General features: G+C 45.5%; 1 protein-coding gene across 1 annotated transcript; it reads right to left on the reverse strand.

Annotated features, from left to right (window-relative positions):
* Window positions 1–36,336: 36,336 nt before the first annotated feature.
* On the reverse strand, window positions 36,337–51,111 carry CD83 (CD83 molecule). The gene is made up of 4 exons (XM_042860504.2): window positions 50,866–51,111; window positions 40,656–40,887; window positions 40,414–40,517; window positions 36,337–38,266 (listed from the first exon to the last, which is right to left on the reverse strand). The coding sequence occupies exons 1-4, from the start codon at window positions 51,109–51,111 to the stop codon at window positions 38,093–38,095; spliced, it is 756 nt and encodes a 251-aa protein (XP_042716438.1). The 3' UTR covers window positions 36,337–38,092.
* Between the last annotated feature and the right edge of the window lie 11,761 nt (window positions 51,112–62,872).

A 62,872-nucleotide genomic window follows, 5' to 3' on the forward strand; every position in this document is an offset into this window, starting at 1 on the left:
ATAATAGTAGTGTAGCCACAGCACAGTAGCACAGGTTTGTGCTAGCAGCCCCGCGTACATACCCACAGGTTTCAGGCAAGTTTGCACTCGGAGTGGCTAGCCACTGCAGCCACTCTACTGTTTTTAGCATGCTAGCTAGCACAACTAAGTCTACATGAGTTGGGAATCGCACCCCTGCCTTGTAGATTAGAAATAGCCTATGTGATTTGCCAAATGTCGGACAGGAAGTCTGTGATAGAGCAGGGAACTGAACCCTGTTCTCCTGAGCCCTAGGCAAGCACCATAACCGCTGAACCATTCTTTCTTGCACCTGTAGTATGACTGGCCAGAGCACATGCAGATTATTCCTGAAAGGAACCATTATCTGGTCACGTGGTGTCGCTGACCCTGAAACACACAGATCACAATCCCTGGTCCCTGCACTAGAATGCCTAGGAAAGAGTACTGCGGAAAGAGATCTGGGGGTCATTGTGGATCACAAGCTAAATATGAGTGACAGTGTAATACTGTTGCAAAAGAAGCAAACATCATTCTGGGATGTATTAACAGGTGTGTTGTGAGCAAGACATGAGAAGTAATTCTTCCGCTCTACTCCGTGCTGATTAGGCCTCAGCTGGAGTACTGTATCCAGTTCTGGGCGCCACATTTCAGGAAAGATGCGGACAAATTGGAGAACGTCCAGAGAAGACCAACAAAAATTATTAAAGGCCTAGAAAACTTGACCTATGAGGGAAGATTGAAAAAATTGGGTTTGTTTAGTCTGGAGAAGAGAAGGCTGAGAGGGGACTTGATAACAGTTTTCAAATACATAAAGGGTTGCTAGAAGGAGGAGGGAGAAAAATTGTTCTCCTTAACCTCTGAGGATAGGACAAGAAGCAATGAGCTTAAATTGCAGCAAGAATGGTTTAGGCTGGGCATTAGGAAAAACTTCCTAACTCTCAGGGTGGTTAAGCACTGGAATAAATTGCCTAGGAAGGTTGTGGATGATGGAGATTTTTTAAGAGCAAGTTAGACACACACCTGTCGGGGGTGGTCTAAATCAGGGGTCGGCAACCTTCGGCACACAGCCCATCAGGGTAATCCACTGGCGGGCCGTGAGACATTTTGTTTACATTGACCATCCGCAGGCATGGTCCCGCTGCAGCTCCCAGTGGCCACGGTTCACCATTCCCGGCCAATGGGGGCTGCGGGAAGCTGATGGGATGGGTCACATGCCGACGGTTGCTGACCCCTGGTCTAGATAATACTTAATCCTGCCATGAGTGCAGGGGACTGGACTAGATGTCCTCTCGAAGTCTCTGCCAGTCCTACAATGCTATGATTCTATGCCCTTCCAGTTCCTATCCTTCTGAGGGCTTGGTGGCAAACCAGAATCAGGGGGAAAATTCTGGCCCCTGCTTCTCTCTGGTTTGCAGCTTTCAGTGTGTGCATCCTGGTAGGTGCATCAGCCAGCCAGTGCTTGGCCCCAAATAGTTCTAAGATATACTCTGCGGCTTATCTTAGAATGTTATGTTAAACATCTTGGCTGTCAAATACATCTGTGGTGTGACGCCATTGAAATTGGTGAGTAATAATGACTTCTCTAATGTCAAATAAAGCTTTGTATTTATGCAATCACTCACACTATCTGTGGGTAAAGGCAGCAAAATTCATTTTAAACCAAATTACAATAAAATAGAATTTGATTTTATGCAGCACCTTCCATACTAAAAGTATCTCAAATTATATTTTCATGTACCTGAGGCCCAAACCATAGGTTTTGTAACAAATTTAGGTTTAATTTATGACACTAAATATGAATATAAATGTGTTATAAAATGTATACCAAAATTAACTGAAAGAGTTATGGTTTTAAGGAATTATGAAACATTCTTCTGCACAGCTGGAAAAGCAAACACTTTAACATTTTGCTAGTGCTTCAGAACCAGGAAATAAAATTGACGAGTGTAATTTCACTGTCCAAGCCTTGGGAAATTCACAAGTAATATAAGTTCTTAAAATGATGAAAAGTAAATTATATTACATAATTTTGGTGGTGTTATTAACATAGTTATATAGTTTTAATTTAAATCTGAGTTTTAAAATTTAAATCTATGCTATCCCTTTAAATTCTGGTGGTACAGTGACAGTGTAGGCCCCCTAATGGAAAACCTGTAGCACATAATGCTAACTGTATTGTGCAATGAGCAGGATACCTGTTCCTCTGTGAAGCCATTGAAATCAGTGGGACCCATGCAGGGGCCCATCTGCGTGGAGCTCATTGGTACATCAGGGCCTAAACCATCATGTGGCCCATGTTTGGTTTGGGATATCAATGGAAGAGGAGCCAGTAGTTAGCAGCTTATGCAGTATAGTACTTGATTCACTTTTTCCATTTTAAATCAAATGGACTAGCTGTGAGGAAGCTGTGTAAGGACAGCTCCTATATCATGGGTTGGCAATGTTTGGCACGCGGCTCGCCAGGGTAAGCACCCTAGCGGGCCGGGCCAGTTTATTTACCTGCTGACATGGCAGGTTTGGCCGATCGCGGCCCCCACTGGCCACGGTTTGCCGTCCCGGGCCAATGGGGGCGGCGGGAAGCGGCGCGAGCAAGGGATGTGCTAGCTGCGGCTTCCCGCCACCCCCATTGGCCCGGGACGGCGAACCGTGGCCAGTGGGGGCTGCGATCAGCCGAACCTGCCACGTCACCAGGTAAATAAAGTGGCCCGGCCCGCCAGGGTGCTTACACTGGCGAGCCGCATGCCAAATGTTGCCAACCCCGTCCTATATGATGAGATCACAGACCAAGGGAGAGGGGATAAAAAAGTTGTCCAAGTGAGCAGATGACCGACTGTGTCTTGGAATCACAGGAGAAGTATGTGTGAAGGGGCAAGAAGGGACTAAGAGCATGGGAATAGAAGAAGAACCTGAGATGAAGTAAGATGGAATGGGAGCAACCAATAGGGTTGCCAATTTTCTAGTTGCACAAAACTAAACATTCTAGCCCCGCCCCTTCCCAGAGGCACCGCCTCCTCTCACTACATTCCCCCTCCCTTGGTGGCTCGCTTTCCCCCACGCTCACTCACTTTCACTGGGCTGGGGTAGGGGTTGGGGTGCAGGAGGGGGTGAGGGCTCTAACTGGGGGTGTGAGCTCTGGGGTGGGGCCAGAAATGAGGGATTCAGAATGCGGGAGGGGTCTCCGGGCTGGGACAGGGAGTTGGGATGCAGGAGGGGGTGAGAGCTCCAGCCGGGGGTGTGGGCTCTGGGGTGGGGCTGGGGATGAGTGGTTTGGGGTGCAGGAGGGGGCACCAGGCTGGGGGTGGAGCCGAGGGAGCTGGAGTGCAGGAGGGGGCTGCGGGTTGAGGAGGGGGGTGGAGTGCAGGAGGGGGTGAGAGCTTTGGGGTGGGGCTGGAGATGAGGGGTTCAGGGTGGGGGAGGTGGCTCTGGGCTGGGCCTGGGGGTTGGGGTGCGGGGGGGGTGCGGGCCCTGGGCTGGGGGTACAGGCTCTGGGGTGGAGCCGGGAATGAGGGGTTTGGGGTGCAGGAGGGGGCTCTGGGTTTGGGGGGGCTCAGGGCTGGGGTAGGGGGTCAGGGCTCAGGGTTCGGGGACAGGCTTACCTTGGGCAGCTCCCTGTCAGTGGAGCAGCGGGAGGGGGCTAAGGCAGGCTGCCTGCCTGTCCTAGCACTGCATTGTGTGCACCCCAGAAACAGCCAGCAGGTCTGGCTCCTAGGCAGGGGGCCAGGAGGCTTCACGCACTGCTCTCACCCACAGGCATCGCCCTCCCCCGCTCCCATTGGCCAGTTTCCAGCCAATGGGAGTGTGGAGCCAGTCCTCGGGGCGGGGACAGCGTGTGGAGCCCTGTGGCCTCCCCGCCTAGAGCTGGACCTGCTGGCCACTTCCGGGGCTCAGCACAGTGCCAGCCAGAACAGGTAGGGAGTAGCCTGCCTACTTAGCACCGCAACCGTGTTCCAGTCGAAAACCGGACACGTGGTCACCCTGGCAACCAGTAAGAGGCACTTGTGTAGAATTTAACAGGCGATGATGTCCTTTCTGCAGACTTTTCCAATCATCCTATAGAATTTAACAGAAAACTATATTCTTGCTATAGAATTTTATAGACTAGTACAAAATTTATAGAAAGGGTTTCATTCTGTATTAGTTTCTCTAGGGTCATTAAATGATGTTCTGTAGAACCCTGTTAAATGTTTATAGCACTCAATTGGTATCATCCCTATTCAGTCTATCAGACTTCTCCATAAGGGGAGGGAAATAGAGTAAGGAAAGGAGGAAACAAGTCACATAGGGCTAGATTCAAAAAAGCACTTAGGGACCTACCTGCCACTTTAGGCTCCTAAATCCCAGAATCAGGTCCCACAGGGATTCACAAAACCCCAGCTCAGCTGCCTCTAAACCTGTAAGCACTTACACTTGCTCAGCACCTACAATTCTTCAGTAAAAGTTCCCTCAGTGCCTTTGTTTCTACCTCTGTGCATATGTGCTGCACCCCACATTAGGTGTCTGGATGCCTAAGCCCCAGAACAATGCATGAACCAGCGGGAAACAGGCGTTCCTCTGACTAATTCACCAGTGGGGCCCCATCCAGTAAATGGGCTCAGAGCTTGCTTACTAGATCAGGCCCTGTCTGCAAACCCACACTAACCAGCCTGGGGGTGGGGAATATAAACACTGTACTATAGGATATTCTGAAGTGGGGCTCTCCCTCAGTCTTTTCTGTTGAAGCAGTTCCATTGTGGAAAAATAATTTTAAAATTCATTGTAGCTGTGAGACTGGATCCTGGGTCTCCCACCTGAGTTCTCTAACCACCAGGTAATAGTCATTCTCAGGCTTCCACTCCCTCTCTCCGGCTCAGTGACTCTTTCATTATTTAAGTATCAGGGGGTAGCCATGTTAGTCTGTATCTACAAAAACAACAAGGAGTCTGGTGGCACCTTAAAGACTAACAGATTTATTTGGGCATAAGCTTTCGTGAGTTAAAACCTCACTTCTTCGGATGCATAGAGTGAAAGTTACAGATGCAGGCATTATATACTGACACATGGAGAGCAGGGAGTTACTTCACAAGTGGAGAACCAGTGTTGACAGGGCCAATTCAATCAGGGTGGATGTAGTCCACTCCCAATAATAGATGAGGAGGTGTCAATTCCAGGAGAGGAAAAGCTGCTTCTGTAGTGAGCCAGCCACTCCCAGTCCCTATTCAAGCCCAGATTAATGGTGTTGAATTTGCAAATGAATTTTAGTTCTGCTGTTTCTCTTTGAAGTCTGTTCAGAATATCCCATAGCTCAGTAGTTAGATTCCTCTTCAAATCCCTTTTCCCCCTCAGGCAGTGGGGGTACTTGGTCCAGAGTTCACCCACATCCCAGGTGAGTACTCTAGCCTCTGGGCTAACAGTAATGAGGGAGTGCCTGCTCCTCCTCTCCGCACACCTTGCTACAATGGGTGCCTCACAGCAGTAGAGGGTTTGCAGCTGAGAATCCCAAACAGAGTGAGGGGCCTCCCTGCAGCCCACATCTCGCTGCTGAACTCCCTGACAGAGGTGGGGCTTAGGACATTCCCTTTGCCTTGGCATCTCCCTTATGTTTTTAAGTAATTTTAAGGAAATACAAACATGACTTTAATTTAAGGTATTAAACAGCTTCTCTTGTTAAACACCAAATTATTTTGACCTGTAGGTTTAAGAGGTTACCCTTGTAAACCAAAAAATGAGATTTAATCTAAAAAATAATAATTTTCATCCTTTGCCCTGTTTCAAGGCGTTTTCTTGAAGTGAGTTGTTTGGTTTATAAGAACCTTCGCTATTCTAAATGAGTGACTCTTGAATGGCTTCTTTTAAGTAAGTTAAACCCTGTCTTCAGTTTCATAGAACTTAGTTAACTCACTTACCTCTGCCCATTTATGACCTGTGTTTATCCTGGATAACCTCACAGGAGTCACCAACCCTCAAACCAAATCCCTTTGCCCCTCTATGAACTGCTTTAGTTCTGAGAGACACTAAAACTGAATTCATCACTGATTTGGGGAAATAAGACACAATATATTAACTTAGGGTTGTCAGAGAAAAACAGAGTTCTCACTATTTGTTTAGGTATAGCAAGTCAGATGCTTTATTAACTCTCACAATTGCGCAGAGGGAGAGAGCTAAGCAGGTCTCTCAACAGGTAAACAATTACAGCAAGCATTTATACCTTTTGTTACAGACAATAATGAGCAACAGTTGCATTTTGTTTATACATAGGCCATCTTGATATCTCATTTCCTCACTTGTTTTGACTCTTGCCAACATACAATATTTTCTATACCTTATCTACACAAGGTCTTCTACACCTTATCTATACCAGGTCATAATGACTTCTTACACAGTTCTTTCTCACCCGCCTCACACAATCCTCGCTTCTACAAATCTCGCGTTATCAGGGTTACAGTTAGCCTGACTCTTGCTAACGAACTGTCATGTATTGCATCCCCTTCCTGTCAGTTCTTTCTCTGCTTCCACAGGGTGCTGGGCTCCTGGGTTCTACCAGAGAGGAAAGTTCAGGTGATAGTCCAGGCTCTGGACTGGGCCTCAGTAGATCCGGGTTCATTTCCAGTCTCTGCCACTGACTCCTTGTGTGTGACTTGGGAGAGTCACTCGCTCTCCCTGGGGCTCAGGTCCCCATCTGTGACATGGGGATAATATTGCTTCCTTTGCACACAGGAGTTATGGGCTGGATGCAGGAATCCAGGAGGTCAGATGAGATGATCTGATGCTCCCTTCTGGCCTCAATCTGTGAATGTAACTAAAGGAAAGTGTCCCCACCAGGGCAGCTCCATTCTCAGAGGGGAAATCGTTCCTAGCTCTCCAGGCATGTGCACATGTGTGTGTAACTGATATAACCATTGTGTGCTGGTTGTGTGCATTGTTATGACCATTTTAGTAGTAATGTTTTTAATTGTGGTGTTCCCTAAGAATCCCTTGTGCCTATTGGTGGGGGGAGGGGATGTCACTGCCCTCGAATTAGCATAAATTAAAACAATGGGTGAGATTTGCCCTAAGATTCCTTCTCTGAACTAGACAATTTGTCATTTGGGGGATAAAATCCCCAGGCCACAAAGGGACTGAGACATTGCAATAGGTGCCTGGGAAATCACTGGGATCTACCAAGCCTGAGTCAGGTGCCCGGGTCCCTGTACAGTGACTGGGGGGAGAGGAGCACCTAAGAATGGGGTCCACAGAAGCCAGCATGCCTAGGCAAGGAGCCGCCTAAGGGAGCCAATGGGAGATGCCAATGAAGGGGGTGTGGGCCAAGCCCCTCCCATCCACCCCAGAATTCAGCGCCTAAGTCTGGGCAGCAGGGCGGTGCTAGAGCTTCTAGCGAGTCCCACCTGGGAACCCCTTTCCCGGAGTCAGGCTGCTTAGCTGCCCAAGTCGTTTCTTGTGAGAGTGGTTCAGGCACCTGCCTCGCTCCACACACAGCAGCTGGGGAGGGGGTGACACCTCACTTGTAGTGCCAGGGTGCGGGCACTCAGCCAGGCACTGTGAGACCTGATTCAAGTTCCCCCTCTGCATGAGGAGAAGGGATTTGACTAAGGGTTCCCCACCTCTCCGGTGAGTGCCCCAACCCCTGGGCTGTAGGGTGTGACTCACCTTTTCTCTGGCTCGATTGCTGTTAAATGAAAGTGGAAGAACTTCAGCGGGGACCGAGGGAGCCCCCACATCTGACCAGCCCCTAGCTCAATGGTTACAGCGCTCTCCTGAGAGATGTGGAACCCGTTCAGAGCCCTGCTTCTCCTCAGGCAGAGGGGGGGGCTTGAACCGGGGTCTCCCACATCCTGGGTGAGTGCCCTAACTCCTGGGATAACAGTCACATGGAAGGCAGCAGGGCACATGCTCAGAGGCAGGAACGTAGCAGCTGGAGGACATTGACAGGGACAATATAGGCACCGAGTGAGCGTAGGCGCCTACAGGGCGAGGTGACAGCCGAGCGGGAGTTTGTGGATCACAGTTGTGCCTAAATCTGGACTTTAGGCACCTAAGTCCATTTGCGGATCTGGACCTTGGTGCTCAACACCCCTTTATCCCTACTAGGTACATCTGGAAACACCCCGGACATCTCCTTCCAACAGACTATGTGAATGGTTTTGTTTAGTAACATTCTGTTACTTCCTTTGTAGGAAGGCTCCTGTGGCATATGGACGAACTTTCCCTGAGCACTGGCCCATCAGATAAGTATCATTCGTATTCAGTCGCCTCTAAGTCATGTGGAGGAAAAAGTTTGCTAGGGCCTAAACTTTAGTTGGCTCGGGCCTGAACTTTGGCTCAAACCTAAACATTAGTTAAGTCTATTGTAGGTAAAAGGTTTTTAAAGGCAAAATAGAGGAAAAGTACAAAAGCAAAACTATCTATAATTATAAGGCCTATGATTCATAGTGCTGCATTAACGGTTTTGGGAAAGTCTGAAAATCGCAGTAAAATAAACTGTAAAAAACAGGAAAGCTTGCTAAGCTATATTCCTTTTATGGAAAGTGTATTCCAAATATGGCAATAATGCTAATAAAAAAGTATGTATTATATAATTGTGGTTTTATGCTATATAAGCTGTGTAAAATTCTGTAATCGGGGATTGCTAGTTTACTGGTACCCCCCATGCATGCATGAAAATAAAAAGGCCTCAGGCAATTCTAATCCAAACACAATGCGTGGACATTTTTCCACAATAATCTTGGTGCCGTGACTCGGATCCACAGACTGTCCACCGGACCAGGAGACCGCGGACCATTCCCCTCCGAACCCAGCCGGCACTTGATAGGTGAGAGACCTTTTAAATCTCTATTTGGGTTATCGGTAGAGGACTGTCCGTAGGCCCTGGGTTGGGTGAGTAGCAAGCTGGATACGGACCTTTGCTGCCAGACTCGCCTGACAACTTTTTGGTTTCCCCGGGAAGAGCCACGGGTAAGTGGCGGGGAGTCGGGGTTCCCACAAGGATAGGCCTCGGTTGTAGGCCTTACCTCAGCGTTTGTGTGCAAGTGTGAATGAAAACGAGTGAGGGTCATAGGAAGACGCCCAGAGCTTTCTGCGAGGCCTTGAGGCTTACGACCAGGAATGTCTCTAAAGCAAGCCTTATGACCCGTGTGAGTGGCCTAATAGTGTTCAGGGGAGCTGAGGATCGTGGGAAAAAGGGATTATAGGTTCAGGAAGACGCTATCGGAAACCTAGGGATAGCTGACCAAAACCCTATAATCAGGTAGACTCCAGGAAAATGGGGGGCAGTGAGTCTAAAAAACCTGCCGTCCCGCCAAAAGGCACACCAGCGTTTTATATGTATAAAAATTATAGTCCTTTTACTTGTAAGTTTTTAAATAAATGAAATTGGTATACCAGGGATAATCCAAATTTACAGTTTCCCATAGAGGGAAGTTTTAATCTTAACAAAATTGTTCACCTTAAAGGTGCACTATTGGTTAATAAAGTGGGGCAGGGTCATTATAATGCGTATTTTAATTGGTATGGGGAAACAGAAAAACGGCGCCGTAAATCTCAATTAAGGAGTCTTAAGGACTCCCAGGAGAAACTTAAAATCCAATTAAAAAAGACCAAAAAAAAGTCAACTAACCTCCAAAACCCTGCTGTAAAGCAAGCACCCCTTTACCCTTCTAGGCCCCCTAAAAAAAAACAACCCTTCAGCCCCTCCCTATAATCTTATAAATTTATATGTAAAAAACAAATCTTTTGTACCCATTAGGCAAAAGGCATCTGCTGCCCCCGCTCAGGTTCAAGGGAAAAGTAAGCCCCCTTCAGTACTTAGGGTGGTGGCAAACTCCACCGTCCAGGTTCCTCTTCAAAAACCCCCAACCCCAATCACCAAATTGCCTTCAAAAACCAATCCCCAGTCACCTTCTAATTCTCCAGTTACAATGGTAAATAAAACAAATAAGCTCCTTAATAAGTCTCTTGCTAAAATAAATAAATTTTTGGAAAGTCTTCAACAGGAGAGACAAGAAAGAGGATTGACATTAGTGGGAGTTCAGGAGGAGGAGGAAGAAGGAGAAGGGGTACCTAGCACAAGTTCTAAAGAACCCATTACTAGAGGTAAGGGAAGAGGGGTTTTTCTTACCTCTACCCCAAAACTTAACTGTGCAACTGGTTTGCATCCCCTACGTAAACTCCCAGGCGTAAATGCCCTGGGGCAGGAAACCACGGTAACTGTGCATGCACCTTGGTCAGCTGCAAATTTATTTCATTTAAAAAAGACATTTCCCAACATCAGGAAGGATCCTGTAAAATTTCAAAAGGAATTAGGAATTGTTATAAGTTGTTATACTCCTACATGGGCCAATTTAAACCAGCTCCTAAGGGGAATGGTGCCCAGGGAAACCTTAAATCGCATTTTTAATACTGCCAAAAGGCCTAAGGTTAACCCTGGCACTGGACAGGAGTTGTCAGCCCTTAAAAATAGGATAATGGATGCTATTTTAAAGGTCTGCCCCAGAAAAGCAAACTAAACTAAAATTAATACATGTAAGCAAAATAAAGGAAAAAATCCTGCCAATTATATGCAATGTCTTAAACAAGTATTTAAAAAACACTCCGGCATTAATAATGCTGAGGAGGACGCTAAGCAAGCAGTGGTAGCAGCTTTTGTGCAAGGACTTAATCAAAAACTGGGTAACCAGCTAAAAATAGGTATTGTTAACTGGGAGGAAAAAAATCTAAAGGAAATATTAGCGGCAGCCCAGCATTATTATCGTCAACTTAAAAAGAAAAAGGAAGATACAAAAACTAAGTTGCTAGCCCTTCAGATCCAAAAAATGCAGGAAGCCCATGGAAAGATAGGAGGTAAAAAGGGACAACCCAAACAAAATTATAATTGTTCAGCCCCTATGAAACAAAGTAATACTAGTTGTTTTTATTGTAAACAAGAGGGTCATTGGAAAAGGAATTGTCCCTTTCGTCCTAACCGCCGCCCCAATCAACATGCCTATCCTTTTCCTCCACCTCCTTTTCCTCCCCCTGCTCCTTTTCTTCCCCAAAACCCGTAGGCCAGCCAGAAAACTGGTAATATCATCGCTTCATTTATCCCCTTGAATCAATCTAAACCATATGTAACCTGTGTTGTAAAAGGAATATCCACTTCCTTCTTGGTAAATACTGGCGCTTCGCGGTCTACCCTTCGCGCCAGTGATTTTCCCTCCCTCCCTCTAACTCCTGAAATTGTAAATGCGGTGGGGGTAGGTAATACTCCCATTCCCCATCCTGTCTCTTTACCCTTGTCAGTTTCTATCGGCCCTCTGTCAAACCGTCATGCCTTTCTCCTTAGCCTTTGTTCACCTGTTAACCTATTGGGAAAAAATTTGCTGTGTAAATTAAATTGTACCTTATATTGTTCCCCGGATGGGGTATATTTGAATGTTCCTAATCCAAGCTGCAATGAGATCTTGGCAGTCCTGCAAAAAAACATGCCAGAAGGGAAACGGGATCCCAGCCCTTCCTTGTTGCAACAGGAATTGCTGGCTAAAGTTCCCCCCTCCTTGTGGTCAAATCATGCTAACCAGGTTGGGTGCATTAAAACGGCTCAACCTGTTAAAATTCACCTAAACCCAGCAAAGTCTCTACCCAGGGTTCAACAGTATCCTCTTTCTAAACAAGCCGAGGAGGGAATTCGGCCAGTAATTAATTCCTTAATTCAACAGGGGATTATTGTACCAACCATTAGCAAATGTAATACCCCCATTCTACCGGTTAAAAAACCAGGCAGGGAGACATGGCGTTTTGCCCAAAATCTCCGTGCTGTAAATGCAACTATTCTCCCCGTTTTTCCTGTTGTTCCTAATCCTGCAACTATTATTTCCTCTATTCCCTCTTCGGCTACTTTTTTTACTGTCATTAATCTTTGTTCAGCTTTCTTTTCTATCCCAATTCATAAAAATAGTCAGTATTTGTTTGCCTTTACCTATCAAAAACTTCAATATACTTAAACCAAATTGCCCCAAGGTTATACTAAATCACCTACCCTGTTTTCTCAAGCCCTCAAAAGAAACTTAAATAATATTGTGTTTCCAATAAAGTCCACCTTGGTCCAGTATGTAAATGATTTGCTTTTAGCTTCTCTATCACTAAAAGCTTCCCAAACCAATTCCCTTGTACTTTTACAAGCACTAGCAAGAAAGGGTCACAAAGTCTCTAAAACAAAATTACAGCTATGCCTACCCAAAGTCCATTATTTGGGACATAACATCTCAGCTAAAAAAAAACACCTGTCTCCCTCGCGGGTGCAGGCCATTCTTCAGGTACCTAGGCCAACCACAAAAAAACAAATAAGAGGGTTTTTTAAAATGGCCGAATATTGCAGACAATGAATTCTTGGATATGCAGCTATTGTTAAACCTCTTCATAAAATAACTCAATAAAATTCCAAAACCCCTTCAGTAAACCCCTAAGGCAAAAAAAGCCTTCACCCAAATTAAAAAGGCTCTTACAAGGGCCCCTGCCCTAGGTCTTCCAAATTATCAAAAGCCCTTTACTCTTTATTGTCATAAAAGAGAGGAAATAGCTCAGGGGGTCCTTACTCAAACCCACGGTTCTGTTCAAAGGCCCATTGCTTATTATAGCTCCCCTCTAAATCCAGTAGCAACTGGACTCCCCCCTTGTCTCAGGGCGGTGGCTGCAGCTGCAGTCCTGGTTAAAACTTCTGCTACTCTTGTTCTCAAATCCCCTTTGTGCGTCGCTGTTCCACATGCAGTAACGGCCTTACTTTTAAAGGGAAATACCCAGCATCTTTCTAATTCTAAACTTACTAAATATAAAATAATGCTTATAAATGCTTCTAATGTAACTCTTTCTCGTTGTCCTGTCCTCAACCCTGCCTCTCTTCTCCCTATCGCATCTAATGGGGAACCACATAATTGTCTTACTGTAACCGCCAAGCTTTCTACCCCCCAAATTAATTTTAAAAATACCCCGCTTCATAACCCCAATCTATTATTTTATGTAAATGGGTCCTGTCTTAAAAATCCGGGGGGGTTGCTTGTTGCTGGTTATGCTGTTTGTTCTCAATATAAGCCTGTAAAGGCCTATTCCCTCCCAAAAGCCCGCTCTGCCCAGGTTGCTAAATTAATTGCTCTTACTCAAGCTTGTATATTAGCAGCAAAAAAATCTGTTACTATTTATACAAATTCCCGGTATGCATTCGGTGTGGTCCATAATTATGGACAACTCTAAAAACACCAAGGGTTTCTGACATCAAAAGGGGGAAAAATTTGTAATAAACTTTATGTTAAGGCTCTTCTCTCTGCTCTGCAACTCCCCTCTATCATAGCAGTTGTAAAATGTGTTGCTCACCAAAAACCCTATAATAATGTTACTAAAAAAAATGCCTTGGCAGACGCTACTGCCAAGCACACGGCCCTTTCTGGGTCTCCGGCTTTAATCAAGTCTGTTTTTGTTTCACAACTCCCCTCCATAGCTGCTACCCTTCAGAATTTAGCTATTATGCAAAATTCGGCTCCCAAGTCTAAAAAAATAAAATAAAGGCAAAATGGTTGTTTTTTATACCCAAATAACTTGTGGCGCTCACCTACTGGCCGCTTGGTAGCGCCCAAGGCTTTACTCCCCTATCTTGCACGTGTGGCCCATGGTATGGCTCACGTAAGCAAAGGGGGAATAATTGCATCAGTATTGCAGCATTGGTATGCCCCAAATTTTCCTATAATGGCGCAACAGTATTGTAACTCTTGTTCTACCTGTCTAGCCCACAACAGTGGCAAACCGGTAAAAACCAGGCTTGCTAAACATCCCGCCCCTGGGAAACCCTTTGTAAATATTCAAATTAATTTTATTAGCCTGCCCAAATGCTGTTCTTATAAATATGTTCTTGTTTGTGTTTGTATGTATTCCAAATAAATAAAGGCCTACCCTTGCGTAAAGGCCGATTCTCTAACCATAGCAAAAAAATTGTTAAAGAACTTTGTTCCCCGATTTGGTCTGCCTCTCTCAATTAACAGCAATAAAGGTACCCATTTTACAGGCCAAATCATGCAACAAATTTGCAAGGCTCTCAACATTCCCCAGCACTTGCATTGTGCTCACCATCCCCAAAGTGCGGGGGCAGTAAAACAAAAAAATGGGAAACTAAAAAACAAAATCTCTAAAATCTGTAAGGAAACTGGTTTAAAGTGGCCTAATGCCCTTCCCCTCGCTCTCATGTATATGAGAAGCACTCCCTCGCGTAAGCATGGTTTATCCCCACATGAGATCCTTATGGCTAAACCCATAAGGATGCCAGTATCCCCTCCCCCACTCCAACACTACTTAAACTTGCAACTAAATAATAATACCATTATAACATATTGTCAAACTCTAATAAAATGCATCAAATCTCTTCACAAACAGGTCCAAAGTGCTCTGCCTAAACCAGCTAATACTCCGTGCCACCCCTTGCAGCCTGGAGATTGGGTCTATATAAAGGTGCACCAAAGAAAAACTGCTTTAAAGCCTCGCTAAAAAGGCCCTTACCAAATCTTGTTAACCACCCACACTGCAATCAAGTGCAAGGGACTAGCCAACTGGGTCCATGCCTCACACTGCAAACAAATATCGCCACCTTTAAACCCAGACGCCAAAAAATTCCATCCTGCAAACCCTGTTTTAGAAAACAATTTAAACAGTAATTGTAACCCCTCCCCCGGCTCTAATAAGAAACCCAAATATAATCTCAAAAAACAACAATGGGTCAACTTATCTCCAGCCTAAAAAGGCCAAAATAACGCCTTTACAAGCCCAGTGGTAAGCCTAGCGCCCACTGGCACCTCAACTACCATAACCAACCCAACGGCTAAAAAAAAAAAATCAGCCATGGTACAAAAGTGGCTCATGCCTTCTATTTGGTTTATATATGTAACTATGCTTTTATTATTATTGTTAAATTTTCATAATACCTTTATGTTTTTCTGGGCACCTAAAATCTCCAGCACCTCCTTAATAACATCCACCCCCGTGTCTGTAAACCAGTTTACAAAACCACTAGGTCAAACCCAACAAGTAACCACCCCTCAAAATTGTATTAAACCACAACCACCACCCCGTGAAAAAAAAAAAATACTCGCTCTGCCAAACCCAGCCAGGCCCAAAATTTTGTAACTGTAAAAAACATTAAAAATTGGCCCTGGTATAAAAAACAAAGTATTATCCATTGGCAGGGAGGAACTTGTGAAGGTCACTCTTAAAAATGTGGCACAAATTAAATCTTGGGTTTTATTCCACAGGCTGCACCCTGTGTTTTTGGGCAAGTACCATCAGCATGTATTGTCCTCCCCAATTGGCTTCCCAACAACAAATATCAAAAACTACAACAACCCCTCGTTGCCACAAAAAAAAAAACGCATTGCCCCTATTCCTGTGGTATACCCAAACATCAGTAAGCCTATATACTCTTCTAAAACCCACTGGCCAAAACCCTCCCATCTTAGTAATTTGTTGAAATGTTGTAAAAATACTCTGTTTTTTAATATCCAAAATAGGTCTTATAAACAAACTATTAAGTAAAAAACAAATGAAATGGTAAAAATAAAAACTTTTAACATCACCACCAAAAAACCCAAAAAATCTAAACTTACCATCCTGAAATTTTATAGGGGGGTAAACATAATGGCCATCCCCGGGGTTTGTAACACCTCAACAGGAAAAGGTCCCTTTTTTTATTTAGTCACCCAGTTAAAAGGCGGTCAAATATATACCCAAAGGCTCTGTTCAACCTCAAAAAAATTTAATTGTATTCACACAATCCCTGTAACCATTAATGTAACCTGTACCCTATTGCAGTATGCCCCACCCTATGTTTTTAAAGTTAACAATTTCCAAAAATATGTAAAGGTGTTCAGTCAGCAAATGTAGTATAAAACTAAAAGGGATATATATAAAAATCAATAAACCATAATCAATGCCACCCTGGGAACCATAAAATGTATGTTACCCGTGTCTAGTTTCCAAATTACTTCTAAATATTATAACTGTTCAAGGGGGGCTGCTCTCCAAATAGCTCAACTACGGGCATGGGCTTTCCCCAAACGAAAAAAAAATTTAACTAAACATCTGTAAAATAAAGCTAATGGTGTAGCTACAATTTAAAATATCTATAAAAACCAACAGCATGCAAAAAAATTGGGCCAATTAAAAAAGGCCTCAGGACTTATTACAGGGGCACAACTAACCCAGGTGCAAGCCGGGGTAGGTAAATTACATGTCATTTCCGCCCTTGGTTCCTTAACCCAAAAACTTCTGGCAAAAATGGTATAAAACATCACGGGTGCTGGGAAGGCATTGCGGTAAAACACAGCATGTTCAAAAATCCAAAATTTTCTAAATAATCAATTAGCAACCATTCGAAGTGACCTCAAACACCAGGCCTGGCCCACTGCCCTCACAAACACCTCAAAAGTACCATCTAATCTGTGGCCATAAAAACATACCTAAAGGTTTTCAAAATGAAAATGTGTACAGTCCCAATGCTCCTTCCAAGCGTATGAACCAGTTAAAAAAATGTGGGCACCCACTTACCAAATCCTGCCTGGTCCATGGGAAGAATGCATCTGGGACTGGGTAATTCACCAAAATATATAAAAAATAAAACCACCTGGTTTACCTAGCCAATTTAGAGTCGGTGCCCCTAAAATGACACCCAATATTTAAATTAAATTAAAAAATCAATAAACACTCTGGCCATCAAAACCCCCACAGCTTCAATGCATGCATAAATTTAAACCAGGAAAAATAGTCACTGTTCATAACAATGTTTGCTGGGAGGGTAAGGGATTGGAAACCCTCTTAACAAAAAAAATAATAATTTTCCAGGCCAATAACAGCTGTGTAATTGTCAAAGCCCATATCATGCACAACACCCATTTTAACCTCTCCACGGTCGCCAGAAGCCAAATTATTTACTGGCCGGCAAATAAAATATTTCAATCTCCTCTCTGGTATAAAATGCCCTTTAACTAAACTTCTCTAATACCCAACCATTTCCAAAATTTGCTTTTATTGTTGCCCAAAATTAAAAAAAATTCTAACTTACAAAAAAAAATTCATATCCTCAAAAACGTGTATCAAACAAAAAAAGGTGCCTTTCAAACCGCCTATCAATTGTCTTCTTTGTGTACTAGTCAAAATATGCTGTGTGCAGTAACCAAAATTATATATAAACCACACCATGTTGCTGTTATAAGCAAATTAATTATTGTATTAAAATTGTTTGCTTTAGGATTATGTTTTTGTTATTGCTGTTGCAAAAAATATTGCTGTGCCTGTAATTTTTCTGCTAAGCCTACTGCAAGGGAGCAGGTAGCCTTAATAATTGTTAATAAGGTTTATAATAAAAGTTGGGATAAGCTAAAAAAAAAGAAAAAGACAAAAATTGGAGGGCTCATAAATGTAAAAGTTTAGGCCAAGGGTGGCGCTAAAAGCGCCAAAGGGGGAAATTGTGGAGGAAAAAGTTTGCTAGGGCCTAAACTTTAGTTGGCTCGGGCCTAAACTTTGGCAAACGAGGCTCGATACGGCGCTCGTTATGGGCAAACGGGACTCGTTACGAGCAAACGGGGCTCGTTACGGCGCTCGTTACGCAAACGGGGCTCGTTACGGCGCTCGTTACGGGCAAACAGGGCTCGTTACAGGGCTCGTTTACGGGGCTCGTTTAGGAGCTCGCTCCGGGCGAAAGGTGGCTCGTTCCGGGACTCGTTCCGGGCGAATGGGGCTCATTCCGGGCGAACGGGGCTCGTTCCGGGGCACGTTCCCGGCGAACGGGGCTCGTTCCGGGGCTCGTTCCGGGCCAACCGGGCTCGTTCCAGGCCAACGGGGTTCGTTCCGGGGCTCGTTCCGGGCGAATGGGGCTCGTTCCAGGGCTCGTTCCGGGCGAATGGGGCTCGTTACGGGGCTCGTTACGGGCAAACGGGGCTCGTTACGGGCAAACGGAGCTCGTTATGAGCGAAGGGGGCTCGTTACGGGGCTCGTTATGGGCCAACGGGGCTCATTCCGAGCGAACGGGGCTCGTTCAAGGGCTCATTCCGGGCGAACGGGGCTCATTCCAGGGCTCGTTCCGGGCCAACGGGGCTCGTTCCGGGACTCGTTCTGAGCCAAAGGGGGTCGTTACGGGGCTCGTTCCGGGCAAACGGGGCTCGTTACGAGCGAAGGGGGCTCGTTACGGGGCTCGTTACGAGCGAAGGGGGCTCGTTACGGGGCTCGTTACGAGCGAAGGGGGCTCGTTACGGGGCTCGTTATGGGCGAAGGGGGCTCGTTACGGGGCTTGTTCCGGGCGAACGGGGCTCATTCCGGGCGAACGGGGCTCGTTCCAGGGCTCGTTCCGGGCGAACGGGGCTCGTTCCAGGGCTCCTTCCAGGCGAACGGGGCTCATTCCAGGGCTCATTCCGGGCAAACGGGGCTCGTTCCGGGCGTATGGGGCTCGTTATGGGCAAACGGGGCGCGTTATGGGCGAAGGGGGCTCGTTACGGGGCTCGTTATGGGCGAAGGGGGCTCGTTACGGGTGAACGGGGCTTGTTGCGGCGCTCGTTTACCGGGTTCGTTACGGGCTAACGGGACTCGTTTACGGGGCTCGTTCCGGGCGAACGGGGCCCGTTAGGAGCAAATGGGACGCGTTATGAGCGAAGGGGGCTCGTTACGGGGCTCGTTACGGGCAAAAGGGGGTTGTTCCGGGCAAACGGGGCTCGTTATGGGGCTCGTTATGGGCAACCGGGGCGCTTTATGGGCGAAGGGGGCTCGTTACGGGGCTCGTTATGGGCGAAGGGGGCTCGTTACGGGTGAACGGGGCTTGTTGCGGCGCTCGTTTACGGGGCTCGTTACGGGCTAACGGGACTCGTTTACGGGGATCGTTACGGGCTAACGGGACTCGTTCCAGGGCTCGTTCCGGGCGAAGGGGTCTCGTTCCGGGGCTTGTTCCGGGTGAACGGGGCTCGTTCCGGGGCTCGTTCCGGGCGAACGGGGCCCGTTACGGGCAAATGGGACGCGTTATGGGCGAAGGGGGCTCGTTACGGGGCTCGTTATGGGCGAAGGGGGCTCGTTACGGGGCTCGTTACGGGCGAATGGGGCTCGTTATGGGCGAAAGGGGCTTGTTACGGGGCTCGTTGCGGGCAAACGGGGCTCGTTCCGGGCAAAGGGGCTCGTTATGGGGCTCGTTATGGGCAAACAGGGCTCGTTCCGGGGAAACGGGGCTCGTTGCGGCGCTCGTTCCGGGTGAACGGGGCTTGTTGCAGCGCTCGTTTACGGGGCTCGTTACGGGCTAACGGGACTCGTTTACGGGGCTCGTTATGGGCGAACGGGGCTCGTTTACAGGGCTCATTACGGGGCTCGTTTATGGGGCACGTTCCGGGCGAACGGGGCTCATTCCGGATGAACGGGGCTTGTTGCAGCGCTCGTTTACGGGGCTCGTTACGGGCTAACGGGACTCGTTTACGGGGCTCGTTATGGGCGAACGGGGCTCGTTTACGGGGCTCATTACAGGGCTCGTTTATGGGGCTCATTACGGGGCTCGTTAAAGTGCTCGTTCCGGGCGAACGGTGCTCGTTCCGGGCAAACGGGGCTCGTTCCGGGGCTCATTCCGGGCGAACGGGGCTCGTTACGGGGCTCGGTATGGGCGAATGGGGCTCATTCTGGGCAAACGGGGCTTGTTACAGGGCTCTTTCTGGGCAAACGGGGCTCGTTATGGGCGAAGGGGGCTCATTACGGGGCTCGTTCCGGGCGAACTGGGCTCGTTTACGGGCAAACGGGGCTCGTTGCAGAGCTCGTTCCGGGCGAACGGGGCTCGTTATGGGCGAATGGGGCTCATTACGGGGCTCGTTATGGGAGAAGGGGGCTCGTTACGGGGCTCGTTCCGGGAAACGCGGCTCGTTCCAGGCAAACGGGGCTTGTTACGGGCAAACGGGACTCGTTCCGGGGCTCGTTCCTGGCAAACTGGGCTCGTTACAGGTGAACGGGGCTCGTTACGGGCAAACGGGGCTCGTTTACGGGGCTCGTTACGGGCAAATGGGGCTCGTTATGGGCGAACGGGGCTCGTTACGGGGCTTCTGAGCAGGTGTTGGCAGGTTCCCGCAGTTCCCTGCTTGGCTCCGCCCAGGGGCGGGGCGGTTCTCAGCAATCGATAAATACAGGTTGCGCCGTTGCCTGTTCTTAATGAACGGGGCTGATTTGATTGAGAGCAACTCCTAGGGAAGTGGAGGCTCCGTTGTCGATCGTGCTGGGCTCGTTGACCCAAGTGAGCCAGGGAACGGGCGGCTGCGAGAACAGCCCAGCAGGCTTCATCCGAAGCCAGGCTCCTGGCAGGACTTGCTTTTAGCGCGCTTCGAGGGCCCCGATCCTGTGGGAGCCAGGCTCTGTTGTTCTAGGCTCGGGCTGCTTCAGGGACTCCTGCGGCAGATGGAGCCGTCAGCTTCTCCCCCTGCCCAGGGAACGCAGCCCACGGGGCAGCCTCATGGCAGCGGAGCCAGGCACAGTGTCAGTGCGGGGAGGTTTTCGCCTCCCTGCTCCTGCCTCTGCGAGCAGCACAATCCTCTGTGCGCTCTGCCCCCTCCCCTGGCTGGGCTCTGCGTTTGGATTGCCCCTGCGGTGCTAACGGGAGGTGCTGCTGGGGGTCAATGGGGGGCAGTAGGCGGTCAAGGGGCCTGTGCCCCGGCGAAGCCCCAGCTCCAGGAGCACCCCGACAGCAGCGATGTGGAGGAGATGGAGGTGGAGGAGATGGGGAAACAGGAGTTAGAGAAAATTCAGTCGTGGGGGATTCCTGACCCGATAGGTCCCACGGGGCCTCCTCAACTTGGTCCCAAGAGGGCTGGCAGAATCTGCCAGCTGTTCTACCATTCCAGAACAGATGATATCAGTCAATATGCAGTGAGCAAACCCCTGAGAAAGGAAGGCAAGAAACTCTGGACCAAGGCTCCTAAGCTCCAACCATTGCTAATTCCCCGAGTGCTGCCAGAGAGACTCAGATTTATTGCTCTCAAGAAGCAACGCACTCAGAAGGACGAGGCGGAAGCAGCAGAAGATGCAAACCTCTTGGCCAAGCGACTGAAGAAAGTCAACAAAAACCGCAAGTAGCAGAGAGCCAAGATACATCGACTGTCCTCATTGAGAGCCTCCGTATCTACACCGGAGTCAAGGAAAAAGTCAGAAATAATAAAAATATAAACACTTCACGCTGTGTAACGGGTTTTCTGGTCGGGACCCTCTTGGGACTGTCACTTGATGAGCCGACATGCCACTGAGCCTCATCTTTCTGGCAGCAAGGGCACCTCTTAACTCCGTCCTGCTGAGCCAGACCGTCCTGGTCTCCGCAGAACAGACCCGGAGATGGGACCACATCTCTCTGCACAAGAGACAGTGAGACCCGCTCAGCCCTGGGGAGACTCAAGTAAAAAGGGACTTGCCCCAGCACCCAGTGCGCAGCCTTCCTGGGAGCCTCAACCCCAGATACATTTGTCACAGCCCGTAGCACTGCACAGACTCTAGCTTAGGGAATAGCACCGCACACCGCTCCTCGCACAACCCGTGGCACAGCGAACGGAACGGCACTGCACACCGTTCATCGCACGGCCCGTAGGACGGCAAACGGCACTGCACGCCATTCATCGCATGGCAAACAGCGCAGCACAGCGAATGGCACGGCACAGCAAACGACACCGCGCATGGCCGAGCGGGACCCGAGCGGGACGGGGGGGCTGCTGCCCCCACTCCGGGGCCGCCGCGGGGTTGCACCAGCTGGGCAGCAGCTCAGACACAACCGGCCAGGGGCTGGGCACAGCGTGCGCGCTGCTGGGTCCCCGCAACAGGCCCGGGTTCGGGGGCACCAGAGCCGCAGCCGCCGAGCTTGGCCATCGGCCGCTTCCTCCCACTGCGGCAGTGGGAGCTGCAGCAGCGCCTGCTCCGGAGTCCCGCTGCCCTTGGGGGAGAACAGCCGCCGCCTGGCCCCACAGGCCGCCCCCTACTCTCCCTACTGCCCGTCTGAGTCCTGCCTGCACTGGGGCCAGGCCGGACTCTCACTCACTCCGGCCCCACGCTTCCCCTGCATCTCCCGGGCCTCCCTCCAGCATTTGTGGAGGAAGGGGGGGTGTTGTTGTTGTTGTTGTTGTTTTTGTGCCCTGCCCCCCCGACCACCTCTCCCCCCACACACACGTCCCGATATTTGACTTGGGTGATCTGGTCACCCTATCTCCCATTAGCTAGCTTAGATGGGGAACTGCCTAGCGTGCTGTCTTTTGTGAATCCCATTCTCAGGTTCCTATCTCTCCCCAGTCATTATATAGGGAGCTTAGGTACCTAACGCAGGCTTTGTGAATCGCAGTGATTTTCTAGGTGCCTAAAAGTTAGGCATGGTGATGCTCGGTCTTGTCATGCCTACATTCCTTTGTGAATCTAGCCCATAGAGCTGTGTGTTCAAGACAAATACTCAAAGGTGTGCCAAACCAGAGTAGCGTTGATGGTGATGTTGCATTAACAGGCCAAAGGGTTGTTGCAGACAAATGGAACAGACATTTTTGTATTCTGAAATTGCTCAGACCACCTTAGATATCTGTGCGAAAGGGGCTCGTTACGGGGGTCGTTCCGGGCAAACGGGGCTTGTTCCGGGCAAACAGGGCTCGTTATGGGGCTCGTTACGGGCAAACGGGGCTCGTTATGGGGATCATTACGGGCAAACGGGGCTCGTTACGGGGCTCGTTACGGGCAAATGGAGCTCGTTCCGGGCAAAGGGGGCTCGTTATGGGCGAAGGGGGCTCGTTCCGGGGCTTGTTCCGGGCAAACGGGGCTCGTTCCGGGGCTCGTTCCGGGCAAATGGGGCTTGTTACAGGGCTCGTTCCGGTGCTCGTTCCGGGCAAACAGGGCTCCTTCCAGGCAAACGGGGCTCGTTGCGGAGTTCGTTACGGGCGAATTTGGCTCATTCTGGGCAAACGGGGCTTGATACGGGGCTCGTTCTGGGCAAACGGGGCTCGTTATGGGCGAAGGGGGCTCTTTACCGGGTTCGTTCCAGGCAAACGGGGCTCGTTCCAGGGCTCGTTCCGGGCAAACGGGGCTCGTTCCGGGCAAACAGGGCTCGTTATGGGGCTCGTTACGGGCAAACGGGGCTCGTTACGGGGCTCGTTACGGGCAAACGGGGCTCGTTACGGGGCTCGTTACGGGCAAACGGGGCTCGTTACGGGGCTCGTTACGGGCAAACGGGGCTCGTTACGGGGCTCGTTGCGAGCAAACGGGGCTCGTTACGGTGCTCGTTCCGGGCAAACGGGGCTCGTTCCGGGAAACGGGGCTCGTTCCAGGCAAACGGGGCTCGTTACGGGGCTCGTTACGGGCAAACGGGGCTCGTTACGGGCAAATGGGGCTTGTTACAGGGCTCATTCCGGTGCTCGTTCTGGGCAAACGGGGCTCGTTCCGGGCAAACGGGGCTCGTTATGGGGCTCGTTCCGGGCAAACGGGGCTCGTTCCAGGCGAATGCGGCTCGTGATGGGGCTCGTTCCGGGCGAATGCGGCTCGTTATGGGGCTCGTTCCGGACGAACGGGGCTCATTCTGGGCGAACGGGGCTTGTTACGGGGCTCGTTCCGGGCAAAGGGGGCTCGTTATGGGCGAAGGGGGCTCATTCCGGGGCTTGGTCCAGGCAAACGGGGCTCGTTACAGGGCTCGTTCCGGGCAAAAGGGGCTCGTTCCGGGCAAATGGGGCTTGTTACAGGGCTCATTCCGGTGCTCGTTCCGGGCAAACGGGGCTCGTTCCGGGCAAACGGGGCTCGTTATGGGGCTCGTTCCGGGCAAACGGGGCTCGTTCCGGGCAAACGGGGCTCTTTACGGGGCTCGTTCCGGGCGAACGCAGCTCGTTCCGGGGCTCATTCTGGGCGAACAGGGCTTGTTACGGGGCTCGTTCCGGGCAAAGGGGGCTCGTTATGGGCGAAGGGGGCTCGTTCCGGGGCTTGTTCCAGGCAAACGGGGCTCGTTACGGGGCTCGTTCTGGGCAAAAGGGGCTCGTTCCAGGCAAATGGGGCTTGTTACAGGGCTCATTCCGGTGCTCGTTCCGGGCAAACAAGGCTCCTCCCGGGCAAATGGGGCTCGTTATGGGGCTCGTTACGGGCAAACGGGGCTCGTTACGGGCAAACGGGGCTCGTTCCGGGGCTCGTTATGGGGCTCGTTCCGGGCAAACAGGGCTCGTTCTGGGGCTCGTTCCGGGCGAATGGGGCTCGTTTACGGGCAAACGGGGCTCGTTGCGGGGCTCGTTACGGGCGAACGGGGCTCGTTTATGGGCAAACGGGGCTTGTTACGGGGTTCATTACGGGCAAACGGGGCTCGTTATGGGCGAAGAGGGCTCGTTCCAGGGCTCGTTATGGGCGAAGGGGGCTCGTTCCAGGGCTCGTTCCGGGCGAAGGGGGCTCGTTATGGGCGAAGGGGGCTCGTTCCAGGGCTCGTTCCGGGCAAACGGGGATCGTTCCGGGGCTCGTTCCGGACAAACGGGGCTCGTTCCGGGCAAATGGGCCTTGTTACAGGGCTCGTTCCGGTGCTCGTTCCGGTCAAACGGGGCTCCTTATGGGGCTCGTTCCGGGCGAACGGGGCTCGTTCCGGGTGAACGGGGCTTGTTGCAGCGCTCGTTTACGGGGCTCGTTACGGGCGAACGGGACTCATTTACGGGGCTTGTTAAGGGCGAACGGGGCTCGTTTACGGGGCTCATTACAGGGCTCGTTTATGGGGCTCATTTCGGAGCTTGTTTACGGGGCACGTTCCGGGCGAACGGGGCTCGTTCCGGGCAAACGAGGCTCGATACGGCGCTCGTTACGGGCAAACGGGGCTCATTACGGGCGAACGGGACTCGTTTACGGGGCTCGTTATGGGCGAACGGGGCTCGTTTACGGGGCTCGTTACAGGGCTCGTTTATGGGGCTCGTTTACGGGGCTCGTTCCGGGCGAACGGGACTCGTTCCGGGCGAACGGGGCTCGATCCAGGGCTCGTTCCGGGCGAACGGGGCTTGTTACGGGGCTCGTTCCAGGGCTCGTTACGGGCAAACGGGGCTCGTTATGGGCAAAGGGGGCTCGTTACGGTGCTCGTTACAGTGCTTATTCCGGGCAAATGAGGCTCGTTCCGGGCAAACAGGGCTCGTTCCAGGCGAACGGGGCTCGTTACGGGCGAACTGGGCTTGTTACGGGGCTCGTTCCGGGCAAACGGGGCTCGTTACGGGGCTCGTTCAGGGCAAATGGGTCTCATTACGGGGCTCGTTCCGGGCAAACGGGACTCGTTATGGGCGAAGGGGGCTCGTTACGGGGCTCGTTACGGCGCTCGTTACGGGCAAACGGGGCTCGTTCCGGTCAAACGAGGCTCGTTAGGGTGAACTGGGCTCATTACGGTGCTCGTTACGGTGCTCGTTCCGGGCAAATGGGGCTCGTTCCGGGCAAACGGGACTCATTCTGGGCAAACGGGACTCGTTCCGGGGCTTGTTCCGGGCAAACGGGGCTCGTTACGGGTGAACGGGGCTCGTTCTGGGCAAACGGGGCTCGTTTACGGGGCTCGTTACGGGCAAATGGGGCTCGTTATGGGCGAACGGGGCTCGTTACGGGGCTTCTGAGCAGGTGTTGGCAGGTTCCCGCAGTTCCCTGCTTGGCTCCGCCCAGGGGCGGGGCGGTTCTCAGCAATCGATAAATACAGGTTGCGCCGTTGCCTGTTCTTAATGAACGGGGCTGATTTGATTGAGAGCAACTCCTAGGGAAGTGGAGGCTCCGTTGTCGATCGCGCTGGGCTCGTTGACCCAAGTGAGCCAGGGAACGGGCGGCTGCGAGAACAGCCCAGCAGGCTTCATCCGAAGCCAGGCTCCTGGCGGGACTTGCTTTTAGCGCGCTTCGAGGGCCCCGATCCTGTGAGAGCCGGGCTCTGTTGTTCTAGGCTCGGGCTGCTTCAGGGACTCCTGCGGCAGATGGAGCCGTCAGCTTCTCTCCCTGCCCAGGGAACGCAGCCCGCGGGGCAGCCTCATGGCAGCGGAGCCAGGCACAGTGTCAGTGGGGGGAGGTTTTCGCCTCCCTGCTCCTGCCTGTGCGAGCAGCACAATCCTCTGTGCGCTCTGCCCCCTCCCCTGGCTGGGCTCTGCGTTTGGATTGCCCCTGCGGTGCTAACGGGAGGTGCTGCTGGGGGTCAATGGGGGGCAGTAGGCGGTCAAGGGGCCTGTGCCCCGGCGAAGCCCCAGCTCCAGGAGCACCCCGACAGCAGCGATGTGGAGGAGATGGAGGTGGAGGAGATGGGGAAACAGGAGTTAGAGAAAATTCAGTCGTGGGGGATTCCTGACCCGATAGGTCCCACGGGGCCTCCTCAACTTGGTCCCAAGAGGGCTGGCAGAATCTGCCAGCTGTTCTACCGTTCCAGAACAGATGATATCAGTCAATATGCAGTGAGTAAACCCCTGAGAAAGGAAGGCAAGAAACTCTGGACCAAGGCTCCTAAGCTCCAACCATTGCTAATTCCCCGAGTGCTGCCAGAGAGACTCAGATTTATTGCTCTCAAGAAGCAACGCACTCAGAAGGACGAGGCGGAAGCAGCAGAAGATGCAAACCTCTTGGCCAAGCGACTGAAGAAAGTCAACAAAAACCGCAAGTAGCAGAGAGCCAAGATACATCGACTGTCCTCATTGAGAGCCTCCGTATCTACACCGGAGTCAAGGAAAAAGTCAGAAATAATAAAAATATAAACACTTCACGCTGTGTAACGGGTTTTCTGGTCGGGACCCTCTTGGGACTGTCACTTGATGAGCCGACATGCCACTGAGCCTCATCTTTCTGGCAGCAAGGGCACCTCTTAACTCCGTCCTGCTGAGCCAGACCGTCCTGGTCTCCGCAGAACAGACCCGGAGATGGGACCACATCTCTCTGCACAAGAGACAGTGAGACCCGCTCAGCCCTGGGGAGACTCAAGTAAAAAGGGACTTGCCCCAGCACCCAGTGCGCAGCCTTCCTGGGAGCCTCAACCCCAGATACATTTGTCACAGCCCGTAGCACTGCACAGACTCTAGCTTAGGGAATAGCACCGCACGCCGCTCCTCGCACAGCCCGTGGCACAGCGAACGGAACAGCACTGCACACCGTTCATCGCACGGCCCGTAGGACGGCAAACGGCACTGCACGCCATTCATCGCATGGCAAACAGCGCAGCACAGCGAATGGCACGGCACAGCAAACGACACTGCGCATGGCTGAGCGGGACCCGAGCGGGACGGGGGGGCTGCTGCCCCCACTCCGGGGCCGCCGCGGGGTTGCACCAGCTGGGCAGCAGCTCAGACACAACCGGCCAGGGGCTGGGCGCAGGGTGCGCGCTGCTGGGTCCCCGCAAGAGGCCCAGGCTCGGGGGGTTCGGGGGCACCAGAGCCGCAGCCGCCGAGCTTGGCCATCGGCCGCTTCCTCCCACTGCGGCAGTGGGAGCTGCAGCAGCGCCTGCTCCCAAGTCCCGCTGCCCGGGGGGGAGAACAGCCGCCGCCTGGCCCCACAGGCCGCCCCCTACTCTCCCTACCGCCCGTCTGAGTCCTGCCTGCACTGGGGCCAGGCCGGACTCTCACTCACTCTGGCCCCACGCTTCCCCTGCATCTCCCGGGCCTCCCTCCAGCATTTGTGGAGGAAGGGGGGGTGTTGTTGTTGTTGTTGTTGTTGTTTTTGTGCCCTGCCCCCCCCCCGCCACCTCTCCCCCCACACACACGTCCCGATATTTGACTTGGGTGATCTGGTCACCCTATCTCCCATTAGCTAGCTTAGATGGGGAACTGCCTAGCGTGCCGTCTTTTGTGAATCCCATTCTCAGGTTCCTATCTCTCCCCATTCATTATATAGGGAGCTTAGGTACCTAACGCAGGCTTTGTGAATCGCAGTGATTTTCTAGGTGCCTAAAAGTTAGGCATGGTGATGCTCGGTCTTGTCATGCCTACATTCCTTTGTGAATCTAGCCCATAGAGCTGTGTGTTCAAGACAAATACTCAAAGGTATGCCAAACCAGAGTAGCGTTGATGGTGATGTTGCATTAACAGGCCAAAGGCTTGTTGCAGACAAATGGAACAGACATTTTTGTATTCTGAAATTGCTCAGACCACCTTAGATATCTGTGCAACTCTAATCCTTTGGCCAGGATACTAGCATTGTGCCCCAACTCCTTTAAAGATGCCATTCAATGTTTACCTTCTACCTGGACCACCAATCGACGAGGGCAAAAAGGACATTAGTTTTATATCAAAGAGACAGCCCTTGTACCAGAGCAATGCGTCCTTAGACACAGTGGTTCCTTAGGTTACAGTATCAGCAATGTGTACATGCTCAGTCCCTGGAAGTTAAGCCCATTGCTTTCTACTCCAGAGGCGAGTGATACCTACTGACGCATACAGACACCTCTGCTATGTAGAAGCCTAGAAAAGTAGATAAACAATAACGTTGCCATTGAAATGTTTTGTAAGGTAACAATCCAGTTCCCGAGCGTAGGAGCTATAAGGCCAAGTAGTTTCTCCCAGTGTGGGACAACGATCATTGACTTATATACAGTGTGGTGGCTCTTTTTGCATTGTTGCACTTCAAGTATTTTTAAAAAATATCCACTTAAAGACACGTTTCTCACTCTGAGTGCAAAATGGCAGTACAAAACAAGAGTTTACTGGCGCAATGGGCTTACCCTGTGTGACCTTGGGCAAGTCACTTTGGGGCAGATCCTCAAAGGGGGTTAGGTGCCTAACTCTCATTGAAATCAATAGCCTAAATAGTTTTGAGGCTCTGGACCTTTGTCCCCAGGCACTTCAGTATAAAGTGCTTTCAGATCTATGGATGGAAGGAGCTACATATATGCAAAACATTTCCTTTATTAAACAGCGTGATAAAATGACAGGTTTCAGAGTAGCAGCTGTGTTAGTCTGTATCCGCAAAAAGAACAGGAGTACTTGTGGCACCTTAGAGACTAACAAATTTATTTGAGCATAAACTTTCATGGGCTACAGCCCACTTCTTTGGATGCATAGAATGGAACATATATTGAGGAGATATATGTATACACATACAGAGAGCATGAAAAGGTGGGAGTTGACTTACCAACTCTGAGAGGTCAAGAACCTCTATTCAAGCCTAAATTGATTGTATCTAGTTTGCATATCAATTTCTCGTTGGAGTCTGTTTTTGAAGCTTTTCTGTTGCAAAATTGCCACCCGCAGGTCTGGTCTTTGAGTGACCAGACAGGTTAAAGTGTTCTCCTACTGGTTTTTGAATGTTATGATTCCTGATGTCAGATTTCTGTCCATTAATTCTTTTGCATAGAGACTGTCCAGTTTGGCCAATGTACATGATAGAATCAATTTAGGCTTGAATAGAGACTGGGAATGTCTGAGCCATTACAAACATTGAATCTATCTCCCCATGTAAGTATTCTCACACTTCTTATCAAACTGTCTGTACTGGGCTATCTTGATTATCACTTCAAAAGTTTTTTTTCTCTTACTTAATTGGCCTCTCAGAGTTGGTAAGACAACTCCCACCTGTTCATGCTCTCTGTATGTGTCTATATATCTCCTCAATATATGTTCCATTCTATGCATCCGAAGAAGTGGGCTGTAGCCCATGAAAGCTTATGCTCAAATAAATTTGTTAGTCTCTAAGGTGCCACAAGTACTCCTGTTCTTTTAGTGTGATAAAAGTATTTCAGAAACATGAAAACGAGTGTTTCAGTCTATGGACTCCTACTTCAAAGACATATATGGCAACTAACAGAAATGCTATAGATCAGGAAAAGCTAGGAGAGGTAGCTGTGATGTTGTCACTGCTGTATGAATCATCTGGCTACGAGGTCAGTCCAATCGGCAGGGAATAGTCAGGTTTTCTCTAAACTAGACTGTATTTATTGAGCTGGTTAATTATCTTCTCTTAGCAATGGACAAGGATTAAGTGTCCAGGTTGATTTCATTAGATCTGTCATCTGTCTTTGATGCCATTGACCACAAGATTTTGTCGCGACACATTTGTTCATTACTGGCTGAGGGCGGATGGCTCTCGAGTGGCTCTATTAATTCTTGGGTGGGAAGTCTCAAAGGGTGATTTGAGCAATTGGTCTTCCACCATGAAGTCAGTTATGCCACTCTTATGTTCAATATACATCTAAAGCCACCAGGAGAGTTAGTGAGCAGCAGTGTATTCAGCAGGCTGATGACATACAGATTCATGTGGTGCAGTAGAATGAATATGAGTAACACGGTGTCATTATGAGGACATTATAGAGAATAAATGAGTGTGAACTGGCTGAGTCGTAATCAGAGAAGACTAAAGTAGTGAAGGGGAGTGGGCAGAAGCAACCAGAAGAATTGACAAGGGCAGTTTCTGCATTTATGTCTGGCTAGAAGAGTATCACCTTTTCTCTCCTATGTGGACCTTGCGACTGTCATCCATACATTTGTCACGTAGAAACTAGGCTACTGTCATGTGCTCTACATCAGACTGGGCAGAGACGCTGCCCTGTTGGCTTGGGAAACTGAAACTAATGCAGCTCCCTACTTGCTGAGTGGTATGTCCTGCAGCAAGTAATTAACACTAATGCTCAGGCAGATGCTGGCTTCCAGCAAGTTTCCTGGCTGAGTCAAAGGTGCTGGTCTGAACCTTTGAAGCACTAAATGGGGCTTACCTGAAAGACTCACTCTCGCCCCATGTTCAGGGTCATCCTTAGGATTTACGGGGCCCCATGCAGTATTATTAAACTGGTGCACCTATGATCCACTGAAGGCGGTCCCCAGCTGGCGCTGCTGACTCCAATATGTTGAGGGGACACAGCCACCACCCCCACCCGGGGACCCCCAGTACCTCCCCATTGCTGACACATACTGAGCTTTGTACACAGCAGACACCACAGCAGTGGCTCAAGGCAGGCTTCGCGCTGTCACACGGGGGCTGCATCTTGCCAGAGCCCACAGCCCTCCTGCAGCCCCTAGCCACTCCTGACTCACCATGAGTATTTTGACAGGAAGTACCAAGCAGTAATAACAACAATAATACAAATGTGTGCGTGACAGAATGTGTGTGTGTGTGTATGAGAGAGACCGAGAGAGAGCCTGTGTGTGTGTGATTGTGTGTTAGGGGACTGTGTGACAGAGTATGTGTTGGGGAGTGTGAGACTGTGTGTGTGTGACAATCTGTACTGGGAGAATGTGATGTGTGAGAGGCAGAGTGTATGTGGGTGTGAGAGCCAGTCTGTGTGAGAGTGTGTGTGTGTGTGTGTGTGTGTGTGTTAGGGAAGTGTGAGAGACAGTGAGCACACTGTCACTTTAAACCCCCGCTCCCCCCCCTTCTCTCCCTCCCTCGGCCTGAGTCCACACACACCACCGCCCCCCGCAGCTGACTCATGTGGAAGTTTCACTCCTCCTGGCCTGGACCTGGCCTTGCCCCCGCCAGAGACCGAGCAGCAGAGGGACTCCGCTCCGGGCGGCCGTGGGCCAGGCCACTGGTGACCGGCTGCGCCGCTCTGGGCTCCCTAGGGCTGGGGCAGCAGAGCCGGAGGCTGGAGCCCTTAGTCGGTGAGCTGAGGAGCAAGCGAGTGGGTGGGGTTGGAGGCGGGGAGAAGCCCGTCAGCCCAGCGCAGGGGCGGGGTCAGAGAAGAAAGGTTTCCAGCCGCGGCCAGCTAGGGGAATGGTGCCCGAAATTTTTGGGTGCCCTACGCAGCCGCATGTGCCTGAGGACAGCCCTGCCCATGCTGTAATGCCACTATTACAATCAGCAGAGCCACTTAAGCTGGAGCTCCCTTGCTACAATGAGGGGTATTCCTTGACAGTGCTTCCAAAATCTTGATTTCTTAACCTTCCAGTCATTCTGTACAGCTCATCTTTCCTTGAAAACACTTAGGGAAGTTGGGGGCTCATAATTGGAAGGTTTGATGCTGACAGATCAGGTGGGATCTGGGGATATGGCTGGGTAGATAGTCTTGAAATTTTCTTCTATAAGAGGGTATTTGTGTAATTGGAAATCTGAATGAAAACTTTGTGTTTGGTAAATTCTAGATTCACACAAACACACCCCAGGCATCTACATTTTTGGAATTGGCTGGAGCTGTGGATAGAAGCCAGACAATTTGAAATAATCATAATTAAATATAACTATTACTGATTAGTCAAGATTTGCAAAATAATAAATGCATGGATAATTCATCCATTGCAAAATATTAATCTTTTCCAGTAAAGGTGGAAAGACTTCATGTCCACTCAAATGAGGTGTAGACATACTACTACTACTAATGCCTAGATCTTAAATACCACTAAAAGTGCCACTACTTGCATGGATCCACGCAAACCCCACCACACTCACTTGATGATTCTCTCAGGATTTCCATAATAACCCTAGAGAATCAGCTGCACTGTACACACTGCTTTACATACAAGTAATACCAACTGTAGTCAGCAAGAAAGGAGATGCATGAATACCACTTGGCAGCTAAGTAAAGGAGGAACCGATTGTCAAATATTTTGTTTTATAATGTATTTGTTTGTAACTCTTTAAACCTGCAGACACACTCTGATAATGACTAGGGATCTTGCACAGCTTATTGTATTTACTTAAAAAAAATGTACTTCAATGCATATTGACATACATAGCAGCTCATAGCATCTGTAACATAGCGTAAAGGTGTAGTCCTCATGTCCAGAGGTAAGGAAAATCAATTTCAACCCCCAAAGGACAGACTTATTGGTGCAGGTGGTCACTAAATGCTAGTGATGGGCTTGGAACAAGATCCTGGCTCTACTGCACCACTGCTCTTCTGTAGGAGGAGATATAAGAGAATTTGTACACAAGTGAAAGAATGACGTTTCTCACACTGTCCATAGTGCTCATATATTGTAAAAGATAGGGGAAAGAAGGAAGGAAGACAGCCCAAATTCTTCCCCAGTATCAGCCGTAGTTACACCAGGGCTGAATTTGGTTCATGATGTTGAATACAAGCACGCTTTTGGCTATTACTCAGGAGAAATTGGTCAAGAATAGTTCAGCCTTTACTGAAAATATTAATGTTGCAATACTGTCAAGGGTCATTGTCAGCCTGGGTTATCTGCTACATAAGTGCTGGTCACACAAATCAGGTTTAGCTAAGGGCTATAATTCATGCACTCAGCATTTCAGAAATTATTTCTTGTAGCTTCCTCTACTTGCCATTTTGCATATTCATTTAGTGTCAGTGAGTGTATGACTATTGTAATCTCTTGCTGGAGCCATTTCTGTGTGTGGTTCAGTATTTCCCTGTACACCAGTTTTGATCAGAGATGAACAAGCTCCACCTACATATATACTTTGTATGTGAAATGGAAAAAAATATTAAAACTGCCATTTTTTGGATGCATTCCATTCACCCTCAGATAACCCAGTGGAAAAATACAGACCACCGTTTACAGAAAAAATATTAACAAGGATGTGCTTGTGGTTAAGGCAGACATTGGAGAGTCAGGAAATATGGGTTCTCTTCCTGGTTCTGACACAGATTCCTTTAAGTAACTTGCCCATGGTTACTTAATCTCCATGTGCTTCAGTTTCCAATCAGTAGAGTGGGGATTATATCATTTCCCTACTTCACATGGGTGATGCGATTAAATGCATTAATGTTTGTAAAACACGTTGAGATCTTCTGGTGGAAGGCATAGTAAGTGCAGTGTAGCTATATGCATACAGTGTTACCTCACAGGACTAAAACCATCCATACCAGGAAGCCTGGTGCACAAGGAGGAGAAAAAATATGCCCAACAATGTAATTATTCCAACAAAACCTGTACAGCCTTGAGATTATGCAATGCACAAACACACTACCTTCAAGACTGTAAATGTTAAATTCCTCTTTTACACACACACACACGACGGTTTGATTTAGTGATCTAGTCATTGGGTTTGAAATAATTGGCCCCTCTCAAACCACAGATGCAAATTGCAGCAGAGTGATATCAGTCCTTTAACCTTCTGAAATTCATACCCGGAATACTATGCAGATTACTTTGAGAGGGACTTTCAAATCGGACCTTAACATCTCTTTCCTTTCTGAGTCTTATTACCATCTTTGGTCATACATTTTGGTTGTGATTCTGCCTGGCCCTCAGTCTTAATAGCTTAGCAAGTTTTAGGCTCCTAGACTGATCTTCTACTTTATTGTTATTGTATTCTTTCAGATACATGTGTCCATGTATGAACATCTCAGATGCACAGGTACATTCATTCAGTTTCAAACTGTTACCAATGTGTTACTAGCTTTGTGGGTCAATCAGACAATCAAATATCTTAGCATAAGGCTTTCTCACCCCTGGCCTCTTCTAAACTCTGCAACATATGAGAGTCCTTTTGGAAAATAATGTCTTCTAAACTCTAGCAGGGCCTGAACCAAAACTCCAGAATCAACCACACTGGAACTTGTTTGAAATCTGACTCACGTCAAATACTGACTCAGACCCAAACTTTTCTATTCCAAACAAGCTGCTCCAGAAAATGAAGAAAATGGGCTAAGTTGTTTTTACAAATCATTTTGGGGTAGAAGCCGCAGTCATGGACCAGGACTCCATCGTGCTTGGCACTGTACAAACACAGAACACAAAGACAGTCCCTGCCCCAAAGAGTTTACAATCTAAATATATGACAAGAGACAACAAGGAAACAGTTGGTCAACATGATGGGCAGTGGTCTCTGCACACCAGCGGCCTAACTGCTGTCAAGTTTTGTGTAGGCATTATTGGAAAGGAGAGTTTTGAGGAGGGATTTGAAGGTGGAGTATGAAGTAGCTTTGCAGATGTTTATGGGGCACACCTCCCAAGTGTCAGGAGTAGCAGGAGAGAAAGTACAAAGATGCTTGTTTGAAAATGTAACAAGTGGGCAATGCAGGCTGGCATCATGGACTGATTGGTGGCAGGAGTCGATAGTGAAGGCGAGATTAAGGTCAGGTGGGGACTGACTGCGAAGGACCTTTGAAGTGAACACAAGCAGCTTATTTTGTTACAGTGGAGGGATTCAAAGCTAGTGGAGGGATTCAAAGAGACAGGTAACACGGCTAAAGCAACAGACTCAGAAAATGAGCTTTGCAGCGGCATTCTGAATGGATACAAGCAGGACAAGATAGCATTTGTCAAGGCCAGAGAGAAGGATATGGCAGTATCGAAAAGTGAGATGTTCAGAGCCTGAGAGTTTTAGCTCTGTGGATAGCTAGGAATGGCTGTTTCTTAGCGATGTTATGTACAAAGGATCAGCATGATTAGCTATAGCCTGGATGTGAGGATCTAGAGAGAGGTCAGAGTGGAAGATGATGTCCAGGTTACAAGCTGCGTGGCAGGCAGGATGGCAGCATTGTTGACAGTGCTCAAGAAAGGAAGTAGCGGAGAGGACTTGGCGGGGGAAAGATTAGGATCTCTGTTTTAGCCATGTTTAGCTTGAGCTGATGGAGGCAGAGGCAGAGAGGTAAATCTGTGAGCCATCAGCATTGAGATGGTAGGTATTATTAGTGCTTAAATTACTGCTGAACTTGTGTTTGTGGATGAGATTACCCAGAAATAAAGTGTAGAGGGAGAAAAGGAGACCAAGCATATAGAGCCTTATTGAACTCCTACAGAAAGTTGGAGGGTGAATGAGGATGATCCTCCAAAAGACATACTGAAGGAACAATTAGAGAGGTAGGAGGAGAACCAAGAGGGGACAGAGTCACAGAAGCCAAAGGTGGACAAGATTTCAGGAAGAAGAGCATGATCTACTGGGTTAGTTTATTATTGATTCTTGAGGAGGGATGATGCTCAGTTGTCCATACTGATTCTTTTAGATCTACCATGTGCCTTTGATATGTGGAGTTTTGTCAACATGTATGCTGGCCCTCATAGGGGAGAGATGGAGTAGCTTTTCCTTTCTTTCTCGGGGTCCAGCAGGGCAATTGCTGGTCCACCCCAAGGATCTCTTCTTGGGTCTCTTCTTGTCACCTTTGTTGTTCAACATGTATGGAACCTGAGGCCATTAGGAGGATCAGTAAAGAGGCTTGGTGTTATTCGATATCATGGTGTGCATGCAACTAAACCTAATTAGAATGGTAATAGAGTGAAATTTTAAATAGTTGCTTTTATCTGTAGGTATTTATGTCCAATCCACTCTATCACCTACTAAACATTTACATCACTTTTACTGGTGCCCTGTGTTTAAAAGTGGGCATTGATGGAATAAAATTAGGGGGGATACATTTCTCTATTAGCAACAGAACAGGTTTAATTTACCTAAAATTGAACTTTGAGGAGTAAATAAATAATTTTAACCACTTGGAAATACACAAAATAATTAGTTACACGCGCGCACACGCATGCACGCACGCACACACGGTCAAGCATCTTAATCTGTTAACTGTATCAGATGTAAAATAAACCACAATTTCTATGGAGCAATTTATTTACAGTAAATGGCACACAGGAATACAGGTAGGTAGGTTACCTCTGAATTTAATTTCATTTACAGTACATGTATTTATATGTAAAATTGATTACATAAAAGCAAATGTGTGGTGGTAATCTAGCATGCACCAAATAAATAACATATTCAGTCCTGCACCCCCACCATCCTTCCGGCCAACAACTGGACAGAATTCCCTTGAAACTCAATTGGTGCAGAACTTTAATTGGCCAAAAGGGGCATTGTTGAGTGATGCAATGTGCTTTCCTCCCATCACACCTTCAATACAGTCAAAGGAAAGTCATCTTTACACAATTTAGAATTACAATCTCTTTTTAAAATTATACTACATCAATTAGCGTTTATAATTATTTAATCCAATTTTTATACAATTATTTTAACGGTATTGTTAAATGATTGTAAATCTACTCTGTTATGCTCCTCATTTCACAGATTCAAACCTCAAGCACAAACTTCTAGAATCCCTCTAAACTGTATTCTTACCTGAACTTGCATTCAGGCAAGCTAGTGAGGGAAGTTCTGACTCTCAGATTCCATCATCTTAGGTCTGGAATGTCCCTTGCTCTCTTTGGCTCAAGGTGACAGGTCTCCTTTCCCTAGAGATACCTGAACTTAGCTTTCCTCACATCCTCATTTTATATACTCAGTATACACCGTGAGCAGCCAAAAATAGCTGCTCAGTTATTCCATCTCCTCTCCTATCTCTTGGCTTTCTCAGTATATTCCAAGGGCAGGTTTAACACACCCCCCCCCCCCACACACACACACACAAATGACTGATTTTACAAGCCGCAGACCCAATTTTCCCTAGTGTAATTCCACTGATTTAAATCAGAGATAAAATCAGTCTCATGTGTTTTATAAAACCATAGAAGAATCCATCTGTTTATAAGTCTTTTGAATAGCACATGCTTCTTCACTGATGTGGTAGGTTTAAAAAGCATGATAAATTTGTAGCAGTGTGTATATATATATATAAATGTTCCCTGAAGTAAAGGTGCTCTTGGGAAATCACTGACGAGCCTCTTATTTATCTGCACTCCTTGCACTAATGGAAGGGTCTGCATAGTAGGGAAAGATTTCCAGGATGTTGTCCATCTCTCTTACATCTCTCTGTCCATCAATCACTCTGAGATTAACCAATAAAAATAAAAATAAATCTGGTTGGATTTGGTGAATATCCAGGATGTTATGTAGCCATACTTCTCAATCATGGTAGCGAATGCCGTCAAAAACAAGAGCTCACCGTCCAGAGGAGAGTGAAGCCTATATGCTTAGCTTTCTGAAAAATTGTACTGCAGCAGCAGTAGTGCGTGACTGTTAAAAGAGCTGAGATATTAGTTCAGTCGATAACTTAATCCCCTAAATCAACACCATCAAATCCTCTCTGTAACCTACTTTTCAGATGGTAGAAATAGCCTCTCTCAGAACAAGATGGGTATAATGGGTTGAAATGGAGCACATGCCAACATTATAGTAGTAACAGCTTGTAACAAAGCTGTAGGGCGGCACTGGTATTTGTTAGTCACCTTAAATTCAACAGTTGTTGTACTGTATGAAGATACTCTTTGAAGACTTGTCCAGCACAAGCAGGTATTTGACAGATTACCCAAGCTATCAGGATACCCTGAAGAGGCAGTGTGTTAGCTTTTATTTCCTCTCTATGTTGCCCAACCATCCATCTTCATGACGTGTTTATTAATGAGCCCACAGTTTCTTAAACTACTTCAGCTTGGCCAGAACTCAAATTTAGTCCATTTTTGCAAGTACTGTTGCTGCCTAAACACTGTATAATCTTCTTTTCTTGCGCACTGACAAGGATAAGTGTGTGTTTCTGTTCTCTTCTGTGTTTATGATAACCTGGAAGCATGTTCTCTTTTTTTAGGCATGTCTAAAAAAAGCAAAGAAAAGGATCATTTGATGTTAATTTGTTCTTTTTTAAATACATTTTTAAAGTAAGGATTATGCATTAAAATTACTGTTAAGAGTTTGCTCAGTGCTAACCACAATTAATTGGAACACCTTTTCCATTCATTTCTCACCAGACTGTGGCTCTCCAATAAAAGGAAAAATTTCAACTGTCTTGCTTACCCATTCATCTGAAGTATCACATAGTAAGAAGACCTAGATACCACCGGGAAACTGAGAACCTTATTTTAAATTTACAGGCTTTGGTTAAAATGGGCCTCAGTTTGGTAATCTTTTTGAAAAGTGACAATCTAGTGTTGGATCACAAATCTGTTTTCACCTGACTTGTATGCCCGTTAAAGTCTGAAATATCTTCATCAAATTGTGAAGTGTAAATCTTATTAAAGTCCCAATCCTGCCATCAATCCACACTCAAAATTGCCATTGAGTTCAATGGCTGTTAAGTGCTCAGGAATAATGAGGCTTATAAGAATTTAACAGACATATTAAATAGTAAAGTTCTTTGCTGAGATTCAGGCAATATTAAACATTGATGAAAGCTGATTTAGTGTCGCTGAGATTGGGGTCCCATACTAGTAGAGTGTCGCATGTAATTTTTCATCAGGATGGTCACCTCCAGCATAAGGTTCATTTTTTAAAATCACAAAACTTCAACTGCAAATAAAATTTACAGTTGTTATACGTGGAAGGAGAGGTTCTTTACAACCAGCATAAGCCACATTAGAGACATTGAACAAAATGGGGGCATCTTTTTTTAATGAGTGATATACTTGCTTTCATACTTTCATCTTAGCAAATTTCTACAAGATTTAGCTTGTCAAACTTTATTCTGAATGGCACAAATTACTGGCAGAAATTGTCAATCTAAAAAACAGGCAGACATGAGTTTTTAATTGCTCCCTGAAGATATATGAAAAGCTACTTTTAGCTGCAGCTAATTCTCCAATCAGATAGCATTTCTGATTTGTGTCACCGAACATGACAATAATATCAGTAAAATTTAGCCAAGAAAACTTTAAAAGTGAATGGTGGAGAGTTTGGGGTTTTTAGTAAAATACACCAAACCTCTCATGTAAGGTTCCCAAAGGGGTGAGGAGAATAGAACCAGTATTGAAAAATCTAATTAGCACTTAAAACTTGAGGGACTTGCCACCTCAAGGTGATGAACTATAGACTTCCTGGTTTTTCTGCCATAGGGAATGGTTTCACTAGTATCATAAATAATGTTTCATCCCATTCCTCTCTAGCTAGCTTCTAACATGCCTACTCTCTCCATATCCCCATAACCATCTAATAGTAAGGACCAAAGTTTACACTGCATAGTATTCTTGTGCTTTTCAGGTTTGTTTGTTTGTTTGTTTTGTCTGGGGTGGTATTACATGTGGTGGTGCTGTGTGCAGCCCAGTCAAGAAGTGGGTTTTCTATTTTGCTTTCAAAGAGCTGTAATTTATGGTCAATTGCAAACTACTGATTTCATTACCTTTGATATATAATATTTCTTTCTACTTCTATATTGCTTCACATCCAGTGATCTCAAAATGCTTTACGGACATATAATGGCAAATACTAAGATTCACAGCATCCCTCTGAAGTAATCATCCCATTTTACAGATAAGGAAACTGAGGCCAAAATCTCAAGGATTTTAGTGAGGAAGTATCAGGCTCTCAGTGTGCAGGTTGGACAATATGCAGTCCATCAGACTGGGGAACATAATAAATGGAGCAGATATCCTGTAGGTCTGTACCTCATTCTTGGACAAATTCTATTTCCAGTTGCCACATTGTGTTTTCTGAGAACATCCATTGAAGTTAATGGCCTTTCTCTGAATGTATACTTGGCGTAACTGGGAGCAGAAATGAGCGCTTTGGTGCTCCAGAAGGACAGTATGTAGTGAGTCAAATGGGTGTATGGAGTGAATAAATACTTTATGTATTGAGGCCTCCGTCATCCATTCTTTGTGCACCCAAATCTCTCAGTGACTTTGATAGAAGTTTTGGGCATACAAGGAATTCAGAATTTGGCCATAAACTAGATATGGGAACCAGCTTCTATTGGTAAATGAAATATTTTGAGAAGGCAAAAGCAAACATGTAGAAAACATTACTTACACAGGTAAAAAAGATGAGCAGCAAGTAAAAAATCCCAAGGCAGGACAGCAATAAAAGTTCCGCTTTGTATTTTTTAAATTTTTCATCTAATCGTTCAGTACAACCTGAAATATAAAATAAATGAGGTGTTTTAAAGATGTATTGGTACCTCTGTTCACCTTGAAGTAAAGCATATCTTGAAATGGTCTTTAATCACTAAATTGCCATATCAAACATGAAGAAGGCAAATGACCCTACCATACCTGTTACTTTTAATATGATTGTGCCACTTTGGTTGTGTTTTCCAGCTGGTGCGCACAAGATGCACCTATATGTCCCACTGTTGTGGCTAGTAGTGTTTGTGATTCTCAAGGAATATGTGTCATCACTGGAGAGCTGCAAGGATCCATTAAGTTCTTTTGGATAGTAATATTCCACACCATTCTCAAGGTTCTTCTGTACCATGTCTGCCAGTTCTTCACCATTTCCAACAATCTGGAAAACACCAATATATTTTATTGATAAAGCTAGAGTGAGCATAGTCTGCTGGCTTTCCTCAATTTTAGGGGAATGATATTTTATACAAACACAAGCTTTGTTTAAAAAATAAAATGCGCAATATATTTGAAGTGAAAAAATTCCAGGATGATGGTGTTATATTTTCTGCCTGCAAATGAAGTGATCCTGCCCATCATGAGTTTTATCTGCATTTCCAGTGGTTAAGAATGTGTGTGCGTGCATACACACAAACATGCAACATGGTTTCTTAATCTACCTAATCTGGATATCTATCCAGTGGAACTACAGTATAATAGAAGGCTGTAGGATAAATTCACCCCCTAGAAAGCTAACAGAGACCCTAGTAGAGGTCCATAGAGGAGGAGGAGAGGGCTGTTGCAGCCAGCCTTCCTTGTGCTAGGGAGTTATAAGAGCTCCCTAATAGGGGTATGGTGCTGACCAGGAAGGAGACATGGCCAGTGCATAAAGCTCCAAATCTCAGTCCTTTTAAGTCCCCTTCTGCAGGGCTTATTATCCACAAAAGAAAGAGCAAATCAACTGAAAAACACCATGCAATAATTCCCAGGGGCCTTCCCCATTTGAACCAGCGGAAGGGAAGAAGGCACTCCCCTCCTTTAATTCGCCTTTGACTCAACTTCCCCTTCCTGTTACACTCCACCCAAGCAGCTATGCAGCAAGGAGGGCCTGTTAACCTTTTACAGGTTGACCTTGTCACATGGGCTTAAGCATTTTAAGGCCTTTTATTACTGCTAGAGTGATGTATATGGAAATTGGGATCTATACTTCTAGTACAGGAATAAATACAGATCTGGTGGGACTGGATCAACTTCAGTGAAATGAATGGAATTGACATGCTTCCATCAAGTGTGCATTTAGTCCTAGCTCTCTAATGAAATGCAAAATTGCCCATAATGCAATACAGAAAGCCACTCTGGCTGTCAATCCCTTTGCCCTAAAATACAGGTCCTGCTCTCATAGTATCTCGGCTACCCAATCAGAACACTCCTTTTAAAATTTTACATATAAGTTTCAGATAATTATCTAGGCTCTTGTATGTCATGTTGTACAATTTCTGATTTCACTGACGGCAAATAGTGAGTGAAAAGGTTGGATGGTCTTGTGATTAAGGCACAGGACTGGGAATCAGGAGATAGGATGCTTTATTCTTTTCTCATGCTGTTGTAAATTAGGAGTACCGCCACTGAAGTCAATGGAATTATGCTAACTGAAAGCTGGTGCAAATGAGAACTAAACAAGGCCCATGAGTTCTAGTCTTGGCCTGACACTAACTTCCTGTATGACCTTAGGCAAATGACTTTGCCATTCCATGTCTCATTTCTTCCATCTGTAAAATGGAGATAATCATGTTTCCCTGCTTCACAGGGGTGTTGTGGGGTGGGATTCACTTTTAGCTCTAAAGTTCTTTGAGATGGTCTGGTGTAAAGCATGACTATAAAACTCCAAAATAGTAGAAATATCACTCTAGAAAGACAGACGAATAAGATGATTTCAGTTTACATTCACCAAAGCACACTGAGTATGTCTACACTGCACACAGTAAACCCAGACCCTGACTTAGATTTGAGCCCAAACCTCCCTTCTGTCCACACACAAATCAGACTGACTTGGGTCAGCAAACATTCAGCAGGGTTCTAGGACCCATGTCCTAGCGGGGTGGGTCAGTGTCCACGTCCTGCTGAGACTTGCATCCAAGCCTCGTTATTTTGCAGCATGGATGCAGGTTAAGCCGCAAACTCGTGTCAGAAGGGCTGCATAATGCAGTATGTGAAACCTGGTCCAGCAACTGTAAGCTCAGATTTATAATGCCATGTGAATGGTCAAGCACAGGTTTGGAAACATTGAGTTTACAAACCTGGTCTCACAGACCTAGGTTCAGTGTGAAGTGTAAATATACCCTCTGTATGGTCTGTACATACATAATATACTTTTTTTTAAAAAAACAGGTAGCTTCACCACCTACAGTTCCTCCCTCATTTATGGAAACTCTGATAGTGATTTGGATCCATGTCCTGTTTTATCCAAACCTCTAAATGTTGGGAGAAAGGAATATTCACGTAAATGACTCCGGTCTTGGCCCATCTCTACTTTATAATTATTATTTTTGTACTTCTTTTATTTCCATGAGGTCTCCTTTTCAACACAGGTAAATACACAGTGTCACACACACTTGAGGGTACAGCATACCAGCCCTGCTACGTGTTTTAGGCTACAGGGACATCTTGTGGTAGTTTTAGAGCTTTTGCATAAAAAGACATCACATTCATCAGTGGATTTCATCAGCGATTCTTTTTTTCCTCAGCTGCTTTAACTAAATAATTTCTCTTTGCAGTCTTTATTTTATATATATGGTAAAATCCTCTTTAATTGTAAAAAACATCTGAAGGAATTTAAGGATTTGAATAGTCTCTCTGCATAGCCCATAGTCATTAAAAATAAAGTCAACAAAATATTCAGTCAAGGCAGCAGTCATGTTGTCGCTTAAACACATCTACATGTTACCATTAACTTCTTTTTCCCAAACCTAATTAAAGTCACCAAAATGCTATTTCATCATTTTGCTTCCTCCCATGATACTTAGCAAACTTTTGCTAGACAGAACATTTAACGGATCAGGTTCCCATGATAATCCAATGCAATTCATGCCAAATTTTATCCAGGTGATGCCACAACTGCACAGCATAAGGTGGATGACATGGGGTGTATTTAATTAATTCTACACACAGTCAGTGGATGTTGATTCGGGACACTATAAGTGGCTGCAATCCACACACGTACAAACCATTCTGTTCTTTCTTCTTTAATCAGCCTCAAAATGTTTTTTGCCTAGATTTGTGTTTCAGTTCAACCCCATGTTGTAGAGCTACCACTGTTGATAGAGCTACATAGTGCTGAATGTTCTTGATAAGCACTTAGGATCATGAAGGAGAGTTGGGCTTTACCTATACCACTTTTTCTTGTAATTCCTTTAGCAGGTTTCAGAATGAAAAGGCACATTATGAATCATGCTGGAACCCGCAGAAATATATAACGTTTAACTTATTTACATAAAAATGGACTCAATAGCATGCTGGCTGCTGAGAATTACTGAAGCAAGAATTTTGCTGGGAAACAGGGACCTGCAAGCAGTGTTCTTCTGCCTGTCTACTTAAAATAACCCATTCAAAAATTAAACAACAAAAGAATTTTAAGTTTATTTTTACTGTCATATTTACTTTGGCCTGGGGGCAAGATTTCTGACAGGCTTCCAACTTTTCAGAACCACCCAGGCAACTTCCTCTTTGTTGTTATTCATCACCTTGATGGCAATGAGGAAAAACACACTACTTTAAATGCTGGGGTAAGAGGCAATCAACACATGGAGATTCACCCATGAAGCTGTGTGCATTTTTTCCAAATTCTAGTCCTAACAAAATATAATTTAGTGCCCATTTTCCTTTTTTACAAGTGGGGAAATAGTATGGAAGACAAAAACTGCTGAATCAACCCAATTACAACTTGAATCGGCACAAATCAATGGCTCATGAAAAGGAAAGGTTGTCTTTTCTCCAGGGCGCACATCAGACTTGATTGACTATAGTTTTGTTTCTGCAAATCCTTTTTAAATCATTGGTTCTCCAATACATTGGATTGGGCCCGATTTCTGTACTGGGTTTCTTAGGCTCTACATACTGCTATGTTTGAACTCTTTTAAAACTATCTTTAGATGTTCTAGACTAGATCCATATTTTTTTTTTCAAATGGTTTTTCATGTAGCTTGGCACCATTTATACCATGTTTAAGCACTGTTCAGTAAGAACTGTACTTAAACACTGTTCATAAACATGACTGGGGAGCCAGTGTAGACAGGGCCTAAGAGCTGCAAGACTTCTTACCTCTTTAAAATAATTCTGTAGGGAAAATTTTTACTCTCTTACACTGATGTAAATCCTTACTAATTCCATTATTTTGATGGAGTTATACCAGTTTAACTGACAGCAAAATTTGAGGCTTTTTGTCTTCTCTGGAAATAGGCAAGAAAAGAAACCACAATGTAAGGGGTACTTTGCTCCAAAAAATTAATTCCTTACCCAGCTCTGTTAACTACAAATTACTGTAAGTAATTTGTAATGAATAATTTACTAAATAAATGTTGTATTTTTTCTGTCTGTGAACTATCCATACAGATTGCCATATTCTCAAATGTATACACTATTCAAATTTATTTGATGAATAATTTGTACAAATAGCTCTTGATCTGTATCTTGTTTACAAGGTGGTGTTTGTGAATATTTGATATCCAAAATTTGTCAGTCTTGATTGAACATATAGGTTACATAATGTGTTTCTGTTCTCTGACTGGATGAATTTAATTCTTAGAATCAGGGGAGAATAATTGTGATTCTAAATTTTAAATTCACTTTCAGCAAATATTCTGTAATAGACTCTCTTTCAGCGAACCAAACAAGGTGCAGTATGGGACAAGAATTGTTCTCTAGATCACAGATAGAAAATGTTTTTTTTAGCTGTTCTTTAGAAAACAAACTATAACGTCATCTAACTTAGCTAACATTAACCATGAGTGAAATTCACCTAGTGAAGAGGGCCTACCCACAACTCCCTGCGCTTTGGCAAAAATAATCAACTAAACTTAATTGTATCAAATATGTTTGAAAGAAAATGGCTATTCAGTTAAAATACACCCTCCAGTCTCATCAAATGGCTTTCTTTAGTAGTATTCTCCTTAAGCAAGATGGTACCTTGGCTCCTGGCTACATTAAATTGACAATATCATTTCCGTTCATCATAAAACCAGCTTTTTATTACATGCAAAATGGTATTGCTCCAAGGCTGATGTCATAATGAAGGTGGGTGTATTACTATTAACGTATTGTTTTTCTGAGTGTAGGATCATTTGGGGAAATGGTTTCATTTAAAAATTCACTATGGATAATAAACAAACCTGAATTTTTTTGCTGTTAAATAAATTATTAATCTTAATATAAAAAAAATTAGGAGGAGGAATTTAGTTTCAAATGTCAAGTGGCCACTACAGAATGAGCTGGAACTGAACTGAGATTACCTCATGGATAAATGTTGGTGTCACAAAAACACCATTGTGGTCAGTTGGCACTAAGTGGGTTTCTTATGAACTTTTGACGCAAAGACAAAGGACAGAATGAGGAAGGAATGGGTTTTCCCAGTCACTGCTTAGGCTTATTAGTGGAGGAGTAGCATATAAAATAAGATTGTTCTACTGCTACTAGGCTTTGCCTAATTTGAGCCAGAGTCTACCCCCTCTCCCCTCCAAGCTTACTGATGGTGAGTAGTCCCACTGATTTCAAAGTATTACTCAATGTGAGTATTGGTCACAGATTCTGGCCCAAGTGTAGTCTGGCTCATGTGTAGTCTGGTCCCAATCTAGCAAAGTTCTTAAAAACCCATTGGAGAACTCTGCCCGTGGCAGAATCTAGCTCTTAGTGAAGAGAACTATTATTTAGGGCTCTGAATTTATTACCCTTCCCTAGCACAACAGTAAATTCACTTCATGAGAAGAGTTACGTGTGACAATGCATTCTGCTCTCAGTTACACCCAGGCAAACTTACTGTGCCCTGGGCCTTATGATGGTGCATAGTGTGTATGGGGAGGAAAGATGAAAGGACTGGATTTATCCCTCACACCCTTGTGAAACACAGGGACTTCTCCATCCCTGTGTCCCGAGGGCATGCAGCACACAAAGGGTGCTGGGATAAGGAGGGGCCATTGTTCTGCCCACCCATCACACATTGTCCAGATGTGGAGAAGGTAAGGTACTCTTTGCACATGTGCCCCACTGCTCTCCCTAGAGTGTACCCTTGTCCTCAGGCCCAACAACAACAACCCAATGTCGTGCCCAGATGGCACAACTGAGTCCTGAACTCATCTAGAAAAGTTAAGTAATTTTTGTGAAAGTTAACCCCCCTCAAAATTCTTTTTAAAATTTCTTGGTGTTTTAAAAGATTTCCTTATATTGGGAAGAAAAAATCCCTTTTCTCTTATATTTTCTTTCACTTGATTTTAAAAAATATTTTACACTGGGTAAAGGAGAAAGTGTGTTGTTTTTCCTACTGCAATTAAATTATTTGAAAAAATTTGAAATTTTTCATTTAGAATTTTTCAGGGAAAAAATGGTTTTTCAAGCAAAAATAAAGGAGTTTCTTGTAGTCAAAAAGGCATTTTTCCAAGATTTTGATGGAAATTTTTTGCTCAGCTCTAATTGGGTATAAATGTTAGAAATTGACTCTCTGTGTTTATGTAAAGGACTCAGACAAAAACGAACTTAAATATGTTATCGGATGTGTATTTTGGATACTTATCCAAAGCACTTTGCCTCATTTTTACATTTTACAAGAAAGAGCTAGAGCGTTAAGATTTTTCCCCCCCAGCTAAATAAAAGCTTTTCCCCTCTTACCTTTTAGATCAGGTTTTTCCTAGCTAAAGCACAAATAAAACAGCCAAATGTCCACTAGAATTTAATTTGTATATATTCATGTTCTGTTTAAAATTAACTGAAAGTAAAAGAATGGCTCTTAGCCCTTACAAAATGCTTCCCATGTTCACATTTCTATACAAACAAGAGCCCTAGGAGGTAGGTGAATAAAGTTTTATTATCCACACTTTTGTTTTATAGATGAGACATGGAGAGATCAAAGTCACAATTTCCATCGTTCGCTCCCTAAAGTTTTAGGCACTTAAATAAAAGTATCCTGATTGTACAGATGCTGAGCTCCCACACCTCCGGAGGACTTGTCTGTACTTGTGGGTGGCTCAGCATCCCAGGAAGATCAGATCACCCTTCTGCAGGTCCCAGTTATGAAAAGTGTAGTTTCAGTAACTCACCCAACACCACCCAGCAAATCTGTGACAGAGCCAGGAATAACATCAAGGAGCTTGTGGCACTCTACCTAGTGCTTGATCTGCTAGGCCACACTACTGTAAGTATTTTTGAATAAAAACCCTTGCACTTGAGCTAACGGACTTAGACCCTGAGCCTATGAACACTTACACACATGTCTAACTTTACACATGAGTAGCTCGATTGACTTCAATGGCCTATTCATGCATGCCAAGTTAAACAAATGTGTACTCATATGCAGGATTGAGACTTTAGCACATTGGACATAGTTGTAGTACTTAGTACTCCCATATTATATTTATTTGGATTTTTGCACTAGAATATGATTATTAGATTGGCACACACCACTTTTTTAATAAGGGTTTTTTAAGATAAAACTTGAAAACCCTGATATTCAAAAATATCTTCTTTAAAGCAGATTATAGAAAAAAACTAAAAGTGCTCCAATAATTGTTAAGAAAAGGCAATAATGTCCTGCAAGGTGTGTTATCTAACCATTAATTCCACACAAACTGCAGAGGCACATCATCATCGTCATTTTTAAAAAGCAGCAGAAGCCAAAGATTAATTGCTCGCATTTACAGCACAGTTCAAAGTGACCTTGTACAAAAGATTGAGCCTAACAGCTGTTTGAACTCTACAGTCTGAAATTTCATACCGTTTGTTGGAATTACTTTTTAATTAGCCCTTTGGGGGCCGTACGTGTTGTTCATTGATCAATCCTTTGGTAGCTGTTTTTTAAATAACTGATTAATTCTACATGTGGTTGCCTAGCTGCACTCGGTCATTTGTTTGTTCTCCTTAAAGTGGTGTGGAGGGCCAGATCCTCTTTCTTTGTGCCACCAGAGGGGTACAGTGAATCAGTCCTACAGTGTTTCCTCAGAATTCTTCTCTCACAATGATGGCTCTCAACTCTGTTCTGCTGTCTGGCCCTACCAGCTCCTGCTCTGGAAAGCACGGTTCCTGCATGAGCTGTGCTTCCAGGTGCTCCACTGATCACAACTAACACCCTGATTCTCACCCCTATGTAGGAGGGTTCCTGCCCGCAGCGTGGGAAGTAGCACAAGTTAATAGAGTCTCAGGCAGTTTTCACTTCTGCTGATTTGCCTGTGCAGATTTGGGAGCCAGTTTGTCCACCCATTCTCTTCCACCCTTCGCCTGCCTCTGTCTATTTTCTACAGGTCCACAGACCTAAACCAGACCGAGCCCTGCAGAGATGTTTCTCCAGGATGGGAATCAAGGGAAGCATGCCACATAGTTGGAATTCCCCCATTTTACCAGCTTCCCAGTGCACAGAGATGGAAACATGGGGTATTAATTGATTAGTAAATATTTATATGTAAAATATTTGCTTAGTCAGTCTTTAAAAGCAGATGGCAAAAAAGGAGCAGATTGCCCCTGTTTCCACACTGAAACTCTCCAAACCCAGCAAGTTGAAGGCTCTCCTTTCTAAGCACTCACTTCCACTCAGCCCAACCCCTCAGGAAAAAAACCAAAGGTAGAAAGACTTCAGATTTATTGATGGACAAGCAGAGAAATTCTGAACAAATCTGACTAACTTAGATATCTCTTTGTTATGTAGTTGGGATCTAAATTAGAGGCAGAACATGTATTACAACCAGAGAACCCAATATAATAATAGCACTTACATAATAACAGAATTTATATAGCACCAAGTGCTTAACAGAACTAAGAAATTGGTAGCATTCCCTGTTTACATGATAAGGAAACTGGACCCAAAGAAACGTCACACAGCCGCATGAGAAGCCACTGGACAATGTTGCCTCACTTTGTGTAAATATTTCACTTCAAAGTGCTTTATGTACATTAGCTAATCATTCCTCATAGCACTTCTGAAAGTAGGTTGGTAAGCAGTAGTCCTCCTATTTTACAGATGGAAACACTGAAGCAGGGAGGCTAATATCTCCTTTTTACAAGATTACAGGGGGATAATTCAGATCTTCCCAGCGCCACGCTCTGTACTCTGTACTCCACCCTCTTTCAGAACAAAAAATATTTAAAAGAACAGCAATAGCTAATTTAGATTTTAAAGAAAAAAATGTCAACCCCTTTTTTGGAATCCACCATTCTGAAGTCACAACATCACGTTTCATCCTACAAAAGAGTACAGCAAATGGGGCAATGGGGGTCCCTGCATTCCTTAAAGTGCCCCAATCTCTCCCAGACCCTGGAATGCCTCTCCCACCCCACATATACCCCAACAACCCTCCACCAGCCCCTACTAACCTCACAACCACCCTGAAATACCTCCTGCTCAGCGTCACTGGCCACAGCCCCCAATATCCCAGCCCTTCACCCCCACAGCTCCCCAACACTCCCCACTCACCCCATAGCTCACCAACAACTTGTCCCCAGTCCCTCACCCATTGCCCCTGGGATCTCTTCCTGGCCATTCACCAGTGACACCCACCCACTGCTCTGCTCCCATCCGAGGCTAGGGTGGCTCCTCCCAGTCCTGGTCACCCAACTCTGCTCACTCCAATCGTCCACCCTGCACTCACGTGGCCCCACACTCCTCAGGTTTGGCCCAGCCACTCCTCCGTCATGGAAGAAGCAGCTGGGCCAAATGTGAACGAGTGGTGTTGCGAGCTGGTGCTGGGGTTTGCAGCACCACTCAGTTTGGGGGGTTGTTTTTTTCCGGGGGGAGGGGCTGAAATGGGGGCATCTGTGCAACTGCACCGAGTGCACATTGGCTAGACCAGGGCTGGAGCAACATTACAGATGCGGCCTTGTGAAGGGCAGAATGTCTAGAACAGCAGCGTGGGCATCCTCAGAACTCTGGCACAGTGCGGGCTGGTGACGTCTGAGAGCAGGCAAGGGACACCTAACTCAAGCATCTATGTACAGCAGTGTGTAAATATCCTATGGCATGTGACTCAAGTCATGGCAGGCAATGCCTATGCTACCTCCACTGCTCTGACAGAAAGATTCTTCTCCATAAAACAGCCAAGCATTTCCTATGAGGAAAGTTAGAAGCCGGGGGGTGGGGAAAGCAAAACAAAATGCACAGTCTGCATGAATCACAGTAACATTTCCTTACTTTATGCCAGGACACTGCCTCATACGTGACTTGTGGGTCCCGAGGAGCTTCACAGGGCAGCAGCACGTCTTCTGTACACGTCACTGCAACCTCTGGAATGGCCACAGAAGTCCCACGAATGAAACACCATACTGCAAGGCACAGGTACACACAAATCATCTTTAAAAAGAGAGGCCTAAATGTTCCAGTCTGTAGAAGAAAATCAATGAGAAGTAAAATTAAAAATGAAAGCGTCACGTTTACCATTGCTCAGGATGACAAGCTGGGTGTAGTATGCCGAAAGCATGGCTTGCTGCTGTCTTGGATTGCTGAGGAGTTGTGATTTGTTCTGTGCAGGAGGAGCTGTGTGAACAGAGGTGAAGCAGCTGCTGTTTCCAGCCCTGGGCAAACAGCTCTAGAGAACGTCAGCAGGGGTATGTCCCAGCCAAACAGTTTGAGTCTGAAGTCCCCTAGACACAGGGAAAATCCCTGAGTGAGTGTGTAAAGGCTCCTCCCCTTAACCTTGCTAGGGCTGCCCCACTTCCCCTTACTGTTGTTGCTGATGACGTCTCCTTTCCTGCCCCTGTCCTTAACAGAACAGTAAAATTACTCAGTGATGACAATAGGTGTCAGCAACGAGTGCTGAATATGGTGTAATTGAAACTGCAGTCAAGGACAAGCCATGTTCACTGCCTTTTCAGAAACCATAGTTAAACCCTCAGATTACAACACCAGGGTGACTCCATAGCTCAGGCTTTAAGGACATGTCTACATAGGGAAACTTACTGGCATAATGAGACTGGTATAATTATGTTGCTGTAGTTGTATTGGTAAAATTCACCATGTGGACACTCATATTCCGGTTTAATTTATGTCGCGCTGAAAGCAACATAAACCAGAATATGGCACTCCTGTTACAGAAAATGGGTATTCACATGGGGAATTACACCAGTACAACTACAGCAAGATAATTATACCGGTAAATTTTTCCCTGTAAATTTCCCCACATAGAGAAGCTAAGATGGTTTCTGTCAGAAGCCCAATTCGGACACTCCTCTAACTTTCTGACCAAGTTATTTCCTTACAAATTGTATAGCCCCTTCTCAGGGCAGACTTTTTGGGGAAGTTTGAGATTAATCACAAAGCATTTATGAATCATAATGCTTTAAAAAATGCTGACATTTTTGAAAATGGTTCAGGTTCTTTTTGTCCACTCAGAACTCAAGGGATTTACCATAAAACCTTCAAAATTGTTTTATGCGCTGATTTTCAAAAGCAGATTTTCAAGATTTTCAAAAGCAGCTAGTGATTTTGCAAGTTTAACACCTCTAGAAATCCAGGCCCGCTTCCCCTATGGAAGCTAACCCTGCTAGGGCTATTTTACAATGTTTTTACTTAGTTGAATATGATATATATATTCAGCTCTGTGCATTATCGCTTCTGCAAGACATCTGGTAAATATTACAAGCTTTTTTCTACCTAACCAGAGCTTTTATTTTTAAATGAATAATGGGGATATGATGCCTAACCACATTTGTATTGCACAGGGAGATACATGGATGAAAACCAATAGGTGTTATTTAATTAAAATTATAATTTCTATTAACAGTGTTTGACAGGGGAATGTGTTCTAATCCTTTGTTAAGAAAAAGTCAATTTTCATCTGGAAATTTATTTATACCCGTTCTTTGAGATGTTTCTGTAAACAATCATAATGTCCTTGCTAAAGGGAGAAGAGATGGAATCAGGAATGAGAGCCTTCCTTGTTGCTACTGCTGGAAAAAACATTTTCCCACTTAGTTCATGTCTACATGAGGAAAAAGCATTGAGTTTTAAAACATGTTTTAATTAACACATTTTAACTAACATGACGTTAAACAAGACTTCTCCCTTAGTATTTAAAACACATTTGCTAAAATGTTTTAAAACAGGACTTGGTCCTGTCTAGACTAGGGTGTTAATTTGTGTTTAATATCAAGTTAGTTAACACATTTCAAAATACGATTTTTTTCCCCCTAGGATAGTTATGGCCTCAGACAAATCCTTCTCTCATTCCCCCCCCCCCCCAAATATTTGTAAACTCAATTGTCTGTCATCCTCACAACAAAATATACAGACAGCTGGCACGGGCCATGAGAGCAAGCAAGCAAGATATGGAAAAAGAAAGTGAAATGATTTGCTTTGACTGTAGGAGAGCACTCTGCTTCTAAAATTTCCCTTGCAGGGATTTTCCCTTGTGGAAACTTTGAGTCTGACTGTACTTTCCGATCCTGAGCACTCTCTTATATGTATATGATTATTGATTCTGTAGCAAAAACCTACCCCTTATCTTAAGCATTCAGGTGGCTCTTGAGTTTCATTTCCACTTATGTACATAGGAAGCAATCAAAGCTTAGTAGGACTAGTTTAGGTGGGAGACTACTGAGAATTATATTACTTTTAACAGTCTGTGAGATAAATAAATCCACCTCTTTGCAGGGCTATAACTAATTGCAGGAGCTGCATGGTCATATCCAAGGGTGGAAGTTGACTACTAATTAAAATAGAAACAAGTGCGAAAATCCGGGACGTCCTTGAGAATGCTGAAAAGGCTGGGATTTATTGAACACTGTCAGTGTTCAATAAATATTAGTATCAGTCCTTTCCCTCCTAATCAGATATTGGCTTGCTAAGATAGTAGTATGATGCATATGCCTGATAATGTGGTATGCAAATTAGATTTTCTGCCTGATAGAGACATCTCAAATTTCTTTTCAACTCCATATGCTTCCCTGCAAGACAATGACCACCAGGAAGCATAGCACTTCTTAAGCTATAGCCATGTCTACACTGGCAATTGAACAACAAAACTTTTGTCTTTCAAAGGTGTTAATTCCCCCCCACACACACACACACAAAAGACAAAAGTTTTGCTGACTACAAGCGCCAGTGTGAACCGTGTTTTGTCGGCAACGCAAACACCGCTTGTTGGGGTGGACGTTTTTTGTCGGCAGGAGAGCCAACAAACAACGGCTACACTGCACGATTTTTAGCGGCACGGCTGTAGCGACACAACCGTCGCTAAAAGCTGTGTAGTGTAGACATAGCCTTAGAAGTTAGAGAATCTTCACTTTCATCACTTCAAAGAAACAGTGCACACTGGGATGAAACAAGGGCTCCATCAGAGGGGTATGACAGCACGGGTTATGTGAAATATCTGGCCAGGCAAAGGTTTTCTTGTACAGAGTGGTGGTGACCAATCTGTCTACAATATTTTTGTTCCTATGTCGGCACCCTTCACATAGTATCTGAGTGCTTTTTATTCATATTTTAGGACCTCTGCAGAAGCTCCAGTTTCTATCCTTAGCAAATAAGTCTTGGCAATAGATTTAGACACCATGTTGCTGGAAGAGGGCTCATGTTTTCTCTTTGCTGGGATTAGAAAAAAGGCAGTTTAGACAGTAGTTTTGTCCGTAGTCTTTTTGTGTGCCAAATGAGAGTTCGGATCATTATAAAACCCTTGAGAATGAGAGAATCTGTTTCTAAAGGAACAGCTCAGTGTTGTACCCCTTCCACTGAAAAACAGGACGGCTTTTGTTTTATGTTGCAATAAGGTGACTGATTCTTAAAAATGTATTATGTTAAATGTTAGAACACACAGGCACTCTCAAGACTGTCAGTCAAATGAATGTTCCTAAGAAGCTGTAGAAATCCACAATAGCTGAACTGAACAGTGTTGCTGTATTTTCTGGGGCTTTCCAGGGGTGGAGTCACTGGGCTTCCACTTAATCACAGAAAACCCTTGAGGCTAGCCATACCAATTAGTTATAGGTTAGTGAAGGTTGCAGGGCTATAACTAATGCAGTGCATGTAGATTACTCATAATTAGTCTTGAAATAATTAAATGTTTATGGGTTAATATCGGTAAATGTTGATTTTACCATTCATACCCAAACTGATGAATATTTCCATCAATTATCATCAAAATTTACAGATAGGGAAAGTAAGAAAAATGCTTTAGATTTGCTTTAAGGATATTAATATTGTACATTTTGATATGTCATGTTGAAAATTTGTCTTTTAATGGTTATAAAGCTTTAACTTTTTTGTATCTCTTCTACTGTCATTAAATAATTGTCTGATCCCCTTCGTCTGACACAACTGAAAATTTAAATAGATAAAAATTGAAAAAAAAGCTTATAACCCATAATTTTGCACAGCAGCAAAAATTTAAATTGATTTTTTTTCTTCAAATTGTTAAAAATAAATGATAACATTATCCATTGAAACGATAAAACAATGAAAATTGAAATCTGCCAAGTCTAGTAATAACCTGCAGTCTGCACAAGTTTAAGGGCAAACTTCTCTTTATGCCTGTATGGCAGATGCTGATTTATATTCTGCTTTTCCACATGCATGGATAGCCTATTAAATCACTAGGAATCCATGCATGTTGAAAGAATTGAAATCTGATGTGTGGCTTGGAGAGAATTTTGCCATAATGATGAGCATCTACTACCAATGAAGTCAATGATACCAAAGTTTATTTTTTAAATGACCACTGATTTATGATGCTTAAATTTTTGGGTGCCCATCTTGAGACACGTTGGGCCCGATTTTTAACAGTGTCGATTGACTTCAGTTGTACTTGTACAGCAACTCTGAAAATTTGACTCACGGTGTAATTCCAAAATTGGGGTACCCAAAATTGAAGACCACTTTTGAAAATGTTGTCCTAAGAGTTTAGCCACTGACTTCAACTGGAACAGGAGCACAAGCAGGCCCTGTATTTACATCACCCTGCTTAGCTACACAGGTCCATGTTTTTGGCCATTTGCACCTTCTGCTTTCATCCCAGTAACATTTTGTTTTTCTTTTTCCATCTCTGTTGAGAGGCTTACACAAATTCAGAAAGAAAACCACAACGTGAATAATACTCATGTAAATTGTAATCTGGAGTCTACATTCTGTCAAGCAAGAAGGAGAAAGTATTGATTCCTTTTCATGGTTATTTTGGATTATTCTTATCAAGGCAGAATAATATTTTAAGGAAATTTGCCTTTCTAGTACTCTGGATACCCATCACTTCCATGGAAGCTAGAGAACAGAATGATCTCATCTCAAAGTTTTAAATTTTTTTTTTTACTTTTTACTTTTATATTATTTTAATATGCTGGTAACTTTCCCCCCTTCCCACTGCCTCTCAAACCAAATGAGACATAAAGCCCTGCAGCCTACTCCCCAGATGGGGAATGTTACAAGGTTCAAGCTACCATGAGGAGACAATGGCAGCACAGAGAGCAGCAAGAACTCCCAAGGACTATGGGGCATCTGACCCCTCAGTGACCTTCCCCAGACCACATGGGGCTGCAACCCCCCACTTCCCCCATAGGTATCCTGTAATGGTGCTAAACTTCCCTGGGGAGACAGCAACAGCCGGAGTATCCAAAGATAGAGGGAGAAAGCACCCAGCTCCTCTAATGACTCAAGACCCTCTGGTCCAAGACTATGGAGTCCCTAGTCCCACAGTGGACTTCTCCAGATCACATTGGACTTTCCCTCCCCAAGGGCTGCTTATAACAAGGCCCTAACTTCACTGAGGAGGCAGCACCATCAGGAGCAACTGTACAGGAAAGAGAGCATCCGGCTGGGCCCCCCCGACTCTCTGGAATGGTTACCCCAAGACTAAGGGGCACACACACCCCCACAGCCTCCTCCCTGCCTGGGACCACAGAATGAGAGTGCTCACTCTGTGGTAGCATCAGAAAAATTCTGTGATGCAAATGACAGCTGGAAAGGGGAAGCACTGATTTTTGAGTGGGAGGTGACGGAAACCGGTGGTGCACAGCTCAGCAGTAAAAAATGGAGAAATGAAAAATGGAAAGCTTTGGCTAGGGTTGCCGACGCACTGTTAATCTAAGTATAATGTTTCTAGACTGTACCATAGGCAGGGGCTACAGTAAATTTTTTTTTTAAAAAAGAGAAAGTAACATTGACAATAAGTAATGGTAATAAGTTGACGTGCTTAGTATCCTGGCTACTTTGCTTGGATGCTGTACACTTTTCCCTCTGCTTTGTTGGCCCCTTTAAATTGTAAGCACTTTGGGGCGGGGTTGTATCATCTACTGTTGCCTTCTGATTGTATTAGACTCATAGACTTTAAAGTCAGAAGGGACCATTATGATCTTCTAGTCTGACCTCCTGCACAATGCAGGCCACAGAATCTCACTCACCCACTCCTGTAACAAACCCTGACCTATGTCTGAGCTACTGAAGTCCTCAACTTGTGGTTTAAAGACTTCCAGGTGCAGAGAATCCTCCAGCAAGTGACCCGTGCCCCACGCTGCAGAGGAAGGCGAAAAACCCCCAGGGCCTCTGCCAATCTGCCTTGGAGGAAAATTCCTTCCCGACCCCAAATATGGCGATCAGCTAAACCCTGAGCATGTGGGCAAGACTCACCAGCCAGACACTCAGGAAAGAATTCTCTGTAGTAACTCAGATCCCACCCTGTCTAGTGTCCAATCAAAGGCCATTGGGCATATTGACCTAAGGTCCTTCTATTCCCTGAAGAAGAAAACAGACATAGCATTTTTGAGCCATGGATCCAATAACATAGACAGGATGTAATCATGCTCATGCCATGTTTCAGTGAAAGGTAAGGAAAATTGTAGCATGCTGTGGATCAAGGGTGATCACATACTTGCTCTTTCTGATGGATTATGGAGTAAAATTTTCTCCAGCAGTCAGGTGAGTGGTACGACTTAGCTGAAGCCAGTGTCTTCACAGTTTATCACCACCATCTTGGCGGCATCCTCAGATAACCTTAGAGTAAGTTATCACAAACTCACCATCAGGAGCCATTCAACAAGCACAAGGTGCAGGTGGGCGCCTACCTTAGGGTACGTCTACACTACCCACCGGATCGGCAGGTAGCGATCTATCTATCGGGGATCGATTTATCGCGTGTAGTGTTGACACGATAAATCGATCCCCGATCGCTCTCCCGTCGACTGCTGAACTCCAGCAGTGCGAGAGGCAGAAGCAAAGTCGATGGGGGAGCCGCAGCCGTCGATCCAGCGCTGCATGGACGTGAAGTAAGTAATTTTAATTCGATCTAAGATACGTTGACTTCAGCTACGCTATTCTCGTAGCTGAAGTTACGTATCTTAGATTGACCCCCCGCCCCCTCCCCAGTGTAGACCAGGCCTCAGAAACTCTTGTTTTACTATATGCTCCTGTAACAGATATTCCAGCTGGTGCTGAGTGGAATTTAGAATAATTAAAAGACCATTAAAGTTTGTAATGATTCGCTGCGGGGGGGCGGCCTGCCGGTCACTGTGGAGGCGGCAGTCAGGCTGCCTTCGGCGGCATGCCTGCAGGAGGTTCACCGGTCCCGCGGCTTCAGCGGCAATTTGGCGGCAGGTACGCTGAAGGCGTGGGACCTGCGGACCTCCCGCAGGCATGCCGCCGAAAGCCGCCTGACTACTGTGCTTGGGGCGGCAAAATACATAGAGCCGCCCCGGAAGCAGCAAATTTAAAAACTCACCCTGGCAGCTAGCTTTTCGGTGGGGCCAGCTACAGGGATGGAGCAGCAGCTAGAGGAGCTAAGAGCTGCATGGTTGAAGGTGTGAAGTGCAGATTTTATTGCTGACACCCACTGATCTGTCCTGGGTGGGTCTGGTCAGTCCTCATGGCTCAATAGCCAGAGCCAGGAAAGGAAGTGGCCAGTGCTTGGGAAAGCACATATTACGTCTCACTCCTTGATATTTTTCTCTGGGAGAGGGTGGCCACAGGGGTGAAGAGGTAGCCGGAGGAGTCATATACAGTAGTGACTGGTGCTATATAAATACCTCAGGCAGACAGGATGAAAATCTTTCTTTACTGGATCTCATTCCAAATCTCTCAAAACTGCAACTATTGCCCACTTTCTAAAAAGTAAAACCTCACTGACACTGACCCCTTCCATGCCCAGCTGTCACTGTCACTGCTTCCCTCCTACTCTTGCTTCTTATACTGTTATTGTGAGATTGGAAAGGGCTGGGGTTTCTGTGAGTCTGTGCTTTGTTAATGATTCTGAGCTTTTGATTGACTATATTGTTTTGCCCTGATTTTATTCATTTTTTAAGGCATTAGACTCCATGGTAAATACTGAACTTTATGTGACATGTAATAGATCCCACGTTACTCTCTCTTCAGTTGGTCCTATTTAAAATACAACAGGATCTACATTTGATACTGATTTGGGTTTGATTTGTTTGTCTCTATTTGAAAAAGAACAGATGCTTCTTGCACATTTCATATGACATGGGTTAAGTATACTCTGGAGAGTATCTCGATCCAAAGATCATCCTCTCTGGTCAGACCAGTGAAGCTACGTCTACACTACCCGCCTGAATCAGCGGGTAGAAATCGATCTCTCGGGGATCGAGTTATCGCGTCTCGTCGGGACACGACATTCGATCCCCGAATCGGCGCTTGTACTCCACCAGGGCAGGTAGGAGTAAGTGCCGTCGACGGGGGAGCCGCGGAGGTCGATTTGCCACCGTCCTCACAGCGGGGTAAGTCGTCTCCGATACGTCGAATTCAGCTACGCTATTCGCGTAGCTGAATTTGCATATCTTAAATCGACACACACCCCCGTAGTGAGGACGTAGCCTTAGAGAAACAATAAAGCAATTGATAACTATCTCTTCTAACATTGTAATAAAGGTCAAGGAGCCTGATGGTTGGGAAACTGTTTCTGATTTCGGATTAAACTTTTACAAAACATTTAAATAGCCATTTTGGAATGTTTTGCTTCAACAGTGTGCAGAGGATAACATCTGGATTCCTAGATACAGTAGTATTGAAAATTTAATTTGGAAAATAGCCAAGTCTTTCCAATAAATTGTTCAGCAATCTTCACTATATAGTTAATATTTGAGTGGTCTCCAATACCAATAACACGAACGCTGCCTTTTCTGAAAATTGTATTTCTTATGTGATTTTAAACTTTTTCTAAATTGAATTCTGAAATGGCTGAACTTATATCTGCTTCCCTTCTTCACACTGCACAGTATCTTACTTCACAAGTAGTAGACCCACAGATCTAAGAATGATGGCACTTATGCACAGACCCTGGTACAAGCACTCCACTTCTTTGGCTGGGTGACCTCAAGCATATATGGTATCTAAACTTAGGTTAGTTAAGTTTGGGGTATATCCCAAAGAATCTTCTCCCTAATTTCCCTCAATATCCTCAGTCTGGCCCTATGCACACTGGCGAGATCATGGTGGGCAGGAAAAAGCTGTGACCTTTCCTTTCCATTTGTGGCTAGTAAGCAAAGCTGTGGGATACTCAGTGGTTTTTGTTGGATGAGAAATCCCCTGTAGAAATCTCCCTGAATATGGTATTATTAGCCGTGTCATTTAGCCCACATATAACTAAAGCAGAAGAGAAACTAGAGTCACATGAATCTGAGCAAAACTTTTAAAATGTCAAAGCCACCCAAAATGAGGTAGAACATGACATTTGTTTCTTGTGCTTTGGTGTGATGCTTTCAGGTCTAAGGATCATCCTATGGCTTTTCAGGGAGCTAGCTACATCTCAGACTCTAAAATCTATTTTTTGCTCATCTTGGGAAAAGGACCAAGATATATTTCAGGGATGAAGGGAGAAAGGTAATATTCTTCCAGGAATACCAGGTTCATCATGTTATTTTCCATATGCTGTCAGTGTGAATTACTTGTTTTAGGTGAAGGAAAACAACAAATCAAGGGGGAATCAAAGTCAAATCTCCATGAGACAGTACAGTGTGTGTCTTCCCTCTGTAACATGCTGCACCAACTCTGCCTCACTAAATGGCACTTGCCTCTGCAGACAGCGGAGTCCTAGACATTTAAAAGTGCAGAATGCAGAAAACAAATCTATAACCATTACAGGACAGAGCTACATATGCCACACATACATACTTTCAGATTTTGCAGGAGCAACACAAGCTGTGAGATTTTAATTGCTGACTGTTAAAGCAGAATGTTTTAATACTGAGGTTGGTATATCCACTATCAATGATGCTACATTATTTGAATGGTAAATCAACAGATGTCAAGAAGCAGTGGTAGGGTAGGAAATGCTTTTCTAGCAGAATCCTAAATCTAATTTGGAAGGTATAATTAGCTACAGGAAATTCATAGCATCACAAGTTGCCTTTTATACATGCACTCATATTTTTTGGCAGGGATTTAGTTTTCTATTACATCTCTCCTGTTGTCTTGTATTGCACAATATTTTACAAATGCTGATTTAACTTTCTTCTACACACTGAGAAGACCTGACTTTCTCCTCACATTACTGTCTGCTTTGTCAGGACTGGACTCTAAGGGCTAGTCTACACTACCCGCCTGGATTGACAGGTAGAAATCAATCTCTCGGGGATCGATTTATCACGTCTCATCTAGATGGATAAATCGATCCCCGAATCGACGCGCGTACTCCCACCTCGTCAGGAGGAGTAAGCGCTGTCGACGGGGGAGCTGCGGCGGTCGATTTGACGCCGTCCTCACAGCGGGGTAAGTCGAATAGGATACGTTGAATTCAGCTACCCCCCCCTCCCCAGTGTAGACCTAGCCTAAGTAACAAGAGTTTTGTTTTGGGAAGTTGAAGGGTTAGTATAGCCACTTTCATTTTAAAAATAAAATCTGTTTTGGCAAACCAACTCTAGATGGCAACAGCACACTGTCTGACCATAGTCTGGGTAGAACACAGACAAATGCTGTTTAAGGTTGCATATACATAGGCAAAAAGAAATAGCATTTTGGGTAATGCTCCAAGCAAATTTTCCAGGTGATCTAACCAGCAACAAGCTGTCAAGAGCATTCAAGGCCAGATTCACTCCTAGATTGTTGGCTTCCTCTGATACCCTACATTGAAAAGATAATCCATAAAGTGCCTAATTGTCAAACAGTTTAGACACACCTTTGTGTGTTTCATTTGCATGTACAACACTGAAGCTGTGCATACAAAAACCAGTTAAATGCTGTATTGATGATTTGCACACATGATTACGTAAGTTGTATGTGCAATCATGGTAACGGCATGAATAATGGTAATTGTGTGTTCAAATCAAGCCTGTGAATGTGTGCAGTTCCATGCCTGCAACGTTTCTGAATCATTCTCTCAACGTTTAAGCCATTGCAGAACTTATCCAACCAAAAAGACAGTTAATACAACCAATAGTTCTGAAGGAACTCAAATATGAACTTGCAGAACTACTAACTGTGGTATATAACTTAGCCTTTATATCAGCTTTTGTACCAGATGACTGGAGGATAGCTAATGTGACACCAATTTTTTTTAAAAAGCTCCAGAAGTAATTCTGGCAATTACAGGCCAGTAAGCCTAACTTCAGTACTGAGCAAACTGATTGGAACTCTGGTAAAGAACAGAATTATCAGACACATAGATGAACATGATTTGTTGAAGAGTCAACACGGATTTTGTAAAGGGAAATCAGGCCTCGCCAATCTATTAGAATTCTTTGAGGGGGTCAATGAACATGTGGATAAGAGTGATCCAGTGGATATAGTGTACTTGGATTTTCAGAAAGCCTTTGACAAGGTTCCCTCACCAAAGGCTCTTAAGCAAAGTAAGCAGTCCTGGAGTCATAAGAGGGATGGGCCTCTCATGTATCAGTAACTGGAAATACACAGAAAATAAAGGGTTGGAATAAATGGTAATCTGGTAATATATAATACAGTGTTTGACTTGCAACGAGTTTTCTAAGGTGATATGTTCCCTCTCTAGTGCATTCTTTTCTATCCAGCTCATTGGGTTTGGAAGTAGATAGCTGAACACTCACAAGGCACACAAAAGTCACTTTACATAGGGATTGTAATATTTTTTTCATAAATCAGTTGTACTTTCAGTAAAATATTTGAATCTTCATTGATGCATTCAAAACAAAGCCCTGGGAGATTAAAAGGAAAAAAAAGTCCCTTTTGACTTTTCCTTGCAGTAAAGAAGCCCTCATACTCCAGTTATAGGACATAAAAGGTTTTTTTTTTTCTGTGA

Source organism: Chrysemys picta, chromosome 2 (assembly GCF_011386835.1).
Source record: "Chrysemys picta bellii isolate R12L10 chromosome 2, ASM1138683v2, whole genome shotgun sequence".
Classification (NCBI taxonomy): domain Eukaryota; kingdom Metazoa; phylum Chordata; order Testudines; family Emydidae; genus Chrysemys; species Chrysemys picta.

Coding starts and splice junctions, on each gene's coding strand:
- CD83 (XM_042860504.2), bottom strand. CDS start 51,111: ATGGTAAACGTGACGCTTTCATTTTTAATTTTACTTCTCATTGATTTT. Junction 40,888..50,865: donor AGGCAGTGTCCTGGCATAAA/GTAAGGAAATGT, acceptor GGTGTTTTCCAG/ATTGTTGGAAATGGTGAAGA. Junction 38,267..40,413: donor TGCTCATCTTTTTTACCTGT/GTAAGTAATGTT, acceptor TGCTTTTTTTAG/ACATGCCTAAAAAAAGAGAA.